This window comes from Macrotis lagotis, chromosome 2, assembly GCF_037893015.1.
Source record: "Macrotis lagotis isolate mMagLag1 chromosome 2, bilby.v1.9.chrom.fasta, whole genome shotgun sequence".
Classification (NCBI taxonomy): Eukaryota; Metazoa; Chordata; class Mammalia; order Peramelemorphia; family Peramelidae; genus Macrotis; species Macrotis lagotis.
Genome location: NC_133659.1, coordinates 260567974 through 260635197, shown reverse-complemented (window position 1 = coordinate 260635197; position 67224 = coordinate 260567974). Strand labels below are relative to the sequence as shown.

The 67224-nt window shown below is 33.7% G+C and overlaps 3 protein-coding genes across 3 annotated transcripts; 2 read left to right on the top strand and 1 right to left on the bottom strand.

Annotated features, from left to right (window-relative positions):
• The first annotated feature begins 10015 nt into the window (after positions 1-10015).
• LOC141512203 (olfactory receptor 6C1-like) lies at positions 10016-10969 on the top strand. The gene has a single exon (XM_074221040.1). It carries the CDS (start codon positions 10016-10018, stop codon positions 10967-10969), a length of 954 nt encoding a protein of 317 aa, XP_074077141.1.
• Positions 10970-24304: 13335 nt separating this feature from the next.
• On the top strand, positions 24305-25243 carry LOC141511653 (olfactory receptor 6C75). Its single transcript, XM_074220764.1, has one exon. The coding sequence runs from the start codon at positions 24305-24307 to the stop codon at positions 25241-25243; it is 939 nt and encodes a 312-aa protein (XP_074076865.1).
• A 24284-nt stretch (positions 25244-49527) lies between these two features.
• LOC141512202 (olfactory receptor 10C1-like) lies at positions 49528-50484 on the bottom strand. Its single transcript, XM_074221039.1, has one exon. The coding sequence runs from the start codon at positions 50482-50484 to the stop codon at positions 49528-49530; it is 957 nt and encodes a 318-aa protein (XP_074077140.1).
• Positions 50485-67224: the final 16740 nt, after the last annotated feature.

Here is a 67224-nt window from a genome sequence, read left to right as displayed (position 1 = left end):
AGATCACCCCGATATGTGGCCCCAGGCAGGCCATCCAGCCCCACTTGCCCTGTACCCTCCCCCTAATAATAATAACAAAAAATGTGCTTGAAGTTATTTCCATATTTTTCCACTGTTGCTATTGCTGATTGCAACTCCCTCCTTTCTTATTTCTCCACTACCATGGTACTCTATTTTCTCTCTCCTTTCACTCTGACTCTGCTGTAGGGTTGCTGAGTGGCGCAGCAGACAGATCCCTGGTCCTGGGGCCAAGAAGCCCTGAGCCCCCACACCACCCCTTAGACCTAGAATCCACCTGGCCCTATGGTCCTGGGCAGGCCTTCCAATCCCAGCCCCTTGCAAGAAGTAAGAAAGAAAATGTGTTATATCTGGCCACTCTCCCCCCATGGTCCATTCTCTCCTCCTTTATTCACATCCCCACCCCTTCCCCCTGCTCCCCGCTCCTTCTTACTCCAGATGTCTATACCCCATTGAGTATATATGCTGTTTCCTCTCCTAGCCATCTCTGATGAGAGCAAAGTTTCTCTCATTCCCCCTTGCCTCCCCACTTCCATATCATTGCAATAGCTCATTGTAATAAAAAAAAAATCTTACATGAAATATCTTGGACTATTCCCCCTCTCCTTTTTCTTTCTCCCATTCCATTTCCCTTTTTTTCTATTGACTCCATTTTTACACCATATTTTATCTTCAAATTCAGCTTTCTCCTGTGCTTCAACTATAAAAGCTCTTTCTACCTGCTCTATTAACTGAGAAGGTTCATATAAGTATTATCAGTGTCATTTTTCTATGCAGGAATACATGCAGTTCATCCTCATTAAGTCCCTCATATTTCCCCCCTCTCCTCCAAACTCCATGCTTCACCTGAGTCCTGTATCTGAAGATCAAACCTTCTGTTCAGCTCTGGCCATTCCAAAAGGAACCTTTGAAATTCCCCTGGTTCATTGAAAGTCCATCTTTTTCCCTGGAAGAAGACATTCAGCCTTGCTGGGTAGTTCATTCTTGGCTGCATTCTAAGCTCTTTTGCCTTCAGGTATATTGTATTCCAAGCCCTACGAACTTCCAATGTAGCTGCTGCTAAGGCCTGTGTGATCCTGACTACAGCTCCACGATATTTGAACTGTGTCCTTCTGGCTGCTTGTAATTTCTCTTTGACTTGGGAGTTCTGGAACTTGGCTATAATATTCCTAGGGATTGGTTTTTTGGGATCTCTTTCTCTGGGGGATCAGTGGATTCTCTCCATTTCTATTTTGCCCTCTGCTTCTAGAATATCAGGGCAATTTTCCTGTAGTAATTCTTTGAAAATGATGTCAAGGCTCTTTTCCTCATCATGACTTTAAGGTATTCCAATAATTTTTAAATTATCTTTCCTAAGTCTGTTTTCCATATCAATTGTTTTTTCAATGAGATATTTCACATTTTCTTCTAATTTTTCTTTTTTTGTTGTTGTTGTTTTGAAGTATTGATTCCTGATTTCTGTTAAATTCATCAATCTCCCTGAATTCTATTCTTTGTCTGAAGGATTTGTTCTCCTCAGAGAGTTTTCTTATCTCTTTTTCCATCTGGCCAATTTTGCTTTTTAAAGCATTCTTCTCCTCAATAACTTTTTGAACTGTTTTATCCATTTGACCTAAACTGGTTTTTAACATGCTATTTTCTTCAGCATTTTTTTGGATTTCCTTGACTAAGCTGTTGACTTCATTTTCATGTTTTTCCTGCATCTCTCTCCTTTCTTTTCCCAGTTTTTCTTCCAACTACCTCATTTGATTTTCAAAGTCTATTTTGAGCTCTGTCATAGCCTGAGCCCAATTTCTGTTTTTCTTGGAGTCTTTAGATGCAGGAGCTTGTGCTTCCTCATCTTCAGACTGAGTATTTTGATCCTTCTTGTGCTCATTTGCAACATATTTCTCAATAGTCTTCCTTTTGTTTCTTTGCTTGCTCATTTTCCCAGCCTGGGCCTAGTCTGTGGGTGCTTCCTGAGTTTTTGGGACACTACCACAAGGGTCTCAGTGTGTGAGGCTCTGTCCTCCCTCCTGGTCTGTGAATGACCATAAGCACCTCCCTCTCCCACGGGGCTGAGGTGGGGGGGGGGCTGCTGTTCTATGGGGGGCCTAGACTGCTATCTGGATCTGAATGTGGTCAGAGCCCCAGAGTCCTGTTCCAGAGGCAGAGGACAGAGATCTGCAGTCTCTCTTCACTCCCCTCCCTCAGCTCAATGGGCTCATTCCCTGGGGGCTCCTGCTTACTGGCTCCACCTGCTTCTGTTTCCTGGATCAGGGCTGGGGAAAGACCATGCTGCTAACTGTGTGCCCTGAGGGCTGGGCTCCAAGGGCTCGCTCTGGCAGAGGTCCCCTACTGTCCCCCCCCACTTTGTGTCCGGTGCTCCTCGGGGTGCAGCTCAGGAGACTCCCCCGCTGCTGTCAGCTGAAACTCCCAGCGCCCTGGGACTGCCTCCAGGAGGCTGAAGGTTTTTGGCTCTGGTGGGCCACCCCTCTGGCAGGCCACCTCTCCGATCCCGGGGAGCAGAGCCTTTCTGCTCTTTTCCAGGTTACCTTGAGTAGGAGAACTGCCTCACTGGGTCCCTTTGTGTGTTCTGTCTCTCGAAAGTTTAGTTAGAGTCCTTAGCTGATGAGTTTTATCAGAGAGTTTCTAAGACTGGATCCCTTCTTGTAGCATCTTGGCTCCGCCCCTGCAATCTTTTTTCTTATGTGTTTTTGGTCAACCTCAAATGCTTATTTTATTTGGTCTTTGTTAATTTTGCAATTAAAAATAAAAATAAAGAATAATATTTCCATGATTACACATATATAATCTATATCTGATTACTTACCTTATAAGGGAAGGGAAAGTAAAGGGAATTGAATTTAAAATTCAAAATATTAAAAATATTTCAAAAGTTATTTTAACCTGTAATTTGGTGAATATATATGTATATATATATAAATGTATTCATGCATATATGGAGAGACAGAGAGTCAAAGAGAGAGAGAGAGAGAGAGAGAGAGAGAGAGAGAGAGAGAGAGAACAAGAGAGACACTGAAATGCATTTACAGAGAGATAGAAAGGTAGAGACAGGGATAATAAGGAACCAGGGCAATTGTTTGGAGAATACTAATTCAAAGTGATCAGCATTTCAATGGTAATCCATAGAATTACCTACAAAGAAGGTCAGTAAGATTTACGCATTATGTAGAAAAAGAATCATGAAAGAGGAACTTCAAGAATACCACTAGAGGAGAAAGAATGAGAGTATGAAAATTTATTTAATTAAAATGCAACATATTAGGATCTTTATGTGAACATGAATAATCTTTAACATTGGAAAATCACTTTACTAATAAAGATCATAATCCACTTTGGCTTTGCAACTGAGTTCTAGAAAAATGACTGAGGTATAGATAGAAAGGTTTAGAGTTAGACCTAGGCATATCATTAGCCCATGGGTCAGAGAGTGAGTTTGAGTCCATACTTTTCTAAACATAGTTCAGTCCCACAAATTCTTGCTATTTTATTGCTATCATTGGGTGTATGGTGTGTTCATGAAAGACTTGCACCAGCTTTTTTCAGGGCTTCTCATCTTTTGACGTTTACCTGTCACTTAACTCTCCCCTGTTATTCCCAAAACTTATAGCATGCTCTATGCCCATACCTTAGCAAAACTGTCTCAGCAGATGGGCTAAACCAGATTGAAAGCAGCTGACAGATCTTGAATCCATCTATGAGTTAGAAGGATGTCTATCCCAAGCATATCAAGTGTTACTAGAATGAGCAAATGAAAATAACTTATTCCAGTGCCCATGAAGGTGACTTAAGTGGATATTCCGGGACATTTTGATCTTAAACATACATGGAATTTATCAAAGTCATTCACTGCATCCTGGGCTGTTGTCAGCCCCTTAATTGTTGTCTTGTCACTGAACTTTAATGACTCTGGCAGAATGAATGAATCTGACAACTTTGTACAATATTTTCTCACTTAAATACAATTCACAAAAAAAAGATGAGAGATCAACTCTCTGATCTCATTTGTCTTCATTGAAAGTGGAAGTACTAACAGCATTGTTATAATTATCACATCAATTATTCCATTCTAACGTTTTTGCCTCTAAGTAAATAATCCTCTTGGGCAATTCCAGATCACAGAGGAGATAAAATTTGAATTTTCATGTCCTATTAATTGCTATGAGATTTTTGATTCTACTGACTAAAACAAGAGAGAATGTAGTAAAAAATAAGGGTTATAGAAATCAATTTATATTTGGTATTAAAGTTTTTTATGTTTGATACCAGAGAGCAGTTTTAGTGGGGAATGAGCATTATGAGAACTAGAAAATTAATTCTTCTGAATGTATAGCCCTCCTGGTGATAAAAAACAATAGGACTTAACCTCATATTTAAGTGACTCCAGAGAATTCTGAATAGGAATATTATCCCATAAGATTAGATAAATAATCACTTGTCTAGATTTTTTTTCATTAAATAACTGCAAATTCCCATTTGACCACATGCCGTATCTATCTATAGGTATTTAGCTTGCCAAGTATTTTTTTTGGTCTCTGGGCAGTCCCTTAAGCCTCAATTTCTAACTTGTACTAAGGTTGTTTAGATTTTATATTCTTTAGTAACTTTTGAACTTGCTTCTCCATGGCATCTTTTCCTTGTTCAATGAATTGCTTCTCTTCCATAGGTATCAGGCATATCAGATAAGAAATTTTTTGTATTTCCAGAAAGGTATAAATATCATTAAGAGTTTTGAAGAACTTTGTATTCTTTATAGAGTTGAATGAATTATTTCATAGAGTTAAAGTCACAAGAATGATTCAGAATTTAAAAGACAAGATCATAATGCCTAGTTAGGTGGATGTGCTCCCAAACACAGCCCATTGACTAATAATGTACAGGAAGGAGTCTCACAAGAAGTTGTGTGAGAGGTACTGAGCAAGTCTGGCAGTATGTTTAGAATGAATTCATTAATTCTCAGATCTTAGGGAAACTACAGAAGAAATTTCGGTTAAATTTTCAACAATAACCTATCAAAGATTGTCAAAAAGTAAGTATTTTTGGTTTTGATACCTCTCTAATCTCCTTTCCATTGGTATTATAGCAAAACTGACTTTGTGTGTATGTTCCTTTTTCTGTTGAAATAATTGGGATTAGGCAACTTGTCCACAGTCACACAGCTAGTAAGTGTTAAGTGTTTGAAGCCAGGTTTCAACTCAGGTCCTCTTGTCTTCAGGGTCAGTGCTCTATACATTGTACCCCCTAGCTGCACCTTGTGCACTCCTTCTTAAACAAGATCACATATATCAACATAGTCTCACAAAAGCAATTCTATTCATGGAAGTAACAGAATAAAAATAATATGCATGATCTGTAATTTGTTATTTTGCTCTCAACTACTAATTTTTAAATCTCTCATATAAGGTAATAGTGTTGAATATTGGGGTTTTTGGGGGGGTCCTTAATCTATTGGATCACAGATATATAGCTAGAAAACCCTCAGAGGTCATCAATATCAATATTCTTTAAATTCTTAGTTGAGAAAACTGAAGAACCTGAGCGTTTAAATGACTTTTCTAACGTCAAATATAACAAAGTTAAGTATAAAAGTTCCTTGACACCCAATATAGCATTCTTTCCACTTTAGTATACTGCTTCAGTAATGAAGAATTAAAATACTTCAGAAAAAAAAATGTTAAATATGACTATGTCATTCCTTTACTTTCCTTAGAAATTCAAATAATGTGCATTTAGAATAAGATGGCCTGGTATTAAGTCCTGTTCCTGCCAATTAGGAGCCATATAAGGCAAAACAAGTGACTTCACTTCTCTAGAAACATTTCTTCATGTTTGAAATGAAAAAAAATAGACAAAATAATCTCAAGGTTGTTTTAGTTCAGTTCAGTTTCCTTGTAGAATCCTTTGACTGGATTCATAAAATCCTGGAATCTAACAATTCCAAAACTGATAGAAAGAGAAGAAAATTTCTCAGAAGACTAAGGAAAAGAAATTCTCAAGTAAAAAAAATGAAGAATCTTATAAAATAACCTCATAAAAAAACAATCATATAAAGTTTCATGTGAATCTCATGGAAACTTGTCTTTTCTATCAGATGAATAAACTTGGATAAAAATTTTAAATTGTTTATAGCTTTCATTATCCTGAAATAGCTACTGTTCAAAATATAGAAGGAAATCACTGCCCTCAACAATGATAAAATAACTATATATGTCTATCGATCCACCAATGTTCATAATAGATACTTTAACATTATTAATTTGATTGAAAGTGAACCCCTGGGACATCATGAAAGAAAAGTAAGGCAGTTCCAGAGAGGAGAAGCCACAGAGTCTTGTAAATATTTTTAAAGAAGCGTCATCAAAGAAAGTATTGACTATACTATGGCACATGAGAGAGAAGAAAATCTAATAGTCGAAGTAATTACGGAAATTTCTCATAAATTATGAAGGATTATCAAAGAGTTTAGTATAAAGCATGCCTAAGAGGATGAGAAAAAATGAAATGGAAGCTGTGAAAGACCAAGAATCAGAGGAAACCAAGTGATTTCATTGTGTTGATTGAGCATTCAGAAAAAGACTGTGAAAATTAATCCAAGCATACAGAAAACAAATTCAACATTATATGGTCTTTTGCTCTCATATATCTTGAACCTTTGCTCGATTTTCTACTTTCCTGATGATAAAAAGGGCTGATGAAAATCATGAAACTGAGTTAATGATAAGATCTAGGATTTAAATAACCCTATGTTTGACCAAAATAGGAGAAAAGAGTAGGCCATGGAATTTAAGATGAATGAAGATCAGGTAAGTAAAGATTTCTGATGAATATATGAATGAAGTAATATGTAATAACCAAAATAACAATATCTCTGATAAAGTAGAAAATATTACTTAATAAAACAAGAATCCCTTAAAAATAAGGAATTTTCAAACTTAAATAGAGCATTATGATTTTACATGTTAGATCCATTAGGCTTATTGAAAATATACACAAGACTAATGAGGGAAAGAAATAAAATTTGATATAATATATACTATGTAATAAAACCCTCCTTTAGAAATATTTTCTCATTTGAAACTTGTAACAGTCTTGGATGGGAGAAACCATTATTGTTACCATTTTTCAGTTTAGGAGACAAAGGTTAAGTGTCTTATTTAGGGTCACACTTTTTTAAGTACCTATGGAAAGAGAGTGAGAAGAAAATTTGTATAGGCATCTACTCAAGAGAAAGGAATTGACATCATTTCTGAAGTTGAAAGGGTAGAGTTATGGGCTGCTTAAGTATATGTACCAGAGTTTAGGTGGCAGAAGGAAGGAGGGTTTTAGAAATATTTCAGTATTATTTTCATATTATCACAGTCATTAGAATGAACTTTTAGAGAGCAAGATCCATGACTTTTGACTTTGCAACCTTGCCATTAGGCAGCTAGGTGGTGCAATGGATAGAGCACTGGTCTTGGACAGGAGTTTTTTTCTTGTTTTTTTTTTACAATTTAGGAAAAATTCATTGCTTTTCTCCAGTTATATTTATTGACCATACCCAGAGAACTTGACCCTGAGAGTCCGTGCACAGAATGCTGACGATGGATGGGTTCTTCACCATTTTGGAGAGTAGTTCTAATGTTATGTCAGACACTTGATTCTTATTTGCTGTGTAACCTTAGGCAGGTCACTTAATCCTGGTAGTCTTGCATCCAGGACCATCTCCAGTTGTCCTCATTCATATCTGACCACTGAACCAAATGTCTCTGGAAGAGAAAGTGAGGATGATGACTTAGCACAGTGTCCCCTCACTCAAATCCAATCCACGAGTTTGTCATGGCATCACTTCCCTGATTTTGTGACCTTCTTTGAAAAATGTCCTTACCACTAAGCACAGAGTAAGAACTTAATAGATGCTTAATGATAAGAAATGATAATGAAAGAGAGTCAGACAAATAAATAAGTAGATAGAGTGATGATCAATAGACAGAAAACCTGTTTGTTACCAGAAGCACATGCTACATACAGGATGTGTCATAATAGAAATGGCCATAGGTTTGGATTCCAAAGAGTTTTTGCACACAATTCTGTATTTTATTATCCTGGAGATTTTTCAAATTTATTTATTTATTTATTTTAATGTTTATTTATTCTCTTTTTGTACAAATAATTTTTTATACATTAATAAAATATTCTTGTTTAAGAGTAAACAAAATACCCCCCTCCCCCCACAAAATATAGACTCACTTGATCAATAAAGGGGAGAGAAAAAATTAAATTTAAAAAAATAATAGTAATAATTATAGGTATGGCTAGGTCAGGTGGTTCAATGGACGGAGCCCCAACCCTGTAGCCAGAAGCACCCGAGCCCACATCCGACCCCGTACACCCAACAATCACCCAGCCATGTGACATGCAAGCCACCCCAAATCCACTGCCCTGCAAAAACCAAAAAGAGAAAAAAAAAAGACCCAAAATAAAATAAAATAGTAATAATAGTAGGGGTCACCCGGAGATTTTGAGCAAATCCCTCCTCTCTACTCAGTTTCCTCATATAGAAAATGAGTAGTGCCTCATATAATTTCAAAGGTTCTTTCCAACATTAGGTTCTATATGCAATATTGCATACAGGCAAACATTTGATTTCTTTTATATAGAATTTAAACTAAAACTATTAGAAGTTTTCCCTTCTTTCTTGCTTCTCTTCCTAACATCAAAATGAAGTTGTGGTTGTTTAACAAAAATTATTGGAAAAATAAATTCCCATCATAGAAATTAAGATGATAGGGATCTTTCCTGGAAAGCATATCATTATAGGGAATGATTCCTATACTCAAACTGTTTGAATTTTCTTAAAAAAGCAAATGACTGGGAGGAAAGTGATAGGAATATTTGCACATCAAGATGGCTGTTCTGGATACAAGTTTCAGGACATTTTGAAAGGTTCTTTCACATAGTTTCAACTTTGCTTCAAGCAGCTTCCCTATGTTTTCTAGAACTCAGCTCTTAGCTTTTGGCTTAATTACCTCTCTTTTTTTTTCAATAATTCCTAGTGATATAGGATAGGTGATGATTAGGGATGATTAAAAGTGTGAAAGATAAAGGAATGTATGCTTAACCTCATGGTTATAATACACACACACACACACACACACACACACACACACACACACACATATATATGGTACAAACACAGTTCTAAACTTCACGTGGTAAGAAATCAAAGATACACAAATCACAGTTAGTCTGGAGCAAGAGTTTAACTAGAATACTATCATTATTCCAATTTAAGAGATGGCAGAGGCAGAATTAAATTTGATAATGGGGAATGTTTGGGATATAAGAGGGAGAAGGGAATAGGATATTTCTTACATAAAGGAGGAGGATTGTGAGCAAAGTGTGACGTTTGAAGCACATACTGAAGTATATGCTGAGTTGTTCTAGGCCGGGTGGACCAAGTTAGGTTTTAAAAATAATATTATTAGATAGCTCTAAAAAAAAGAATAATGGTGAACAATTAGAGATGACCATAAAGGGAATTTATTATTTCACATATAAGACTTATAACATTTTGGGGCAGCTAGGTGGCACAGTGCATAGAACACCAGTCCTGGAGTCAGGAGTACCTGAGTTCAAATCTGGCTTCAGACACTTAATAATTACCTAGCTGTGTGGCCTTGGGCAAGGCACTTAACCCCATTTGCCTTGCAAAAAAAAAAGACATAACATTTCACTGTACTCCCCCCTTATATTTTATCAGAGTGTATATTTTCCAAACTATGTTAAGCACCTTAAAAGTATTAACCATGTCTTACTATTTAGAACCCCTTAATACTTACTACAGTAACATACCAGGGACTAAATAAATGTTTGAATGATTGAATGAATTAAGACTAATATTTTATCCATGCCCATATACATTTTAGCCCATATATGCTTTCTTTTCCTTTATTTTAATTTTGTTTCCTTTTCTCTTTTATTGTGAATCCATTAGAGATGAGAAAAAACAAATATGAAAAATAGCACTCAGCTGACAGAATTCATTCTCCTGGGATTGTCAGATGATCCAGAACTTCAAATGATCATTTTCGTCTTTCTTTTCTTGGCCTACATACTCAGCATTGTTGGAAATGTGACTATCATCATTCTCACCCTGCTGGATTCTCACCTCCAGACCCCAATGTATTTCTTCCTACGCAATTTCTCATTCTTAGAAATTTCATTTACTACTGCCAGTGTTCCCAGATTCTTAGGCAATATTATTTCTGAGGACAAGACTATTTCTTACAATGGCTGCATGACTCAATTGTTTTTTGTCATTCTCTTCGGAGTTACTGAATTTTATCTTCTAGCAGCTATGTCCTATGACCGTTATGTTGCCATCTGCAAACCCCTACATTATACAACCATCATGAACAACAGCTTCTGCATTTTTCTTGTGTTTTGCTCATGGTTGATGTCATTTATGATCATTTTCCCAGCAATCATTATGATGCAGCATCTTGACTACTGCACTGTTATCATTGATCATTTCATCTGTGACTTTTCTCCCCTCTTACAGCTATCCTGCACAGATACCCAGTTCTTGGAGACAATGGGCTTTTCCTGTGCTGTTGTGACTCTTATGCTCACATTAGTATTAGTAATTCTCTCTTATTCCTATATCATACAGACAGTTCTACGGATCCCCTCAGTCAATCAGAGGAAAAAGGCTTTTTCCACTTGTTCTTCTCATATGATTGTCATGTCTATTTCTTATGGCAGTTGCATCTTTATGTACATCAAACCTTCAGCAAAAGACAGAGTCTCTTTGAGCAAAGGAGTTGCTGTGCTTAATACATCAGTAGCCCCCATGTTGAATCCCTTCATTTATAGCCTAAGGAATCAGCAAGTCAAACAAGCCTTCATAGATATGTTATGTAAGATTTTATTTTCTTCAAACAAAGGAAAAGTTTCATTGAACTGAATAGAATGGTGTAATGAGGACAGATTTTTGACAATCTGTTCAACGTTTTTTCAGTTCCCTCATATCCCTGTTTCTTTTTTTATTTCTGAAATATCAGAGCATCAAAGGGATTTTTAAATTTACAAATCATATTCATTCACCATAGTTTCTTGTATTTAATTGTATGCACTTATATAAGTATATGTTGTCTCTCTCTCTACATAATATAAGTTCTATGAGGATAGTGATATTTAATTTTCTGTTTTTATAACCCAATCACATACCACAGTGCTTCATGCAAAGTAGATATAAATTTGCTTGATGGATATTTTAAGTAAGAATGTGGCCAAAAGAGCAGTGGAAAAGGAATTTATTTTAATCAGTCTATTATAAATTGCTTTTTTTCAAAAATAGGTAAATTATAAATTCTTATCGGTTGACTTTTGTAGAAGTGGGTATTCCCTTGATTAATCTATATCATAATACCTCTATACCTAAAGAAATGGTCTTTGAGTCTTCAATCCAGCAAGGCAGTAAGTGCCATTATACTTCTCTATTCCCAAATTCACTCCCCATTGAAGCTATCCCTACCATTTATTTTCTTCTCATATATTCTTCCTTAACTTTCCCATATGTTCTCCTCTGCATCTACCCACCTGAAGCTCTTACTTCTCTTCCTGGAAAAAGTTTTAGCCACTCAATGTGAACTTCTTTTCTTTTTTACATGAATGAGTCTAATGTCTGATGCATAAACATTCTCTCCTCTGCAATTCCTGCCCTGATACTAGGAAATTTCAAAACACATATTGATAATCCCCCAAATCCCCTAACACCCTAGATCCTCACCTTTGCTCCTTCTGGACAAAGAATCAAGTACTGAAGGGTAATATCAATGTTGTGGCACAACAGCCTAGTGACAAAAAGTCTATTCAAAGCATGACTGTATAATTGGCATGTGGTTTCTGTGATTTAAGAAAAAAAGAGTTTAATGAGAGGATGAGTACAAAGGATTGTTGTTATGCCCAGCTCAGGACATATTTTGCTTGCTGGATCTTAGCATTGTAAAATATTGTCTACTAATAATAAGAAAAGAGAGGAGTGCAAAGTGGAGGTTTTGGGTTTTTTTGGAGTGAGGGCTTTGATATTTCTCCCAATATGGGGGATCAAAAGGCCAAGACACAGGAGTTTAAAAGAACCCCTTCCACTCTGGTCAAGAAAGGATAGTCTAGTATGATGCAAGATGCCAAAAATGGTGAGGGAGACAGTCATAAGTGTTATGATGGCAAAGACCTCTGCTAGGAAAGAATTCAAATGGAAAGCTGGAAGAGAAACTTAACAGGGAACCCGCCTCGACATGGCAAATGTGCAGGTCAATTTAGCAAAGAAGATCATAGTAGAAGGGCTTCCAAGAGCTAAATTAGCAGAGTAAGAAGTACTATAACTCTCCCATATTAAAGTCTAAATAATTATAAAATAGTATCCAAAAACAAACCACAGAACAGCAAAACCAAGGGAAAATGGGGTCAAATAATCTTTGAGACCAGGAAACTTGGAAAATTGGCAGGAAAAGTCTTTCTCACTCAGGTAAAAAGGAAGCACAGCCCAGGACAAAAACATTTCAGTAAGCCAGTAATAAGTAGAAGTAGATCTTGAGTTCCAGTGTGGTAGAGGAGGCTAATAGAGAAGTGGGCCTTGGATGAAATAAAAGATAGGAAAGGTTTTAGAAGGCACAATGAGACTTAGGAGATATAGACTCCTGCCATAAATATTAGGAAAATATCAAGATGACAGAGTAAAGGAAGATTTACCTGAGCTCTCCTCCTAACCCTTTCAAATTCCTTTACATGATGACTCTAGACAAGTTCTAGGTAGAGTCACAGAACCCACAAAAAGAGGGAGGGGAAAAAGTTTTCCAGTCCAAGACAACTTAATAGATCATCAGGAAAGGTCTGTTCATCAGGGTGAGAGGAAAACAAAGTACAGAGCAGGTTGCACAGGTGCAGAGCCAGGCCTCAGCAAACCAAGAGCAGATTTTCTGAGTCAATGATTCAGACCTAGGTTATGACTATTCCTTTATTGAGGATAGTGGACCATGAGCTTTAAGATTATTGAGCACCTGGTAAAGTTTTTGAGGAATACCTGTTTAAATGTATGTTGTGATTTACAATTGTCAAAGTATTAATATCTCAAATAAAGTAGAAAATATTATTTAATAAAAATTAAAAATCATAAAAATAAGAAATTTTTAGTTTTACAAAAGTGCACATGATATTGGAGGCCAGGTCTAGTAGGCTGAATAAAGATATAAACAAGACAAAGAAGGGAAAAGAATAAGCTTAGAGATTATATTTGCTATGGACTAGAATCTGAACTAAGTACTTTACCAATTATTTTCCCATTTGAGACTTTCTGCCCTGTAAAGTGCATACTATTATTGTCACCATTTTACAATTAAGCAAACTGAAGTTAAGGTTCTTGCCTAGGGTCACATAGTGGCTATGATAGGATAATGAGAAGTAAGAAAGTAGAGACACTTATGCTAGAGAAATAAAATAAGCATCAGTTCTTAAAATTGAAATTGTGAAGTTATGGAATATTTAAATATATGTCATATAGATTATTTGGTAGAAGTGAGAAGGATGTTAGAAATTTTTCAGTGTTTTTTCCTTCTTATCAAGATCATTAGAATGGGAGTTCCTTGAGGTCAAGTCCTGTGTTTTGGCACTTAACTTTGTGACCTTAGCACTTAGCATAGTATAAGCACAAAATATTTGCTTATTTTAAAATAGATTGTTGGTAGATAGATAGATACATAGATACATAGATACATAGGTGGATGGATAGATACATGAATAGGTAGATGGATGAATGGATGGATGGATGGATGGATGGATGGATGGATGGATGGATGGATGGATGATGGATGGATGGATGGATGGATAGATGAATGGGGGATGAATGGTTGGATGAGTAATGGATGGATGGATGGATAGATAGATAATAGATAAATAATGTTACTCTACATAGAATATTAGCTCCTTGAGAATAGGGATTAATTAATTTTCTATCAGAATATGAATGATGCCTCATACGAACTAGATAGATTATAAGGTTTTTATTTGGTTGATTGATTTTTTAAAAGTGGATATTTCCTTTACTAAATGATTTGATAATACCCCCATGCCTAAGGAAATGGTCTTTGAAAAGCTGTGGCAACTTGCAAAAATGTATAATCACTTTGAAACTGATGTGCTATTGATAAACTCCATAATAAATGCTTTTCTGGTTTGGTAGGATCTAGAATTGTAGAACATAAGATCTGCCAGAAATTATACTACAATAACATACCACTTAAGATGTCAATGTCACCTCCATATTCATATAAGGCTTTCAAGTTGAACAAGTTGAATGCTATTTGGAAGATTCCTTTTCTTGCTCATATGCTGAACTGAATTTATAATCATATTTATTTTTCAATGATGCAGAGTACAATCCATCCATGCCTGTTCATTTTCTGCAATTATTATCCATATTCCCTGAAAAAGTAATTTTTTTTAATTTTTGTAAGGAGTTCACACAACATGCTGAAGATCTTCATAGCTTATTCATGAAATGACTCTGTTTAATTGGAGCACAAAGACCATTAATCTGACATCCTTTCTTTTTATCACATAAAAGTCTATCACAAAATTCTTTAATGGTATCCTTTATACACCTATATAAGACTCCCTATCTCCCTACTTGGTTACATGTTACATATTCACCATGAAACATTTTTTATCCTTTATGAGATTTCCATGAAGCAATATTTCATGCTACACAGTAACTTCACTTTTATCCCTTTCACTATACTTTTATGTAAAAGAAGACTCAAACTCTATCCAGTGTTTTCTGCAAGAACCCTTGGAATCTTTGAATTTCTTTGCCATTTTCTACTAACTATTGGCCCTATGACACCTGTTCTGCTGTATACAACATCTGGAAATTTAAAGCAAATTATAGACATGTAGGGAAAACTGTCTGTAGATCTTCATCATTATCTTTCATCTCCTCAATCTTCTCCCATTCACATCTCATTCCAATCTGTCACACCTTCTACAGTGTTCTCTGAAATTCCCATTCCACTTTTGACAATACTCCTATTCATTAATTTTTTTCTCTCATACTTGTTTTATTTTCCCAGTTTATTTCTTGACTTTTTAAGATCCTTTAATTAGTATGTTCCCCAGTACATGAGTTTTCTTCTTTGTGGGAGTCATTCTTTTTGCATTAAGACTGCACAGTTCTTTCTCTGAATGTGAACGGCATTTTCCATCACAAGTCTTTTAGAATTGGTTTTGATTCATTATTGCTGAGAACTAAATTTATCATAGTTGATCATCACAAAATGCTGCTATTATAATTTTGTCATGGTTCTGCTTATTTTACTCAGGATCAGTTCATGTAAGATCTTCCAGGTTTTTCTGAAGTCTCTCTGCTCATCATTTCTTATAGAGTCATAATAGTCATTACATTCATGTACTACAATGTGTTCAGTCATTTCCAAATTGATGGAAATTTCCAACTCTTTGCCCCCAAAAGAGAACTACTATGGATATTTTTGTGCATGTGAGCTTTTCTCTTCTTTTATAATCTCTTTAATATAGAGATCTAATTGTGATATTGCTAGATCAAAAGGTATGCACAATTTTGTATACCTTTGAGCATAGTTCCAAATGACTCTCCAGAAGAGTTGAACCAGTTTACACCTCTACCAACAGTACATTGGAGCCCCAGTTTTCTAACATCCCCTACAATATATATCATTTTCCTTTTCTGTTATATCAGCCAATCTGATAGGTGTGAGGTGGTACCTCATATATCTTGTATTTATTTACCTTTATTTACATTTGATAGTGATTGGGAGTATTTTTTCATATGACTACAGATAGCTTTTATTTATCAAAAAACTTCCTGTTCAGGTCCTTTGACCATTTATCAATTGGGAAATGACTTATAGTATTATAAGTCTCACTCAGTTCTCTTTATATTTTAGAAATGAGACCTTTACCAGAAATACTGTGGGGGCAGCTAGGTGGCGCAGTGGATAAAGCACCAGCCCTGGAGTCAGGAGTACCTGAGTTCAAATCTGGTCTCAGATACTTAATAATTTCCTAGCTTTGTGGCCTTGGGCAAGCCACTAAACCCCATTGCCTTGCAAAAACAAAACAAAAATACTGTGAAAACTGGTTTCTAGTTCTCTGTTTTCCTTCTAATCTTGTTTTTATTGGTTATGTTTGTGCAAAAAAATTTCAATTTAATATATTCAAAATTATCCATTTTTATTTCATAATCCTCAATATTTCTTGTTGGTAATAAACTATTCTTTTCTTTATTGATCTTTATTGATCTGACAGATAAATGATTCCATGCTCTTCAGACTGGATTATGGTATCATGCTTTATATCAAAATGATGTATCTATTTTGACCCTATCTTGCTTTTGTGTGTGAGATGTCTGACATACTATTTCCAGTTTTCCTGCAGTTTTAGTCAAATAGTTTGTTCTGATCCCAGAAGCTGAACTATAGATTATTATAGTTGTTTACTGCTGTCTTTGTTCAACCAAATCTATTTCACATCATTATATTTTTTTAGCCAATACAAAATAGGACTGATAATGGCAGCTTTATAGGATTGTTAGATCTGGTTGGACCACTTTCCTTGGCATTTTTTTCATTGATTAATGTGATACTCTTGATGTTTTGCCTTTCAAGATAAATGTCATTACTATTTTTCCAACTCTTTAAAGTAACTTGCTGGTAGTTTGATTGGTATGACACCAAATAAGTAAATTAAGTTAAACAGATTTGTAATGTTTATTATATTAGCTCAGCTTACCCATGATCAATTGATAATTTTTTCCAATGTTTTTTGCAGTCTTATTCAGATGGTTCCTTAGTTTTTCATGGCAAATATACTCCCAAAACATTTTATATTGTCTATAGTTATATTGAATTTAATTTCACTGTCTTTCTTTTGCTACTGGACTGTGCTGCTAATATATGAGAAAAATGCTGATGATTTGTGTGCTTTTAATATATATCCTGAAACTTTGCTAAAACTGTTCATTCTTTCAAATATTTTTCCTTTCTTTTTAAAAAATCTTTTAAAAATATTGTATATGGTTATTTTTCCAACTACATGGAATGGTAGTTTTCAATAATCATTTCTTTACAAGACTTTAAGTTTTGCATTTTTCCCTTCCTCCCTTCCCTTCCACCTCTCCATGATAGAAAGCAATCCAATATAGGCCATTCAAATAGTTTTTAAGTTAATTCTCTAGGATTCTCTAAATATATCATCACTTCATCTGCAAAGAATGAGTGCTTTGTTTACCTATTTATTCTAATGCTTTTATTTCTTTCTTCTCTTTTTTGCTTGGCTTACAACCAGAAATAATCTAATCATCAAAGTTGAGCTTAATCCTTTGCATAAAAAGAATGAGTATATAATGAAATAATTTTCAAAAATTCCTCATGAAAATAACAGCAAGTTTATAAGGAATAGATAAACCCTAAGTTTGATAGAGTAAGACAAAAACATGTTGGATGTAGGATAGAGTACTAAACTAATTAAATGAAATTCAAAAGAGATTAATGTAACTTTTCCATTTGATTTCAAAAACTATATTTTGTCAATCCAGAATATAGGTAGTGTGGTTAAGCAGCAGTTTATCTTTAAAAACATCTGGCAATTTGAGTGGTACATACTGATAATATCTGTCTGTATTTTAATGTGGCAGCTTCAAATAGCTATGGCTTCCAGCTTCCATGGAAAGACTGAAAGATACTATGGAATATTTCAATGAGAGGTTCTTGACAGCAAGAGAGCAAATAAATCTCCCTGTGCAGCAATAGTTGATATTTTACATGACCCTTTAAAGTCTATAATTAAAATAATTCTGTATAAAATGTGGTATAAATATAATTACCCTCATTTTACAAAGAGAAATCAGAAAACAAATGAGTTCAAATCCTAATTCTTACATGTGTTATTTGCTATGGACATTTCACTCAAACCCTAAATCTCAATTTTCTCATATAAAGTAGATATCATAATACCAATTTCTCCTTCCTTAGGGTTTGGGGGAGGCTCAAAAATATGTGCAAAGTAATTTGCAAACTTTAAAGAAAAATAGGAAGCATTTGAAATTCAATTGCAAAGAATGAACAAATTTCTACTAAATTCTGTTTAAGAATTGTGATTCAGCATCTTCTAGGGAAAAAAAGACCTATTCAGTATAAACTTGTTAATGATTAAAAGGTCATTTATAAAGGCAAAATGACATTGCCCATAATCATATACAGAATAGGATTAGCAGATCAGGGCTCAGATGAATGCTTTTCTAAAACCTTCAATATTTCTTGCTAGATCCCTAGAAGAATGGTCAGAAGGTAGATGAAAGGGAAAAATATGAAGATGGTGGGCACTTGAAACAAACATCATTCATCAAATCCTTTTGTTGAAAGCATCCTTTTTGATTAACTTAATGTAAATATAGTTTCTAAAGATTCTATTTAATTTTCAGTGTTAGCTCTTTCAACTATTTCTTACTCATAACTTTTTAAGGTTTCCAATGTTGCATGGTCAACCCCATACACCTCATTGAAACACAATTTTGTCAAGATTATTCTTATTATGTTAAATAGTTACAGACCATGAAATAGTATAATTTCTGAACAATAGAAATTACCACAAAGATATAAATATGATTAAGTTCTAAGTAAAATCCTGCTTTTTCACAAGATTTCCCTATTCTCTTCTTAATCCTAGTGCCTTCCCTCTGTCTCCACCATTAGGTTGTATTCTTCTTAAGAGCAGGAACTATGTTTTGCCTTTTTTTCTATGTCTAGTGCTCAACACAGTGTTTGATGTATGGTAGGCACTAAATAAATGTTTATTAATTGACAATTTACATAAAAAAGTAATGTCAAACAAAACATCAAAAAGTTTCTTTCAAAAACAGAGGTAGATAAGAGTAAGGAGGTCCTGTACAGCATCCAAACAGTCTTAAGAAATAAAGAATGAAACCCTAACACACTGAATAGAGTACATTTGTAGTACTGATGGGAGGAATAAGAGTTCACATAGACCAGGAGGACTGCTGAAAGAAGAATGATGACTTTATAAGGCTCTTTGAATATTTAATTCAATAATGAGTCAGTCTCTCTCTCTACATATATATGTATATATATGAACATACACACACACACACACACACACACACACACACACATATATATATATATATATATATATATATATATGGAGAGAGGGGGGAGAGAGAGAGACAGAGAGAGACAGAGAGACCATCATGTTACATTCTAAGCTCCTGCTTCTTCACTTGATAAATTATATTTACATAATTATGCTACTTCTTAGATAAGCCAGTAATTAGATTGACTGCAGTGTTTGATTGAGGCTAATGGTAGTCTAAACTCCTTTGGAACTAGATATTTCCATTATATTCATTTGAAATAATTTTGCATATTGCAGATATGAAATAAACATTAGAAATGTAATTCCAAAGTATTTTGAGTGGAAAATAATTGAAATTTTCTAATAAAGAACATAACATTATAGGTATGAGTAATGTACAGTGGTTCCTCAGATCACATCCAGAAGCAGAAATATGTAATAGGAAAGGAGAAAGTGTCTCCATTCATCATGGGGAAAGAATTGCAAATTATCAAAGAGGATTCATACTTCCTCACCCTTTCTAGGGGATACCAACTTTCAAGGGGACTAACTTTTCTCTGGAGACGAAAAAAAAATTCAAAAATCTGTAGCCTAGAGATTCTTATCATAATTTTCTAGTAGCTACTATGATATCATTTCTTCTCATATATCTATCCAGACTTCCCCAGGGAATTCTGAATATCAGCTTCTTTTAGTTCCAACCCTGTGATATTTAGCCTACATAAAAATAGTATCAGTTAAAAGATGTATACCAATTATTCTATCATTCAATATTCTTCTTATTCAATGCTATCCCTTGATGTTCATTCCACAACTTTAGGTGTTCTCTGGGCATTATCCCTTGAACTTTCTTTTCTAATTTTTTTTTTGCTAATGTAGATTCTGTTGTCTATTACTTGTTGCCTAGAGATCAAGGATCTCCATGGTTCTTTTTGTGCTGATCCCTTGGAGTTTGCATTTAAAATATACAGGAAAACATGTCTTACTGTCTAAAGACTTGAAAATGGCCTATAAAATTTGCTTCCCTTCAAGGCAATACTTTCTTGACACTAATTATCAAAAATATTTTCTGGAGCTAATTCACGGGATAGATCAGCATCTCAGAACTTGGACAATACCTGGACTGGCAGTGTAAAAGTGAGTTGCTGTTTCCTCAATTTGAGGAGAGAGGTATCTGCAAATGCTCTTCTTTAACTATTTGAGTGTGAGAGGAATAAGACTTTGTCAAATATGTAACTTAAGGAAATGTGAATTTTTCACAAGATAAACATCAATCATCTCAATTTATGAAAACCAAAGGGAATATCCAAGATCCAACTTGAATCTGATCAATCAAGGAGTATCAGAAAAGTAAGTTTTATCCAGGTTTTTCATCTCATTCAAGTATTATTTCTAACTTATTTTACAGCAGGAAATTAAGACATTATAATCCTCCTTTATGTAGGTAAGGATAATTTGCCATTATATAAAACCCAAATTGACCTGTTTACTATGATAAATATAATGGGAATATACTGTAGTTCCTACCTTGCATGTTTTTCCTACCTTAAGAAGAGGGTTATAGGTGATCATCTACAATGTACTATATTATGTTAATATCAGATTTCTAGCATAAGATTTGTTGCTGTTCATTCCTAGTCCCATGTCTATTATTGAGTCTACATGAAATCCACACAATGTTTTAAAATATTAAAAGTTTAGACAATCAATAGAAAAATTTTACAACTAATTGATTAACTATATTTTTAAATCTGGTGTTCTTATCATTTCAAGTATATATGCTATGATCTCTTATGTATTTCTTTCCCTTAAGCCTAATTCCTCTTGCCAAAAATTACTAACTTGTAATGTTTAACAAAATATGTATGTAAAAAGCTAACTCCACTGTTCTCTGCTGAGGGGAGAGGGGTAGGAAGGGAGGGTGGAGGGAAATTTTGCAACTTGGAAATATGCATGTGCAAAAGAATGAAAAAATTTTAAACTATATATATATATACATATATATATATATATACTATGGATCTCTTTGGAAGTCTGATGAAGCTTATGAAGCCTATGTCAGAATAATGTTGGCTACCTCTATTCATCCTTAAAGAAAAATTAACTGCTAAATTTCTTTTAGGAGTTAATAAAAATAATAGTGAAAATTTTTTTCCTATTCAGGATTATGCTCTGTCTATATGGTCCTCAGTAATTCATAGAACCCAAGTTAAAAAGCCCACTTTTAAGCTACATGAAGCTTTTAAATGTTTTTTGTCTTTTTTTCCTTCTTGTGGTTTGTTTTGTTTCTTTTTTCACAGTGTTACTAATTTGGAAATATATGTGGCATGATTTTATATGTATAACCTATATCAGATTACCTGCAATCCTAAAATGGGGGGATGGAAAGGTGGGAGGGAGAAAACTTTACAAAAATGAATGCTGAAAATTATCCTTTATATGCAATTGGAAAAATAAATTTATTTAAAAATAAACTAAAATAATAACTATTTTGACTTCCGTATAGTTATACTTCTTATTCTGAAGTATGACTTTTGCACATGGGGTTGATACTGACCATTTTAAAATGTAGGAAGGAAAATTTAATTGTTTTATTTTGCTTTACTGCACTTCTTTATTACAAGGTAGGGTTCTATATGGGAGAAGTAATTGGGAAGTGACAGTGATATATATGTATGTGTGTGTGTCTGTGTGTGTGTCTGTGTGTGTGTTTGTATAAACATATATATATATATATATATATACATATATAAACAAAAAAGATAGCAAAGGGTGGAAAGAATACAAAGGGATTAAGAGGGAAAAAGAAGGGAAGGAGGAAAGAAAAATGGAAAGAAGACAGGGGATAGAAGGAGGCAAATAGGGAGGGAAAGAAGAAAGGGAAAAGAAGGGAGAAGTGTAAAAGGGAGGGGGGAAAGGGAGAAAAAGAAAATGAGGGAGAATAAATTAAAGAAGCTAAGGATGGAAGAAAAAAGAAAGGGCGAATAAGAATGAGAGAAGTGATCTATATTCTGATTATGTGAGAAGGTTTCCTTCTCATTTTGGTGGTAGAACTCTGTCAAATAATAACATTTAAACATTTCACATAAATAATTATTTGGATTCTCATGAGGAAAACAGACTGTAAATAGTAATATCAGGAACCTGAGATCTCTGAAGAATTTGGGATTCAAATTATTAGTGACACATTGACCTAAGAAAATGATCTGGACATCATATAGACTATTCATTAGCAAGAAACTACCAGAAGACTAATAAAATACTAGAAATCAGAAGGGGTGTCACAGGATCATAGAATGAGAATGATAAGGACCTTAGAGATCACCCAGTTGAAATACTGCAATGATGTAAATTATGAAACTGAGGTCAGGAGCTTGCGTGACTTATCTAAATTCTTACTGCTATCAATTATCAAACTCAGAAAGGAAAACTAAAATGTCTTTTTGCAAAACTACATTTTTGAACATAATGAAATGAAAGAAAGGCAATTAAAATGTTTGAGGGAATGGATAGAGTTACATATGGATAGATGAAATAAATGAAAATTCTACTTTATAAAGATATTCATAACAATATAGTATGAAATCTACAAAATAAAGGATTACTATTGGTAATATGGATTTTCCTAGCAAATTCCATAATATTTTGACTATGGGATATAACTAAAAGAATTTTTTAAATGCAAATTTACAAGAAAATGTAAATTTGAAATACAAAGAAACAAAAGTATTGTTTTCATTTAAGTTAGTCAATTCAAGAAATATTAATGGCTAAAAATAGAAATATTTCCAGAGTATGATAAATTTATGGATTTATGATTAATCCATAAGCAATTAATTGAAAGCAGAATGCTATAGGGAACATTCTTAACTCTTTTTAGGTCACAATAATGGACACTATCCATCACACTGAGAACTAGATACAGTCTCAAGAGAACTAGTTTTTAAGAATAGAAAAGTTTTATACTAAACTTGATTCCCCTCCATCATTTTTTAATGGTTCACTGAATTTAAGGATATTTTTTTCTAAAAGGAAGAGTTTGGTGAAGTTGGCTTACAAATTTTAAAAAAAAAGGTTGTGGGTTTTCCTAATATGGTAAAAAATTTCCTCATATGGTAATAAAATATTAAGGAAAAGGGAACATGGGCACATGCTGGATAGCAAGCTGCTATATTTTAGAGGACTAATGACTAATTTAGAGATAGTCAGAGCAACATGTTAAAAAGAATATAAAATAGAGACTTGAAAAATAATATAGTGATAAACAGCAAGGGAAAGACATATTAACCAATAGAAAATGAAGGATATATACAATGACTACTATAATATAATTGAGAAAACCTCCCAAAGTAATAGAAAATGAATGTTATGAAATAGTAAGAAATCATGGCAACAGGAAAGACATAAGAAGGAATTGTATATTTGTTCCTTTGTAGAGGCTGGTGTTCATGAGTATGGAAGATTGCTTATAACATCAGATTGTCTAGTTTTGCAAAGATTATACTTATTATATTGACATAGGATATTATATGATTTGATATATGATATTTAATATCATATATTTACATATAGGAAGAAATATAGGTGATTAAAAACAGCAAATGAAAAGTAGTATGAAAGTATATAAGAACTCTGAAAGAATCAGAAAATACTGATAAGAATATTTGCTATGGCATCATTTGCCTTTTTTGCTTTGGGAAAGAAGTACATAAGGGTCTGCAGATGGAATAATTTCATATTAACCATGTCATTTAATGATGGTGTTGATGATAAAACAAGAAAAGGTGTGCCTTAATATGCCCTTGGATTTGGTCCATTTTCTCTCTATGGATGTAGAGCATTTTTTATCTTGAGTCTTTCAGAATTGTCTGGATAATTGTGTTGATAAGAGAAGCTATGGCTTTCATGGTTGATCACTGTTACAATATTGCTGTTGCTGAATATGTTAAAGCATATTTTCTAGAGAAAATTATATTTATCAATTAGACAGAATTATTTTTCCTTAATTTAACTGGTATTTTGATCTCACACATGCTCTAAAGATTTTGTTCCTCCATCTCAATTTGGCAGGTGATAAGAAGAAAAACAAGACCTGACCAAAGAAAAAGATATTAAAATGAGAAACCATACATCAGTCACAGAGTTCATATTGCTGGGATTGACAGATGATCCGCAGTGGCAAGTTGTACTTTTCACCTTCCTCCTTCTTACCTACATATTGAGTGTGACTGGGAACCTGACCATTATCACCCTTACATTGTTCAACTTCCATCTGCAGACCCCTATGTACTTCTTTCTACGAAATTTTTCCTTCTTAGAAATTTCCTTCACATCTGTATGTATTCCTAGATTCCTGGTTACTATTGTAACAGGGGATAAGAAAATTTCCTATAATGGTTGTGTGGCTCAGCTTTTTTTCTTCATTTTCTTGGGGGTGACAGAATTTTACCTTCTTGCTGCTATGTCTTATGACCGCTATGTTGCTATCTGTAAGCCACTACATTACACAACCATCATGAGCAGCAGGGTGTGTATACTGCTAGTCCTTAGTTCTTGGCTGGCAGGGTTCTTGATCATCTTTCCACCTATAATCTTGCTACTACAGCTGGATTTCTGTGCATCTAATGTCATTAACCATTTTATCTGTGACTCTTCTCCCATCCTGCAGCTCTCATGCTCAAATACACACTACCTTGAACTGATGGCATTTTTTTTAGCTGTGGTAACACTCATGGTCACCTTGACTTTGATAATACTCTCTTATACATACATTATTCAGACAATTCTGAAAATCCCTTCTGCAAGTCAGAGAAAAAAGGCCTTTTCCACTTGTTCCTCCCATATGATTGTTGTCTCCCTCTCTTATGGCAGTTGCATTTTCATGTATATTAAACCTTCAGCAAGGGAAAGAGTATCTTTGAGCAAGGGAGTTGCTGTACTCAATACTTCAGTTGCCCCTTTGTTGAATCCCTTCATTTATACCCTAAGGAATCAGCAAGTGAAACAAGCTTTCAAGAATATGGTTCAGAAGATTATATTTTCTTCAAATAAATAAAAGCTTTTTATGGAAACTCCAAAGGCTATAATTTAACTAAAATCTGGATTTCAACATTTTGCCCTGTCTGAATCTCTTCCCTCCTCTTTCCATTTCAATAAATAAAATGTAAAATTGGCCCATTTATACATCTTCTATTACCAAATGTTACCCTTTCTTAATTAGAATTATTCTTTCCTTTCAAAGTCTTTGTTAATTTTATCTGTGCAAAAAAATCTTTCTCTTTCAATTAAAGTCAAGAGTTTGAATTATTCACTTTAGAAAATGACAACTTTGACAAATTAAAAATAACACTTAATGACATGTTACCGTGCTGCCCAGAATCTTTCTTAATATTTCTTTTATAATTTGTATAGTTATAAAAATGAAAATTATTTACTCAAAGTCAATCTTAAAAACAACCATTCTTGGGGACAGGTAGGTGATGCATTGGATAAAGCACCGGCCCTGGGTTCAAATCTGGTCTCAGACACTTAATAATTACCTAGCTGTGTGGCCTTGGGCAAGCCACTTAACCACATTTGCCTTGCAAAAAAAACCTAAAAAGAAAAAAAAGAAAAAACTACCATTCTTTCGGTTCTGCTCATTTCACTCTTCATTGTTTCATGGAAGTCTTCCCATGTTGTTCTAAGATCACTGAACTTATCATTTCTTATAGTAGAATAGTATTCCATCACATATACCAAAACTTGTGCATTCATTTCTGAATTGAAATGACTTTCTCAATGTCCACCAGTAGAAAGTGGCAAAATGAAAATTTGGGTAAGCTCCTCCTGATGACTCCAAATTGGGTACTCTCCTCACTTTGCCATCTTTATCAGAAATGAAATTGATAGTGAAATTACTTTCCTTCTTTAAATACTTTGCTAAACTAATTTAAAATGTTCCTTTAGTATGTATAGATTAAGACATAAGGATGAGAAATCTCATGATATACTAAAAAGAACATTATATTTGCATTTAAAAGACATGAATTCAAATCCTGGCTCTATCATTTAACGGGAGACAAGATTTTCATTACAGGCATTTTCAACTTTTGTCTCTGCAGCTGTTTTTTTTTAAGAGCCAATTTGTACATAGGTGATTATTTTCTATGAAAATTAATTTTATAAAAGTTTCTACTTTCAATTCTCTTTGTTTAACTACTTAAAGAAGTTTATTTTGTATTAAAATAAAGAAGAAAAGTGTGTTTTTGTAAATTAGAGATTAAAAACAAACTTGTGGTATGAATTTATTTTTAGAACCAATGAGGCAGACTGACTTCCTGATCAACTTAATGACAGAATACTCACAGCCCTTGATTCCATTGTTTTGATAATTGAATAAACATTGTGAAAGTGGATTCTTCAAATTGAAGCATGTCCAATAAAAAAGTCGAATGTCATAAGATAGTTGGGAAGCAACATGAAAAAATCCAGCAACATTTTTGGAAAATATGTTGCCTGATTCATAAATTAAGACAAAGTTTAACCCCCACTGGTCTAGCTAAGAGATCAGTAGCATTATATTGTGGACTATTGAGATAAAGATAAAGAACCACTGATCCATATGGAATCTTGCCATTGAACACCTGTCCTAAATCCTATGGTCTAAAGGCTTTTTTTTCCCTCCAATAAGACAGTCAAATTTTCAGACTTACATCTACCTCCTTTTGTAAAGAAAATATATAACCAAGGACATTGGAAGTGTGACTGACTTGAAACTCTATTTGAGTCTCAATTCCTTTAGTTATTAAGCTGATAGAACAATCCCCATTCTTTCCTTCTTTCTATGCCTTCATGAGGATCTTTAATGAATCTTAATGCTTATACAGTCTTGAAAGAGCTTATTTTAAATATGAATATTTACAACTTGGAAATTGGTAAATGCTACAAAACAGGGCTTGCTTTATTTTTTACTTGTCCAGAATTAAGAAATTAGAAAACATTTATAATACAAATTAAACTAGTGTTTCTATATACTAGTGTCTCTATCTCTATATACTAGACCGGTATTGAAGAGGACCACACTGAACAACCAAGACTGATGGTATAAGTTGTATAGTTATGTTTATTATAGTGAGATATTTTTGAAACCAAGTAAAGTCTGAGAAGACCTAAAATAATGATTAGTCAATTGAGAGATGGTGGTAGAATATATTAGGTTATCAAATTCTATCACCAGATATCGTGATGGTGCTTGTCTGGCACTGGTAGTACACTAGGATGCCTTGTTGATATAGGCATACTGATGAGTGTAGCTCAAAGGTGGAAGGTGTGAGAGGAAAGTTGTAGTGATGATTGTTTTGGATATTTTTTCCCCAGACAGCTGCTTGATATTTTTTACCGGCACACCATTGTTTAGAAGTCCTCCTGAAACAAAGAGAAATGAAGTTACTGTAGTCATAATGCCTTGTTATTAATAGCAGAACTGGGTTGTTTTGGAGGGTTGAGAAAATTATGAACCCATGATTAGGCAATGATTGAGTGTACATAGATTGATTATGTAATCAAATTGTTTGTATATAGAATCATAAATTTAGCTGGAAGGTACTTGAGAATATATAGATTAGCCCTGTCATTTTACATGTAAGATAATGGGGGGGGGGTCAAAAACTCAAAGGACGAGCTATATTTGAAATTAGGTTCCATTATTTTTTCCAAAGTCATGTCTAGATACTAGTTTTCAGTTTAACATTTTTGACTAAATGAATATTCAAGTCAATTAAAATACTGCTTTTGTTTTGTGAATACTATCTTCTACTTGTTCACAGAAAGAATTTTACTCTTTATAGCTAATAGAGTTTAAGAAAGATGTTTGCCTGTCATGAAAAAAAATCTAGAAATATATTCATGTCCCTGCCTAGAGAAATCAAGCCACCTGAATTTCTTAGTAATATTCTATGAGTTCTTAACACTGGATAGTAAAATTTTCTTCCCCAAAAAATTCAAGAATATATTTCTTGAAGGAGGACTAAAACTGGAATTTCAAAGAACTATGCATAATTGTTTTATATGAAATAGGGGTAATTGAGAGAGGGCTTTAGCACTGAAGATTGATGTGACAAACTTTCATAGACAAAACGGACCATATAAGCCTATAGTAGCACAAGTGTGCACGAGCACACACACACACACTCACACACACTCAGCATTAGACTGACAAATAGTTGGGAATTGCATACTTTGATTGAGCAATTAATTAAAATATGCAAGTTCAGAATGCTTCCCCATTTGTTTTGTAAATCACACCTAGACCAAGTATATATATATATATATGTGTGTGTATATATATATATATATATATATATATATATATATATGGATGAAATAAACTTATGATTTGCTCAAAAGAGTAATCAATTAGCTTTGCTGACTTTCACTGAAAAAATAAAAAGTATTATGGAAGATAAAGTCCACTTGAGACTTCAAAATGCATAAATAAAGTCTCTCCCTCAAGGACCTTAAACATTCAGACCCTCAGCCTACTCATTTTCCAAGATCTATCTCTTCTCAAACACAGATAAAAATGGGTTTACCTTTAACCTTACTATCATCCATAAATACACCATCACCTTGTTCAAAAATTCTGAAATCACCAATCTGTCTTTTGTTTTCTCTCCTATCCTTCTACTTTCCTTTACCAAACTCTACTATTTGAGCATACAACCTCCAATTTCTCTACCCTTCAGCTTTTTTCTAGATCATCTTTCTGGTACTAGACTCTCTCTCTCTCTCTCTCTCTCTCTCTCTCTCTCTCTCTCTCTCTCTCTCTCTCCCCATTTGGACTGTTAGGCAATTGAATTCACTTTTACACTGCCCTTTTCTCAAGGATTTGCCTCCCTTAGCATATCATTACAAATGATAAATGTCATCCTCAGATGATTACCAATAACCCCTACCTGTACTTATAATATGCATATGATGTTAAACATCCTAAAGGAAAAGTACATAACCCTTCAACTATAAATTTCAGTTAAGCAACTTCAAATGGGCCTTTGTTTCTGCAAAGCAATCCTTCTGTACCTATGTATCAACTCACACTCTCTACAGTAGCTGTTATAAATTTCTTTTTTATCCTTCATCAAGCCTACAATGAGATTCCATCCATTCCCACTCTCAGGTTAGAAACTTGCCTCATATTTTATTGAAAAAAAAAATATATATATGTATGTATGTATGTATATGTATACACACACATTCATCCATTGTCTTTTATCTCTTTATTTCACATCTCCTAGATGATGCTGCAAAGATTATTCCTTCAAACCTGTCTCCATTATGAGATGTCCCTTCTCCTTGTAAAGCATAATTGTTGCCATTTCATCTCAGCTCCAGCTGACTTCCTTCCCTTACATCACCACTCTCTCACTTATCTTCAGTCTCTATCTGATGACCCACTGTTTCACTACACACTACTGTGTGCCCATATCAGCACCATCTTCTTTTTAAAAAAACTTCTTTCAACTCACTATCATTTTGTACTTCTTCTGTCTTTTTGTGGTCAATATTGATCTTCAGTAAATTCTTCTGTTATACCTTCTATTCCTCATTTTTTATTCCTCACTACACTCTTCTACCCCAATGAACTCATTTTCTCTCCTAAATACCCCTTCAAAGTTCCCTATTAATGTCAAGAGAAGCAACATCTTCTGAGTTCATCAAAAATGCAATCTAGATTTCATCTTTCAATCTTCACTATATCTTATCCCCTCTATCCTATCCAATGTTGGGAAGAATTTATAATCAAAGAAAAGATAGAAGACATTATAAAAAAGCAAAATAGATAATTCTGATAATATTAAATTTAAAAGGTTTTGCACATAAAAATGTTGAAGAAATTAAACTACATATGGAAAAATGTTTCAAATAATTATTGAAATGTAAATTAACACATCTCTGAGGCACCACCTTATACCTGTCAGATTAACTACTATGACATAAAAGGGAAATGATAAATGTTGGAGGGGATGTGTGAAAACTGGAACATTAATGCACTATTGTTGGAGTCGTGAACTGATGCAACCATTTTGGAGACCAATTTGGAATTATGCCCAAAGGACTATAAAACTCTATATGTATTCCAAAGACATCAAAAAAGGGGAAAAGGACCCACATGTACAGAAATATTTTAACAGGCCTTTTCTTGGGGCAAAGAATTAGAAATTGAGGGGATGCCCATCAAATGAGGAAGAGCTGAACAAGTGATAAATGTGATGAGATTCTATTGTTCTATAAGAAATCACAAGCAGGCAGATTTCAGAAAAACCTGGAAACACTTACATGAACTGATGCTAAGTGAAATGAACTAAGAGAATATTGCACATATTGACAGCTACATTATGTGCTAATGCACTTTGATAAACTGAGTTCTTCTTAACAGAATTGTCTTTAATCCCTATATTATGATGAGAACCAAAGCAAGATTCCTATTTCTTAGTTTTATATTAAATTTTAATAAAATATAATCATGTTCTCAGTCCTAAAAATCTTATCAACTAAACAACAAAAGGAAAAAAACAATTGCATGCTTTACTTTTCATTTAACAATAAAAATAAAATCAATAAGGGAATTTGGTAAAAAATACAAATTTGAATGCAAATTTAGAAATATAATACTAACAAATGTGCATCAGAAAATAAATCATAGAATTTAATCAAAGAAAATTACAGTAAGAAAATAAAAACTTTTGGAAGATATACATCAGAGCAAATGTATATCTCATAACATTTTAATAACAGGAGATAAGAAACAAGTGAATGAATTGAATATTTTATTAAAAAAAAAAGAAAAGAAGCAAATCAATATGTCCCAAACACATACAATGACTAAAGGTAAAGAAAGGATAAATAAAATTTGTCTAGGCAGGTAGTTTACACAATGCCTTTTCCTAAGCTAGGAGGTGGGAAGACATGATGTCAAATCTGTTTTCAGGGACTTTTTAGCTAAGTGACCTTGAGCAAATCATTTAAACTAGTGTTGCTACTCTGTCTTCCTCAATTTGCTCAACTGAGGTTATAGAAATAGAATCTCAATTATAGGGCAAATAATTGTGTTGCTTTTAAGGCTTTTCATTCATATTCTACTCTTCACAATCGATAATCTGTTGAGTTAACTGAGGTAGACAGGGTTAAGTGTCACACAACTCTAAAGTGTCTGAGGACAAATCTGAACTCAGGATGATAAATCTTCCTGAATTCAGACCTGGTATTGTATATACTGAGTCACCTAATTGTTCCCAAATTAATTCAATATACTCAAAAACTTAAGAGAATTCATGAGGTGAGTGCAATGAAAACTCTTAACAGAGTATCACCAACCATCTTTATTTAGAAAAGAATATTAAATCATATTAACAATTAACTATTTACTTAATATGATAAATAGTATCTATTTAAAAGTTAATAAAGACTATAAAGCAGCAGTTATCAAAACTTCCTGGTACTGGTTAAGAAATAGAGTAATGGATTAATTGATTAGGATAGATTCAAAAAACTTGCAATAAATGACTACACCTATCTACTATTTGATAAACTCAAAGACATCAACTTGTGGGATAAGAATTCAGTATTGACAAAAATTGTTGGGAAAACTAGAAAACAGCATGGTAAAAACTAGGCATAGATCCACATCTCACACCCTATACCAAAATAAGGTCAAAATAGGTACAGGATTTAGACATAAAGAGTGATAGCATAGATAAATTAAGAGACCAAAAAAATCTATATGATCTATGGAAAAGGGATAAATTTATGACCAAACAAGAATTAGAGCACACTATAAACTGCAAAATGAATGATTTCAACTATATTAAATTTAAAAGGTTTTGCATTAATAAAATCAATGCAGAAAGCTGGGAAACAATCTTCACAACCAGGAGTTCTGATAAATATTTCATTTCTAAAATATGCAGAGAACTGGATCAAATTTATAAAGTCACAAGTCATTCAGCAACAGATAAATGGTCAAAGAATATGAACAGATAGCTTTCAAATGAAAAAATTAAATCTATATATAATCGTAGAAAAACGCTCCAAATCACTATAGAGAAATGCAAATTAGAACAACAATGAGGTATCATCTCATAACTATTAGATTAGCCCAGATGAGAAAAAGGGAAGATGATCAATGTTGGAGAGGTTGTGGGAGGATTGGGACATTGATGCATTGCTAGTGGACTTGTGAAAGGATCCAACATTTCTGCAAAGCAATATGGAAACTATGCTCAAAAAACAATAAAACTGTTCATACCCTTTGAGCCATAAATTTCAATTCTAGTATTATATTCAGAAGAAATTGCAAAAAGAGGGAAAAATCTTACAAGTTCCAAAATATTCATAGTAGGTCTTTTTGTAATTGTAAACAATTGGAAATTGAGGGGGTGCCCATCAATTGCAGAATGGCTAAACAAGTTATGGTACATGAATACTATGAAATATTATGATTCTGTAAGAAACTATAAATGGTCGAATTCTAGAGAAGCATGTAATGATTTATGGAATCTGATGCTCAACAAAGGGAATAGAGCCAAGAGAACAATTTACATATCAACATTATGAGATAATCAACTTTGCAACCCCTCTCAACAGTTCAGAGAGCTGGGACAACCATATTTGACAGATTATGGACTATATTATCCCCACCTAGAGGAAGAAAAACAAAACAAAACAAAACACATGCAAAAAAAAAAAAAACACCCATACCTAATCTGATGAACACTTTGCATAAATGTATCTCTTATGTATCTCTTCCGCTTAATCCTAATTCCTCATACCAAAAATAACTAATTTGTAAATATGTTTAACAAAATATATAAAGTGAAATGCTAACCTGATTGTTCCCTATGGGGGGGTGGAAGTTTGGAGGAAAATTTTGTAACTTGGAAATATGCAATGCTCAAATGGAAGAAAAATTTTAAAAAAGTTAATAAAGTCATAATTTGTAAAGGAAATAACAAGAAACCTTCCCGAAAAGATCAATGATCAATATCCATTGGGGGAGCTAGGTGGAGCAGTGGATAGATTGCTGGTCCTGAAGTCAGAAAAACTTCATTACCTGAGTTCAAGTGTCAGTTAGACATTTACTAACTATTAATTATCCATTTGCCTCAGTTTCCTTATCTATAAAATAAAGTGGAGAAGAAAGTTGCAAAACTCTCCTGTGTCTGCCAAGAAAACCCCAAAAGAAATCACAAAGAATTAAATAAGACTGAAAAATGAGTAAACAAACAATATCCATTATCACCATGATTATTTGATAAGATGAAGTGATGCCATCTGTTACAATGAAATGAAAGAAATTGGGTAAAACAGAAGAAATTAAAATTAAAACCTTTTTACAGATGGAAATATAAAGGCATTTCATTCAGTAAAGTTGCTCTATATGAAATAAACAAAACATTTCAAGGGCAAACAAAAAAGTAATTATATTCAAAATAACTATTGAATGCATAAATATCTTATGTTTCAATACCAACACATACATAAATTATATGATTATAATTAACAAATCATTTATAAAAATAAAAATAAAGGGAAGCATAATTAGAGAGATACTAATCACTCATAATTGAACTATGAATGAATTTTTAAAAATGTATTAAGCAAATTACTTCATTAAACACTAGAGAAAATGGAAACTTTTATACTAATGTACACACACTAATTGGAAGGAAAAACATAAAAAAAGTTTAGCCAAAAATAGAATGGATGTAAAGACCCAGTGGTCCCAAGAATTCAGCAGCAAATCAGTTGGTAAAACCTAACAGTGCTCAGGTTATGTGAGAAACTTATATGATGGCACTGGTTATGGTCTCAAGGACATAGAAGCAGGGAATATGGTAAAGTCTAGAGGATCTTAGGAGGAAGTAACAGGATAGACAGATGGTAAGGCCTAGTGTTCCTACATTAGGTCAAGAAGAAATAGAATTTATCAATTGAGCATTCAAGTCAAGCTGCCCATGTACATTTGGTGTGGATTGGGGCAGAAGGAAGTGACAGGGAAAAGGAAAAAGTACCCTATGTAACATCAATTTTACAGGTGTTCCAGATGGGCTCTGATGCCAAAAGACCAGAGAAGGAGATCTAAATTGATTTATAGGTTTTTTGCCTTTCCAATCAAACATCCAAACATTTATTTTAAAGAACTTCCTCATCTGGGGAAGAAAATGTCACAAATCTCAGGAGAAATAATGAAAAAAGAGAAATTATATATATATATATATATATATATATATATATATATATATATATAATTGTATATATAATTATATATGTATGTATATAATTGTATATATAATTATATACATAATTATATATTATATGTATATGAATATTTTCAAAAGAAGAAATGCAGGGTATCAGCATAATATGAAAAAGAGTTCTTAATAATTATTAATAAAAGAAAAATAATATAACTCTGAGGTGCCACTTCACACTCATCAAATTAGCAAGGAAGACAGAAGAGGAAGATAGGATTTGTTGGAGGAACTATATGAGTATAGGCACACCAATAAATGATTGATAGAACTGTGAATTGGTCCATCTATTACATAAGAAAATTTGTAGTTTATATAACAAGGCTATTAAACTTCATACTTTTTAAACTAGAAAAAGCTCAAAGAAGTCAAAGACAGTCCTAGATCAGAACATATAATGAATGAATGATGGCAATTCAAACTGTATTTTTATATTAATTTTAGGTTACACTACTTGAAATATGTAAATGCCTCTCTGGATTTTGAGAGAAACTTTTATTAAGTGTTTAGAGACATAAATACATAGGGTGGGGCCTGGAGTCAAGAAGACTTATTTCAAATCCAGCCTTAGACACTTAACTAGCTGTGTGATCCTGAGCAAGTCACTTAGTCTCTAAATTTGTCTTAGTCCAATGGAGAAGGAAATGGAAAACAACCATAGTATTTTGGGGGGACGGGGGGGGAGAGGGAAAATATGGACAATATGGTGAATAGATTTACAAAGAGACACAACTGAACAACAACAACACAGAGAAAATCAAAGGAAAAGTCATTTATCTAAATGATAACCTTATTTGTTCATTATAAATATTGGTACCAAATGAAGTTCAATAATTCCATATGGTATTAATTGGTCTCCAAATTAGATCATACTTAAAAGGATCTTAATGGTTCTCTAGTTCAGATGTGCCAAACTCATAACACAGAATCTAAATGAGATGAAAATGCATTTGAGAACTGTTGCTGAGAACTATTTCATGAAATAAATTTCAATAAACATAACATAAGCAATAGTAATAGGAAAAAAACTAAGTTAATATGTGACCTAAAGCAATCCTTTTATCCCATTTAATGAATACTGGTTTCATTTAAGTTTGACAGTATTCATCATCTCTTATATCCTTCCTTTTAGGCCTTGTCTATATAGATACTAGGTAATAGATCTAGAATTCAATCCAAGGCTCTCTGACTACAAAAAACAGACATTTCCATTGACCAACAAGAAATGCCCATTCAAGAAAAAAACAGAACTTCTGGAGTATTGATAAATAATCCATATTAATTTAATCAAATTGGAGATCTATTAAAGAGAGAGATGCTTCCCACCTCTATACATATACAATAATAATTCTTTATTGATTAACTGCATGATCAATTAGATAAAGTGTCATTTCTAGAGTTAACAAGACTCAGTTTTATGAATTCAAATCTAGCTTTATATACTTACTGACCGTGAGATCTCAGACAAATCACACCAACCTCACCCTCAATTTCCTCATTTCTATCCTGGAGAAGGAAATGGCAAACCGCTGAAATATCTTTGCCAAGAAAACCCCAAATGGGGTCACAGAGTCAGAAAGGACTGAAAATGACTAAATAACAAAAGTGATTCCTTAGCCCTAAAATCATTCCTCACTCATCTGCTGCTCCTTGTCTAGGAGACAGAAGAGGCAGAAGAATCAGTTTACCCTAGTCCCTATTTGTATATATCTGATTCTGGAACAGTTCACCATTGAGAATAGTACATTCAATATTAAAGAATGACAGAAGTTCTTCATTGAACCAGTTCTTGGAGATAGATAATTTAATTCAATTTCTAATTGAACAAAAATTCCTCCTTGTAATGTCATCATAAGGCAGCTTGTCCCTTTTATAGTGGGTCTAATTTGGTGAGAAATAATAGAGTCATGGAAATTTATTCGAATCTGTCACACTTCTGTCATACACACTGCTAGGTTCTGACACTCCACAAGCTAATATATGGGAAAAAGAACTAATGACACTTAGGGAAATGAGCTTCTTATAGTCATTATGTCATCTGAGGTATAATATACCATTGAAATGAGATGTGGCATCCCAATATTCTCCACACTGACTAGAAGAACTTTCAGCCTCTTTAAATCTTGTGTCACTTCAGTCAATGCCACTGGGTCTTACTTTTCATTGGCTTCACCTTTATTATCACCTATGTACTTGGACACTGTATTCTGAGCAGATTCTCTGTTATTGATTTCCTAATATGAACTGAAATCATCCCAACAGAGTCATGAGGGACCATAATTTTAGCAACTACTAACATTGTACATCATCACTATTGGAGCATATGCAGCAAGTCTAGATTCAGGTCTAATTTTCTGCCTATTTTACAAATGGAGACAATACCAAAAACTGATAAAGTAGAATTTGTGTACCTCTTCTCTAGGCATGTCACAGGTCCATTGACAATTGGTGCTTTGACTTCCCATGGCAATTCCATGAAGAGTTGCATGACATTGATGAAATAAAACAATCAAGAAGTATTTAATAGGGACCTCCTGTATGGCAGGCACTGTATAGGGTGTACAAAACACAAGTACAAATAATGAAGCAATTCCTACCCTTAAAAAGCTTCCATCATAATAGAAAATATAACGAGTCCATATAAAGACAAATATATGTTGCTATATATACACAAGTAAGTTATATAATAAATATAAAATAAACATGAATAAATAAGAGTGGTTTTTTAATTTAGCAAGGAGGCAATAACAGATGGGGAAAATTAGGAAAGGTCTCATGTAGAAGAAAATATCTAAAAGAAGAAAGGAATTCTTTGAAGCTGAGATAAGGAAGGAATGTATTCTAAGCATTGGAAACACTCAAAATAAAGGGATGGGGACGGGAGACTCAGTTTTGTATTTGAGGAACATAAATGAGGACATATTGATACAGGAGGAAAATTAGTGTAAGAGCAGCGGGGAATGTTATAAAAGATGTTACATGCTAAGCAGAGGCATTTATCATTTATTCTTGAGGCAATATGGAGTCAATGAGATTTTTTGAGTAGCAAATAGTGTATCTACATTTAAGAAAAAAAATATTTTTTCAGCAATGATAAGGATAGATGAGTGGAAGTAGCTATATAAAACACTTTGTAAATCCCAAAACACATGCAAATGTTTTATGTTATTCAAGGTCTTATATCTCTCTTCCTGTGTCTAATACAGGTGCAAGTGTAATGTGATGGTGAAAAGTCTAATGTTTGTAACTGTTCTTTCATTATTATAAGAATATCAGGAGATCAAGGAATAGTTTACTTGTCAGATCTATGGAAAGGGAAACAGTTTATGACAAAGGAAGAGATGGATAATATCATTAAAAACAAACTAGATAATTTTTATTACATTAAATTATGAAGTTTTTGCAGAAACAAAATCACTGTAACCAAGATCAAAATAAATGTAGCAAATTGGGAAATAATTTATACCACTAATATTTCTGACAAAGTCTCATTTCTAAAATATATAGAGAGAACTGAGTCAAATTTATGAAAAAGAAATAAGCCATTCTCCAGTTAACAAATGGTCAAAGGGTATGCGAAGGCAATTTGCAGATGAGGAAATCAATGTTATCCAGTTATATGAAAAATTGCTCTAAATCTTTACTGATTAGAGAAATGCAAATTAAAGCATCTCTGAGGTACCACCTTACACCTTTCAGACTGGCCAATATGACCATAAAGGATAACAATCAAGATTGTAAGGAATGTGGGAAAACTGGGACCCCAATGTATTGTTGCTGAAACTGTGAAATGATCCAACATTTCTGGAGAGCAATTTGGAATTACGCCCAAAGTGCAATAAAAATGTGCACACCCTTTGATCCAACAGTAATTCTACTGGGTCTGTACTCTGAAGAAATCATGAAAAAGGGTAAAAACATCACTTGTACAAAAATATTCATAGCAGCTGTTTGTGGTGACAAATAACTGGAAATTGAGTAAATGTCCATCAGTTGGGGAATGGCTGAACAAACTATGGTATATGTGTGTTATAAAACACTATTGTTCTATTAGAAACTAGGAGGGATGAGATTTCAGAGAAGCCTGGAAAGATTTGAATGAACTGATACTGAGAGAGAAGGGCAGAACCTGAAGAACATTGTACATCCTAACAACAACATGGTAAGGATGATCAATCTTAATGGACTTGCTCATTCCATCAGTGCAATAATCATGGACAATTTTAGGGTATCGGTGATGGAGGATACCATCTGTATCCAGAGAAAGATCTATGGGTTTTAAACAAAAACGAAAGACTATTATCTTCAATTAAAAAAAAAAAAAAGTTGTCTTATGTACTACATAATTTTACTTTCTCTAGTATTTTATTTTTACATCGAGGATGTGATTTTTTCTCTTAACACATTCAATTCTGATCAGTGTATAGCATAGAAACAATGTAAAGATTATCAGATTACCTTCTGTGGTGAGGAAAGATGAGGGAAGGGAGGGTGGGGGAAAATGTATAAAATTCAAAACCTTACCAAGCAATGATGGGTAGAAACTACTATGGTTTATAATTGGAATTCAAGTACAATATTTATGTAACTCTAGTCTTTCATGAGTCCTGGCATCATTGAGGATTCTGACTTTATTGGCAAAAGAAGGATGAAGGCATGATATTTTTCTCCATAGGAAAAAGAAAGTAGTAATCTCATGTATAGATTCTAGGGCAAAGAAGATTCCAAATACAGTATGTGAGAAGAGAAAGAATCTCACTTTTCTATATCCAAAGATACTAAGAAGGGAGAAGTTGCTGCAGAAGGATCTTTAGTGTCAGTGGTTTACACTTATACACACACATACACACACACACACACACACACACACACACACACACACACGCATGCATGCACACTCACACACACCATACATTTATTTCTGATTTACTGAGGTAGTGCAGTTTTCTTAGTAGTGGAGTTCTCAAAACATAATAGGCTCCATTCAAGTTTACATTTTAATAGGGGAGATAACTAATGTATGTGTGTGTGTGTGTGTGTGTGTGTGTGTGTGTGTGTGTGTGTGTATACAGAATAAATATAAAAAAGGATAAATGTGGAAAAATATAAAGTAATTTTTTGAGTGCTAATTCCCAGAGAACTCAAAGGGAACAGGAGTTCTGGGTTTGAAAGGGTTCTCAGAGGCTATCCAATGCAAGTTGAGTCTTCATCTGACTCCCCTTTATGTTTCCCAGCATACTTGATAAATTGTTATTCAGTCTTTGCTTGAAGTCATCCAGTGGTGAGAAACCTACTGTGGCAGGTAAACTCACTTTGTAACAGAACTAATAGAAATCTCTAATTGATAATCTCTATTTTTATTCATCCATTCATATTAAAATCTTTTAGATATTTGAAGAAAGCTATTTCCCTTTCAATCCCTTTTTCTAGAGACTATATATCTCCAGTTCGATCCCATGAGGTGTTTTATTCCTAGGAAGTTCAAATGGAAAAAATAATATGTATTTACTCAAAAACCCAACAATCCAAACTATAATTAGTCAGAAGAGATTTATTTCACTAATATGATAAATCCAAAAAGTTAATTAGAAACCATTATGTTTGGTGGAGGAAAGCTTCATCTTGAAGCTTTTTGATATGTAATTCTAAGATGATTATCTTTCACTAGATAAAAATGCAATCTATATTAATGAGCATCTTGAGATTAAATTAATCCTTAATATGTCTGACCTCTGAGGAGATGGTTTCACACCATTTGATACTTATTTACAATGACTGAGGAATCATATATCTAATTCTGAAATTTAAATGGGAAAAATAATGTTTTTAAATTTGCATGTGCTTTGACAAAAGGTCAGAGAGTATCTCCCTCTCTGTTTTCCTATTCCAACAATTTTTTTTTTGCAATTAATTTTTCTTAACATCAACTAGCTTTAAGCTTTCTTCTCCAGGGAAAATAACAAAATCAAAAATTCCTTATGCTACCTGGTGACATGATTTTTAATAAATCCCAATGAGGATTGTTAAATCTTACTTTAGCAGTCTGTTCCTAGAAAATGAAGAATGAATCTAAGTGTAGAATTATCTCTGAGGTTTCAGGAATCTCAACTCTACCACTTTACAGAGGGAAAAGATAAGCCCTTAAAAGTTTCTCTTTTCCAAAATATATGGATGGAAATCCACTGAATGAATCTGATGGAAACATTAAATAAGGCGTGTACATAGACAGATCCTTTAAGATCACAGCAAATTAATTAAACTTGAATGGCATTTGGATAAAATCCCCAAGCAACCTCCAAAAGACTTTTTCAGTTTCTTAATAAGCCTTGGAAGTCTGGAAAATTCCTTAAACTCTAATTTTATAAAAGTATTAATGAACAATTTGGAAAGGTTGGGAAGTCTGAATTTAATCCTCCAGTGTTCGGTTAAGAAAAAAATGAGCAAGTGTGGGGAAAGAGAGATTAAAAGACAGCTTTTATGGTTGCCTCAGTTCTGATGTGCTATCTTTATAACATCCATAGCTAGATGTGACTTGAAAATATAGTAATTTAGGAAATGTAGTAGTCTCTCTAGACTAACTTTCTGATAGCAAATTTGGCTACATCTGCCTCTTAGAAGTCTAGGAGTGACCCTAAGTATTTGAGTTACCTCTCTAATATTTGCCAAAGTCCCATTCCATTGAGTCTCCCCATTGTTTATTTCCAGTTATCAACGCCCTAGTAATTTTTAGTGAAATAACAATTAGATGGAGAGACTGAAAATAAATGAGAGAGTAGCAATGACAGGGGGAAATCTGATGGTGGATATGAGGTGAAAAGAGATCACTTGAACAAGTGGAGGGGTATGCCTTGGAAAGGTATAAGGTCACTTCATCATATGAGAAAGAAGTGAAGGAAGAGAGGGTGGCAGAGACACCTGAGAAAATAGAAAATGAGGAAGAAGAGAACATAGAAATTTACCCTGCAAAGTAGCACCTAAGACAGGTACTATGCTGGTAAATGTTTAGAAAAGGGCTTTCTTCTGGGGGAAAAATGTACTCACAAAACACTTTTACTGTGCTTTATTAACATTTTCTTCATCATTTCATTAAGTATCAAATTAGGACTGATTTGTAGTGTTTATCAATTTCTGAGGTATGAATACTCACACTGATAATTTATAATTGTCTTTCCATACTCTAACATACAGCTCACGTCTACCTATAGAGCCACAGCTGAATTCAATAAATCTTGGCCATAGAACAAAATCACCAAAACATCTCCTATAATTTGAAAAAAAGTTCTTCATAAATTTGAGATATGACCTTCAGCTGAAAATTTGCCTATAGTATTTTCTCCCAATTTTCTGCTTTCCTTCTGATCTTTCCTACAATTATGTTATTTATACAACCCTTTTAATTAAATGTCATCAAAATTATCCAAATTATCTACTATGCTCTCTCTCTCTCTCTCTCTCTCTCTCTCTCTCTATTTATTCATAAATTGTTCTTTTATTTATAAATCTGATAGGTGGTGTATTCCAAGTTCTTCTAATTTTCTTGTAATATTTCTCTTTATCTAGACCAAGTATCCATTTTTGACCTTATCTTGGTAAATGGCATAATGTATTATTCTATATCTGTTACTGCCATGCTGCTTCCCAATTTTCTCAACTATTTTTCCCAAATAATGAATTCTTTTACCTCAAACTTTAAATCATCACATTTGTCAAATACAAAGTTATTATAACAATTTGTTGCTGCAATTGTATGTCTCCTCTGTTTCACTGATGTTCCTTTCTATTTCTTAACCTGTGTCACATTGTTTTGATAATTATAGACTTATACTATAGTTTCAGATCTGGTACTTCTAAATAACTTTGTTTCAAATTTTTATTAATTCCTTTAATATTCTTGACTTTTTATTCTTCCAAATGAATTTTGCAACTTTTTCTAATTCAGTAATATTATTTTTGGTAGTATAGTTGGAGGACCATAGAATATATAAATTAAATAAATATATAATATATAATACATATTGAATATACAAATTAAATTAATATACAGATGTCATAATTTTCATTATATTGGCCTTTTTGCACATGAAAATTAATATTTCACAATAATTTTAACATGATTTTGTTTCTGTAAAATTTTTCTTAACTTTGTTCAAATAGTTCCTAAGTTTGTTTTGGTAATGCAGTCCCAGGTATTTTATACTGTCTAGATTAATTTAAATACAACCTCTTACTATTTTTTCTTACAAGATTGGTTTGTTTTATGTATATATATATATATATATAATATATATATATATACACATATATAGGCTATCTCTTACTATGTTTTCTTTCAAGTTTAGTTTGTTATATATATATAAACATATATGTATATATGAATTCTGATAATTTATGCAGAATTACTAAATTACTTAGACCCTTTGAACTAGGACTCTCACTATTGAATCTGTTTCTCAAGATGATCAAGATGATTAGGGAAAATGGAAAAGAACTTATATGCTCTTTTTTTTATTTTTGCAAGGCAATGGGGTTAAGTGACTTGCCCAAGGCCACACAGCTAGGTAATTATTAAGTGTCTGAGGCCGGATTTGAACTTAGGTACTCCTGACTCCAGGGCTGGTGCTCTATCTACTGTGCCACCTAGCAACCCCAGAACTTAAATGTTCTTAACAGATTTCTTTGTGGTGGCAAAGAGTGGGAAACTGCAGAGAAGTCCTTTAAAAGGGCTGAACAAGTTGTGGTATATGAAATGATGTGCTATTAGAAATGATTAAGTTGACAATCTTAGAAAAAACATGGATATGTTTGAAATGAAATAATTAAGAACAAAATGAAGGGAAGCAAGAGAACATTGTTTATAGTAAAACTAAACTATTTTAAGAACAACTTTGAGTAAATAAATCAATTTGACTCTTATAAATACACAAATTAACTACAAATCACATATGATGGAAGACATTCTGCATCCAGAGAAAGAATTGATAAGTTTAAGCATATATATATAATGGGTTTACATGTATATAGTCATCTTGGAGAGGGGAGGAAAAAAGGGAGGGGAAGATAGCTACATGATAACTTTATGATATATTTTAAAAGAATAACAAATTGTAAACAATAGATTTGCAGCTTCATGTAGTATCAACTGTTTTCTAATCTACTGTGTTCTGAAAATACTTTTTCTACTATATATAATCATAGGAAAAATGTTCCAAATCACTATTGATTAGAGAAATGCAAATTAAAACAACAATGAGGTATCACCTCACACCTATCATATTGGCCAAGATGATAAAAGGGAAAATGATCAATGTTGGAGAGTTTGTGGGAGGATTGGGACATTGATGCTTTGCTGGTGGAGTTGTGAATGAATTCAACCATTCTGGAGAGCAATATGGAACTATGCCCAAAGAACAATAAAAAAAAAGTTCGTACAATTTGATCCAGGAATTCCAATTCTAGGTCTTTATCCTGAAGAAATTATAAAAAATGGGAAAAGTCCTACATGTTCCACAATAGTCATAGCAGCTCTTTTTTGTAGTGACAAAGAACTGGAAATTGAGTGGATGCCCATCAGTTGGAAATGGCTAAACAAGTTATGGTACATGAATGGAATATTATTGTTTTGAAAGAAACCATAAACAGTTGGCCTCTAGAGAAGCATGGAATGACTTACAGGATCTGATGCTGAGCAAAGGGGGCAGAACCAAGAGAACAGTGGATGGAAGCAGCTCCTCTCAGCAGTTCAGAGAGTGAGGGCAACCATATTAGACAGGCAATGCATAATATTATTCCCCATCCACAGGATAAAAACCAAACTAAAACAAAAGAAAAGAAAAGAAAAAAAGCAATGCTCCAGAATCTGATGGACACTTTATAAAAATTATCTCTTATGCATCTCTTTCCCTTAATCCTAATTCCTCATATTGAAAATGAATGATCTGTAAATATGTTTACCAAAAATATGTATATACAATGCTAACCTGACTGTTCACTCTTGAGGGGAGAGGATAGGAAGGGAGGGTGGAAGGAAATTTTGTAACTTAAAAATATACATGTACACATGGATGAAGTAGAATAAATAAATAATAAGAACACTATAGAAAATAAAATGTTTGTTCTATTTCTCAAGTTCAGATGAAGACAAATAAGACTTAAAAAAAGTCATATTGGAGGTTGAAGGCAAAATAAATTTCTAAGTAAAGATCTTAATAGCCATATTTACTAGTGTATTTTAAATACTTTCCTCAAAATCCCTTTGAGGTGGGCCTAATAAAAGTCATTGACTCCATTTTTTTTAAAAAATGGAAATTAAAGTTCAGAATAGGGTTATATGAGATTCGAATGATATAATACTGTTAGAATTTTTAGCACAGTGATGACAATTAGTTCTTCGTCTTTTGTCTTCTTATCATTTATAATAATTCTTTTTACTTTATTACTACTATTGCTCCTACTTCTACCACCTACACACAACAACCACCATCATTACTACTACTACTACTACTACTACTACTACTACTACTACTACTACTACTACTAGTGCTGCTACTAATATAATGTTAGCGAATAGCAGAGATGGAACACAAACTCAGACCTCCTAACTCTGAGTCCTACTGATATTTTTAATCACCTATAGGCTCTATTATAAAACATTGCAAAATGAGGAGAAAGCAATCAGAAAGTGTTTACTAGTGCAATTCAGTGTCACTGTATTAAGTATTGGGGATAAGAATAAAAGAAATGAAGCAGTTTCTGCTTTCTATAAGCTAAGAAAGAAAACAATATGGGATATATTAGTCCCACACTCTAGAAATGTATTTTTTCTGTCACCTCTGCCTTAGAGACTCTATCTTTTCCTTAAAGATGTTACTCTGGTAAGATCTTTTGATTCTGATTCCCAGAACTCTTCAATTGTTTTCTTTTTCAGTCTACCTTGTAATTAACTAAAATGATACGGCATTGTATGACATTCCACTGCATAGCATAGCATAATAAGATATGGTATGATAATGTACAATAGAATAGAAGAGAGTAAAATACCATATATACACATATTGCATTTATGAATTTTATATTTAAGCTACATACAGTGTTCCTCCTATCATATATATATATATATGCATTTTATCAGTCCACAAATCTACAACATTATTTTCAGCAAATAAAAATAGCAACTGCATATAAATTTCAGAGGAAGACACTGTGTATGCTTGCATTAGTGCATGTTGTTTCTCCCTTTAAAATTTAAAGACCTACTGGGTCTAATTGCCTGTACCAGGAGTCCCTGTTACTTCAGAAACTCAGACTGTAGATCACTTGAAGTCAGTATTTGTGAATATCATTGAACCAAGCCAATAAGGGGACTTTACTGGTACCAATATGTAAGACCTTGAGAGTGAGGTGTTACTATGCTGCTCTCTAAGGAAAGACAAATGAGCCCAGGTCAAAACAGAGCAATACCAAAATCTGGTGATGATAAGTAATGTGAACTGTGCCTATGGGTAACCATAATCCTTGCAACCTTAGCAGAACCAAAAACCACAGTCTCAAAAAAAGGAAGGAAAAAGAAAGGAAAAAAGATTCTCAAATATAGTTCTTTGGATCCTTGTATCTTCAGTATTAAGCACAGGTCTTGACACTTAGAATGTACTGATTAAGTACATGATGATTGGTTGAAAAGTAAAAAAAGGAAGGATAAATATAGATAATAAATGCAAATGAAATTTGTGTTCATTAAGTTTCAAACCAGTTCAATTTTTTGTGATCTCATCTGAGGTTATTTTGGCAAAAATTTATAAATGAGGAAACTGAGACACAAATAGGGTAAAGTAACTTTTTTTAAATTTTTTAAAATTTTTATTTAAGGCAATGGTTTTTAGTTGATTTGCCCAAGGTCACACAGTAAGTCAATTATTAAGTGTCTAAGGTCAGATTTGAACTCAGGTCCTCCTGACTCCAAGGCCAGTGCTCTATTCACTGGGCCACCTAGCTCTCCCAGGGTGAAGTAACTTGCCATGGTCACACAGCTAGCAGAGATCTGAGACCAAATTTGAACTTGGGAAGAAGAGTTTTCCTGACTCCAGATCCAAGACTCTATCCAAGGCAGCAGCCTTGCCCACCCAGGCAAATAAATATCTAATATGTAAAAATATTAAGTACTTTGAATTGGAGGACTCTAGTTTTTGGAGTATCAGGAATTCTTGAACTTTTTTTTGTTTTGTTTTGGTTTGATTTTTTTGAGTTCAGAATTTCTTTTATTTCCACTTTCATTTTTTTAAAAATGAGCACTGGGTATTTTAGCATTTAGTAGTGTCATATCTATCTCACAATTGCATATTTTACCAACAAATGAAATTCATGATATTTAGATAATTCATAGCGTTTTTATAAAAATAAAAAATCAAAATACACTTCTCACTAAGTTAGATAAATAAAATCCAAATAAAGCTTACCTACACAAAATAATTATCAACTTTGGTAGATTTCAGCATAATGCTTAGTCCATAATCAGCATGTTTGCTCATTTGCCTCCTTTTCTGCTCACCTTCTGGAATAAAAATTATTTTTAAGATTTATTAAGATTTTATTACCCAAGCTCTGTATACCCACAATTCTCTGGCTAATTGTTGGTTGCTTAGTCAGAAGCATCTGGAATTTTTGGTGTTGGGAAAGTATGCTGTAAAATTTGCAACACCTCTGGCTGCTCACAAACAGAAATGGCATTTGTCAAATGGTCAACATCCTTTTTATATTCACCAAGAACTAGTAATTCCTCACCAAGCTGTATTTCTTGAAGTAAGAACTTCTAAACAGTTTCTGCAACTTGGAAAGTCTAGCTCTCTCTTGAACAAGCTTTCTTTCTTCATTCCTGGAAACGATTCTTGAACTTGAGGTCAGTCCATCTCTTGCCATAGAAGTAAATATAGTAATTGATGAAGAAGGCCCCTTCACATTTTCTGGCATTCGTTCCACTCCAGCCCACTTTCTTTTAGGATACTGTTCCTAATGGACTTAGCAGTAGCTGTGACATCCCTTGCTAGCTTGAGTTCTCTATTGAAAGAAGAAGAGTCTCTGATATGAGGATAGGAAATAACAGCATTCTAGCCATGGGGAACACCCAATGTCAAGACATAGAGATAAGAGATGAAACATAGGATATTCCTAGCACAAAAATATAGCAGTGTCCTTCTGATGGCATAGATATTTGAACAAGTAAAGATTTTGATAGTCTTCCTTACTCAGTTCAGATTAGTTGTTATGTTTCAGTGGTGGTGATGGTGTCTATACTATAGGATTCATTAAAAATCACAAGAGCAGATGAAAAAGTAAAAGGTGATTTTTTTAAAGAAATACAGCATATCTGAACCTACCTAACTTGCCCCTGGCATTTTGTGTTGCAGGATTGTGTTATTAACCATATTCTTCTTGTCACTTTTGTCAGTATCTTCATTGAAGATTCAGATGGCATTACTGGCCAATTTTCATAGAGAACAAAACTGGGATAGATAACTGGTACATTGAATGTCAGAATCAGATTCCAAAAGACTTACACAGGCTAGAATATGCAAACTTTGTAAAAGGTTGAAAAAAATGTAACTTTAAAAAACAGTCAGAGGGACAACTGACTAGAGAACAGTTCCTATAAAAATATTTGATGGGCTTAATTTAATAATATAAAAAGATATTGTGTGCTTAATATAATAGCATAGCCCATCAAAATAAGCAGAGTTGTAGTAGAAAAAATACTGGTGGGATCTTGTAAGTCATTTAATACATAGATAACATCTAGAATAAAGGGGTTTAGGGATTCATTCATCTCTGCTGACCCTGTTTCTTTTGATATTTTAATGTAATTAAAAAGCATGGACTTTTCCTATCTTCTAATTCTCTTACCAATTACCCTCTTCATTTGTCTATGGTCCAGCCATTTTTGTCTGTTTACTATCTATCACATAGTGTTTCATCTCCCATTTTGTGCTTTTGCAGTCTGTCTCTAATGACTACAATGCACTTCCTCCTTACCTATGTCTCCAGATTCTCATACTTTTCTCAAAATTATCTTCCTTGTCCCCTATTTGTAGTTTCTTTCCTTCTGAGGTTGATTCATAACTCCTTTGAATATATCTCATTTGTGCCTATTTAAGTACATACTGTCTTCTCAAATAGAAGTCTTCTATTTGGGCTCATTTTATTTCCATCCCTTGTGCTTAGAACAATAGTAGATACATTAATACTTTTAGATTAATTGGATAGAATATTGTGCTTTGTTTTTAGAGACAAATTTTCAAAGATAACATTGGAAAAATTAATGTTATCTTAAATTGACCAATTAAGATGGTAAAGGATTTGAAATGATGACAAAGATCACTTGAAGGAATGAGAAGTGTTTAGCCTATAAAGGGAGGGGGGGAGTTGTAGGAGGGATAGGAGGGAGAATCCTGAAAGTTATTTTCCCATCTTTGAGGACTTTCATGTGTAACAGGAATTATACTTAGTCCCAAAAATGCAGAAATGGGACCCACCAAGTTACAAAAATTTACAGAAAGCCAAATTTTGACTCATTGAAGCAACAGGTATAGAATAAGAGTAATCCAAAGGTAGAATTATCAGTATATAGGGTAGTGAGATTTGTTAATAGAGATCTTCAATCACATATTAATTACCACTAGTAAGAGATAGAATCTATAAATTGCAATTCTCAACTTTTCTCAAATGCATACTTGAGGAGAAGATTTTCTCCAAAATCTTTACATATTCCTCAGAAATAAATACAAGATAAATTTATCATCTCATTAGAAGCATCTGGAACTATTGATGATATTGGAGCAAGAACAATCAAAGATGCTACTCTGCTGTCTTCTTCATAAAATTTTAGAGAAGGATATCAAAGAATAGAATCCACATTTCTACCCTACCTGAATTGATAGACTTAGACAAGTAAAAAAATCAAACTATTATGATATATTTTTTGTCTGTTTTGTTTTGTTTTTGTTATTTTTTCTATTGCTGCTAATAATGGTCTTTGGCAATTGACCAGGATTTGGCAATTTGCCTAAGAACTAAGAGGTTGCCTCCTGGCTAGTCTCCAAAAGGCTTCTTTCACTTCTTTGTTTCTTAAGGTATAGATAACTGGATTGAGTGCAGGAGTTACTACTGTGTACATGAGGGCAGTTGCTTTGTCTGTATCTGGAGTATGGGAAGCTTTGGGTTGAAGGTAGGTAAAGAGAGCTGTGCCATAGAAGAGAGAGACAACCAGTAGGTGGGAAGAACAAGTAGAGAAAGCTTTGTGCCGACCAGCAGCAGAGGACATTCTCAAGATGGCCATGAGAATGCGGGCATAGGAGCAAAGAATAAGAAGGCAGGGGCTCATAATGAAGAGCACAGAAACAGAAAACAACACAATCTCATTCTGGGAAGTATCTACACAGGCAAGTTTCACCACTGGCATGATGTCACAAAAGAAATGCTGAATTTGTCCTGTGCCACAGAAGGAGAGGGTGAAGATCCAGGTGGTCTGGGCTGACTCCACAACCACTCCTGTTGTCCAGGATGCTGCAGCCAATTGCAGGCAGATCTGAGGGCTCATCAATAGTGTGTAACGTAATGGGTAGCAGATTGCAACAAAGCGATCATAAGCCATGGCTGCTAGCAAGCAGCATTCTGTCAACCCCAGGATGGTGAAGACATACATCTGAGCTGCACAACATGCCACACTCATGGTCTTGGGCTCCACCAACAAGTGAACCAGCATCTGAGGTACCACACTGGTGATATAGCACATCTCGAGGAAGGATAAATTTGTCAGAAAGAAATACATAGGTGTGTGGAGAGTAGGGCTTACCCAGATAAGGCAGATGATCACCAGGTTTCCCACCACAGTGAATGCATATATGGCTAAAAATATCACAAAGAGTATGGATTGTAGCTCACCTAGAGAGGAGAAAGCTGCAAATGTGAATTTGGTGCAGAGTGTCTGGTTTTCCTTCATTACTGCCTCAGAAGTGGACATCTACAGAGATGACAGAATTACTTGAAAAGGTGAATAAATTAATTCAATATCCCAAAGCTATTTCCTAGAGCTATGCATTGGACTTAAGAAACCATAAAAACTAGTTTCTCATGGTAAATATTTATTAATATTTATAACACACTACATGAAGAAGTACTTAATAAATGTTTAACTAATTGATTATAAAGACATGTCACAAATAAATCTAACAAAGCTCAGATTTCAGGATGGTCTGTTTATACTCTTGTCATAATATAAAGTAAATGGTTGAAATAAAAATACCATACCTATATTTCATTTCAATTAATCAGGGTATTCAGAAACTATTAATTGCTGTCAACGATCCCCTTTCCACTAGCTCTCTCTAAACAGAGTTTTGCCTTTAGAAATGAATGTCATACCCACCTGTATACAATATGTAAATTTCTTTTTTTCTTGTATTGCTTTCTATCTCTCTTAGGACATATAAACACAACCATCTTGGTAGAATGAGAGATGGCAGCATTTCTACTCTCACTAAAGTCCTCTGGGAACTCCACAGGCCCAACAGTATTTTGACTCTCTCTCAGAGGAAATGTTTCTTTATAGACATAGTAACATTAATCAGGGTACAAATAATCTTTTGTTTTCTACAGTAGGTTTTTAAGACAGACCATTGCTAAGTATTATATCAATTTATTTTTCTATCAAATATTTCATAGCTCTCAAATCAATATCTATTCATCATCCACGCATAAATCTTGAAAAAAAATCTGATCCACCTAGTAACATGATGGTGGAGGAGAAAATATAATTATCACAAAAGCATTTTCTGAGTTAAAAATCTTAACACTCTTGCTGTGTTTCTGTATTGTTACTTGTAAAAAGGGATAATTACAACACAGAGTACTTTCATTGATTTCAATGGAGTCTACATCTACAAAAGTGACAAAAATGGTCCCAGATCTCAGGAAATTGAAATCTAATGGCATTCTGTATATTTGTTTCCCTCTGGAAACTTTATCTTAGGGTCTTTTTTCGAGAGATAGAACCCACAGCAATATCCAGTGAGGCAATTCTCCAGATGAAGGTAGCCTGGAAAATAGTGGAAAGGCTCCACTCCACCAGGGTAGAGGTGCTCACTATAGGAAACTGCTTTACAGACAAAGATGGTAACAATACCATGTCTGAAGGAGAAAGCAGTGAAAAATCACTCACAGGGGAAGTATCACAACAGTCTATAAATTGGATTCAATACAAAAGCTCATTGAAGAGCTTAAAAACAATTTAAACTAAAGAAGAGAGGAAGAAAAGAAAAAAATGGAAAAAAGAAATGAAAGCCATGCAGGGAAATTATAAAAACTCCATTAAAATTATAAAATTATAAAAACTTCATTAAAATTATAAAAACTCCATTAAAAGTTAAAATAACCAACTGGAAAAGGAAATGCAGAAGATAATTGAAGAAAATACTAAAAAATAGAATTGAGCAGTTAGAAACTAATGAATCTACAAGACTAAAAGATTCCATCAAACAAAATAAAAAGGCTAGAAAAATTGAAGAAAATATATAATACCTTTTAGGGAAAATGAATGACCTGGAAAAGTAGATCCAGGAGAGACAATGTATGAATCATTGAGCTACCAGAAAACTTGGATCAAGAAAAGAACCTAGACAACATTATACAGGAAATTATAAGGGAAAACTAAACAAAGCTACTAGAATAAGAAAACAATATAACCATTCAAAAAATCCACAGAAACCCTCCAGAAAGAGACACCAGGATAAAACCTCCAATGGTTTTCAGAACTCTCAAATAAAGTAGAGAATATTGTAAGCAGCAAAAAGAAAAAATTCAAACCTAAAGGAAACAGATTAACACAGGATGTATCAGCCTCAACATTGAAGGATCAGAAAACTTGGAATAGCATATTTTGGAGAGCAAAAGACCAGGGATTACAAGCCAGAATGTACTACAATGCACAATTAAGCATTTACTATCAGGGGGAAAGATGGATATTCAATGAAAAAGAAGACTAGGGGCAGCTAGGTGGCACAGTGGATAAAGCACCTGCCCTGGAGTCAGGAGTACCTAGGTTCAAGTCCCCTCTCAGACACTTAATGATTACCTAGCTGTGTGACCTTGGGCAAGCCACTTAACCCCATTTGCCTTGCAAAAGAAACCTAAAAAAAAAAGAGGACTACCTGAATTTCCTGACACAGAAAAAATAAAACAAAGCAAACAAATGTTGGTCAAGACTATCAAATTGTATACAACTCTAAAAGGAAAGATACAACATTTCTAATTGTTTAGAAGTTTACTTCTCTTAGGATAATTAGAGGGTAGAATATGAGAATGAAAAGAATGAACTTAAAGGATGTGCATATGCCTGGGTCTTATCTCTCAATTGAAAAGATCCAAGATGCCATCATTATGTTTGACACAAAAAGACCTGAAGTAAAGCAGGGATTAACTTTAAATTTAAGTGTCTCATTATCCTTTGACTCACTTTAATCACATGGGTTTTAGCACCTTGTCTAATGAAGGCATCATAAACTGAGGACTCAAGTCAGTGGCTCCATAACTTTCAATCATTTGTTAAATTCTCAGATGTGATCTACAGAGCCTCCCAGTACTTAGAGCCCTTTAAGCATCATAATCTTCGAGGAGCTGAATCAGTGTTTGTAATTTATAATAATCTGTAGGGTTAAAGTGAGACCTCTAGAGCTTCCCAGCATATAGAGATCTTTTAAGATTTTTTTTGTAAGGCAATGGAGTTTAGTGGCTTGCCCAAGGCCATACAGCTAGGTAATTAGTAATTGTCTGAGGCCAGATATAAACTCAGGTAATCCTGACTCTGGAGCCAGTGCTCAGTCACTGCTCCACCTAGCTGCCCTAGATCTTTAAGATTCTTACAGCTAATTAGATCAGGGTTTACTTCACTTAAGAAGGGGTTAAGTACCCTGGTTAGGGAGGGGACAGCAAACTTGGAGATAGAATAGTCCTTGCTTCACTTAACAAGATGTTAAGTATCCTGGGTTGGGGGGAATAAAGTGTGACAGAAAATAGGCCTGGGGGAGGGGCACAAATAGTTCTAGAAATTATATAGCTTTGGATGATACTATGGATTGTGAAGAGGATTGTGTATACTTGAAAGTTACTTGAAAAGGGGTAAGGTAAAAAGTGACAATAATTATAATTGATGCAATTTGAGTCAGTGCTGCTTATCAAGCTATCAAGTAAACAATGTGATGATATCTTGATATTAATAGGAGTTTACCAAGCAAATAATCAAACTGCCATTTATGACAGCTGATTAATAATATTAGAGTGATAAATAACTCCAAGGGAAAAGGCACAAAGATTTAAAATTTTAGAGAGAAAGGGAGAATGTGAATTCTGAGTAAATTCTATTCAAAAGATTTAACCCAGTGAGGGAATAAGATACATTCCCACTTAGGTTTAAAGATCTAACTTAAAACACAGGGGAGGAGGGGACTGGGAAAGGGGAAAGATAAGGGAAGAGGGAACTGATAAAAGGAAAGGGAAGATATAAGTGAAAATAAACTGAAAGTTAAATTTTTAAAAGAAAAGTCAAAGGGGAAAGGTACTAAAATTTCAGTGAGGAGGAATAAGAAAAGGAAAGAGAAAAATATAAATGAAGGAAGACAGCATAGAGGGAAATACAGAATTAGTAATCTTAAGTGTAAATGTGAATAGGATGAACTGACTGCCCCATAAAAGAAAAGTGGATAGCAAAATGGATTAATAACCAGAATCCTACAATATGCTGTTTGCAAGAAACATATTTGAAGCAGAGAGATACAAACAGGGTAAAGGTAAAAGGTTGGAGCAAAATATATTATGCCTCATCTGAAGGAAAAAAATCTGGGGAAGCAATCATAATCTCAGACAAAGTAAAACTAAAAATCAATAGCATTAAAAGGAATAAGGAAGGAAACTACATCTTCTTAAAAGGCACCATTGGTAATAAAGCTATATCATTACTAAACATGTCTGCATCTAGTAGTATAGTATCCACATTCCTAGAGCAAAAACTAAGTGAAGGAGATATAGACAGCAAAATTTTAATAATGGGAGACCTCAATCTCCTTCTCTATGAACTATATATATATCTAACAAGAAAATAAATAAAAAGAAAGTTAAGAACGTAGATATGATAGACCTCTGGAGAAAATGTAATGGGGATAGAAAAGAATATACCTTTTTCTCAGTAGTACATGGCAGTTTCACCAAAATTGACCATATACTAGGGCACAGAATATAATCAAATGGAGAAAAGCAGGAATAATAAATACACTCTTCTCAGACCATGATGCAATTAAAAATTGCATGTAATAAAGGGTCAGGGAATGATATACCAAGAACTAATAGGAAATCAAATAATTTTATCTTAATGTGTGGATTAAACAGCAAATAATAGAAATAATGAATAATTATATGCAAGAAAATGATAATAGAGACATCATTCCAAAGTTTATGGGATGTAGCCAAGGCACTTTTGAGGGGCAACTTTATATCTTTGAATACTTATATGAATAAAATAGAAGAAGATGGGAGCAATGAATTTGGTATGCAACTAAAAAAATTAGAAAAAGAACAAATTAAACATCCCCAATTAAATACCAAATTAGAAATCCTGAAAATCAAGGGAGAGATTAATAAAACTGAAAGCAAGAAAATCATTGATCTCCTGCATAAAACTAAGAGTTGGTTTTATGAAAAAGTCAATAAAATAGACAAACCCCTGGTTAATCTGATTTAAAAAAAAAGAAAGAATATAACCAAATTACAAGTATTAAACATGGAAAAGGGTGAACTAAACACCAATGAGCAGGAAATTAAATAGATAATTCAGAGATTGGGAATCTGCCTCTTAAGACAAACCCAGAAACTATATAGGCAGAATTATAAAGCACTCTTCACCAAATAAAGTCAGATCAAAATAATTGGAAAAAAATGTCAAATGCTCATGATTAGGTGGAGCTAATATAATAATAGTAATAATAATAATATAAAATGATAATTCTACCCAAATTAAATTAATTATTCAGAGCCATATCAATCAAACTACCAATTAACAACTTTACTGAACTAGAAAAAGTAGTAACAAAATTCATCTGGAACAACAAAAGAGCAACAATAGTAAAGGAACTGATGGGGAAAAAAATGTAAAGGAAGGTGGCCTAGTTCTACCAGATCTAAAACTATACTATAAAGCAGCAGTCATCAAAACTGTCTGGTACTGGTTAAGAAATAGAGTACTGGATTAGTGGATTACGATAGCTTCAAAAAAAATTGCAATAAATGACCTCAACAATCTACTATTTAAGAAACACAAAGACATCAGTTTCTGGGATAAAAACTCACTATTTGACAAAAATTGTTGGGGAAATTAGAAAATAGAGTGGCTAAAACTAGGCATAAATGCAAATCTCACAACCTATAGCAAAATAAGGTCAATATGGATACCAGGATTCAGACATAAAGAGTAATCTCATAGATAAATTAATAGATCAAAAAATACTCTAGCTGATCTATGGTAAAGGGATAAATTTATGACCAAATAAGAATTAGAGCATATTATAAACTGCAAAATGAATTATTTTTACTGTATTGAATTAAAAATTTTTGCACTAATAAAATCAATGCTGCCAAAATTAGAAGGAAAGCAGAAAACTGGGAGATAATCTTTACAACCAGGAGTTCTGATAAAGGTCTCATTTCTATAATATATAGAGAATTGCATCAAATTTATAAGATTGCAAGTTATTCTCCAATTGCTAAATGGTCAAAGGATATGAACTGACAGTTTTCAAATTAAGAAATTAAAGCTATATATAATTATGTGTGAAAAAATGCTCCAAATCACAATTGATTTGAGAAATGCAAATTAAAAACAACAATGGGGTATTATTTCATACCTATTAGATTAGCCCAGATAAGAAAATGGGAAGATGATCGATATTGGACAGGTTGTGGGAGAATTGGGAGATTGATTCATTCCTGGTGAAGTTGTGAACAGATCAACCATTCTGGAAAACAATATAGAACTATGCCCAAAGAACAATAAAACTGTTCATACCTTTTGACCCAGCAATTCCAATTCTAGGTCAATATCCAGAAGAAATTATAAAATATGTAAAAAGTCCTACATGTTCCAAAATATTTACAGCAGCTCTATTTGTAGTGGCAAAGAACTGGAAATTGAGGGGATGCCCACCAAATGGTGAATGATTAATCAAGTCATGGTACACAAATACTAAGGAATACTAATTGTTCTATAGGAAACCACAAATGGTCAGACTCTAGAGAAGCATGGAAACACTTATGGCATCTGATGCTGAGTGAACGGAGTAGAACAAGAGAAGAATGTACACATCAACAACATTATGAGATGAACAAACTTGATGGAAACAGCTCCTCTTGGCAGTCCAGAGAGCTAAGACAACAGTATTTGACTGGCTATAGACTATATTATCCCCATCTAGACGAAGAAAAACAAAAGCCACAAAGAAAAGAAAACCCTTCTGAAAGTGATGAGCACAATAAAAATTATCTCTTGTGTATCTCTTTCCCTTAATCCTAATTCCTCATGCCAAAGATTACTACTTTGTAAACATTTTTAAAAATATATGTATGTAAAATGCTAACCTGACCATTCCCTGCTGAGGGGAGGGGTGGTGAGGAGGGAAGGAGGAGGAAAATTTTGTTACTTGGAAATATGTATGTGCATATGGATGAAAATAATATAAAATTTTAAAAAGTTTCCCCAATATAAACAAGTATATGTGTGTGTGTTTATATCTATATGTGTATGTATAATTTTATTGCCCCAATTTATTTAAAACAATTTTAAACAAGTTTTTAAGTTTTAATATCTTAATTTTATCCCTACCCCCCCTCTCCTCAAGATAGTAATCAATCTGGCATAGGTTATACATGTGTAATCATACAAAATGTTTCCATATTACTCATTTTAAACAAGAGGGCATGAAAAAGAAAGAAGGAAGGAAAGAAAGAAAAAGAATGAAAGGAAGGAAGGAAGGAAGGAAGGAAGGAAGGAAGGAAGGAAGGAAGGAAGGAAGGAAGGAAGGAAGGAAGGAAGGGGAGGGAAGGGAGAGAGAGAGAAAGAAAGAGAGAGAGAGAGAAGACAGAGTATCAGTACTTTGTTTGAAGAAAGCATGCATCAACAGGAGTCTCTTGACATTGTATTAAATATTGTATTGCTGATAACAGCTAAGTTATTCATAATTCTTCATCATATCATATTGTTATTACTGCATATAACATCGTCTTGGTTCTACATACTTCACTTTGTATCAACTCCAGCATGCCTTTCCAGATTTTTCTGAAATTTTCCTTCTTATTACTTCTTTTAGCAAAATAATATTCCATTACAATTATTTACCACATCATCTTTAACCACTCCCCAATTGATAAACTTTCGATCACAAATTAAGAATTTTGCACAGCACATTGCAGTCTGATCTACCAAATTAAATCTCTTGTTACACATTTTGGGTAGAAATGTTTCATAAGAGTTGTCCTGTTCACTGAAGATGCAGATTGCATACTCGTCAATCAGTCATTATAATGTTCTATTATTTTTAAAGGTTTTATTTATTTTGAATTATACAATTTTTTCCCATAATCTTACTACCCTCCCCCACCCCACATGGAGGGCAATTTGCCAGTCTTTACATTGTTTCCATAGTATACATTGATACAAATTGAATGTGATGAGAGAGAAATCATATCCTTAAGGAAGAAACAAAGTATAAGAGATAGCAAAATCAGACAATAAGATAGCAGTTCCCCCCCACACCCTAAATTACAAGTAATAGTCCTTGATCTTTGTTCAATCTCCACAGTTCTTTCTCTGGATACAGATGGTACTCTTTGCAGACAGCCCCAAATTGCCCCTGATTGTTGCACTGATAGAATGAGCAAGTCCATCAAGGTTAATCATCATCCCCATGTTGCTGTTAGGGTGTGCAATATTTTTCTGGTTCTGCTCATCTCACTCAGCATCAGTTCATGAAAATCCCTCCAGGATTCCCTGAATTCCCATCCCATCTGCTTTCTAATAGAACAATAGTGTTCCACGAGATACATATAGCACAGTTTGCTAAGCCATTCCCATTTGAAGGACATTTACTTGATTTCGAATTCTTTACCACCACAAACAGGGCTGCTATGAATATTTTTGTACAAGTGATGTTTTTGCCCTTTTTCATCATCTCTTCAGTGTATAGACGCAATAGTGTATAGACCCAATAGTGGTATTGCTGGATCAAATGATATTCATATTTTTGTTGTTTGGGGGCATAATTAAATTGCTCTCCAGAGAGTTTGGATGAGTTCACAGCTCCACTAACAATGTATCAGTGTCCCAGATTTCCCACAACCCTTCCAACAATGATCAATATCCTTTCTGGTTATATTGGTCAGTCTGAGAGGTGGTACCTCAGAGAAGCTTTAATGTGCATTTCTCTAGTAAGTAATGATTTAGAGCAATTTTTCATATGACTATGGATTGCTTTTATCTCCTCATCTGTAAATTGCCTTTGCATATCCTTTGACCATACATCATTTGGGGAATGGCTTTTTTTTAAATTTTACTCAGTTCTCTATTTTAGAAATGAGTCCTTTGTCAGAAACATTATTTGTAAAGATTGTTTCCCAGTTTAGCACATTTCTTTTGAACTTGGTTACAGTGGTTTTGTCTGTGCAAAAGCATTTTAATTTAATGTAATCAAAATCATCTAGTTTGTTTTTAGTCATAAATTGCAGCCCTTTCCATAGATCTGACAGATAAACTAGTCCTTGATCTTCTAGTTTACTTCTAACATTGTTTTTAATGTATAAGTCCTGTATTCATTATGATCTTATTTTGGTATAGGGTGTGAGGTGTTTGTGTAATCTAAGTTTTTCCCATACTAACTTCCAATTTTTCCCAGCAGTTTTTAATCCTGCTAGCTGAACTCTTTGAGTTTATTAAACAGCAGATTACTATAATCATTTCCTGCTATTGCATCTAGTCTGTTCCACTGGTCCACCACTCTATTTCTTAGCCAATAACAAACAGTTTTGATGACTGATGCTTTGCAATATGATTTTAGATCTGGTAGAACTAAGCCACCTTCTTTTGCATTTTTTTTCATTGAATCCCTGGAAATTCTTGACTTTTTATTTCTCCATTTGAATTTACTTACAATTTTTTTCTTCTAACACATTAAAATAATTTTTTGGAATTTTGATTGGTAGGGCACTAAACAGGTAGTTTAGTTTTGGTAGCATTGTCATTTTTATTATATTAGTATGACCAATCCATGAGCAGTTGATGTTTGCCCAATTATTTAAATCTGATTTTATTGTGTGAGTACTGTTTTGTAATTGTTTTCAAAAAGTTTATGAGTCTGCCTTGGTAAATAGACTCCCAGCTATTTTGCAATGTCTGAGATTACTCTGAATGGGATTTCTCTTTCTTGCTCTTCCTGCTGTATCTTGCTAGTCATAAATAGAAAAGTTGAGGATTTATGAGGGTTTATTTTATATCCTGCAACTTTGCTAAAGTTGCTAATTGCTTACAGTAGTATTATGGATGATTTCTTGGGATTCTCTAGGTTTACCATTAATGTCATCTGCAAAGAGGGAGAGTTTTGTCTCTTCCTTCCCAATTCTAATCCCTTCAATTTCTTTTTCTTCTCTTATTGCTGAATCTAACATTTCTTATATGATATTAAATAGTAGTGATAATGGGCATCCTTGTTTCACCCCCTGATCTTATTGGGAATGCTTCTAGCCTCTCCCCATTGAACATAATACTTGCTGATGGTTTCAGATAGATACTGCTTAGTATATTAAGGAACAATCCATTTATTCTTAAGTTCTCTAGTGTTTTTAGTAGGAATGTTTGCTGTATTTTGTCAAAAGCTTTTTCAGCATCTATTGATATAATCATATATTTTCTGATAGGCTTGTTATTGATATAATTAATTATACTAACAATTTTCCTAATATTGAACCAAACTTGCATTCAGTGATAACTTGTTGTATCATTTTGCTATGATTTTATTTAAGATATTTGCACTTTTATTCATCAGGGAGATAGGTCTATAATTTTATTTCTCTGTTTTCACTCTTCCTGGTTTGGGTATCAGCACCATAATGGTGTCATAGAAAGAGTTAGGAAGAGTTTTGTCTTCCCCTATTTTTCCAAAGGGTTTACGTAGAATTGGAACCAATTGTTCCTTAAATGTTAGGTAGAATTTACTTGTGAATTCATCAGGCCCTGGATTTTCTTTTAGGGAATTCAATGATGGCTTGCTGAATTTCTTTTTCTGAGATAGGGTTATTTAGGTATTTAATCTCCTCTTCATTTAACCTGGGCAACTTATATTTTTGTAAATATTCATCCATTTCACTTAGATTGTCAAATTTATTGCCATCAAGTTGGACAAAATAATTCCAAACTATTACTTTAATTTCCTTATCATTAGTGGTGATTTCACCCTTTTTCATTTATGATACTAGCAATTTGGTTTTCTTCTTTCTTCTTTTAATCATATTGACCAGAGGTTTATCAATTTTAGTGGTAATTTTATAAAACCAAATCATAGTTTTATTTATTAATTCAATAGATTTCTTGCTTTTGATTTTATTAATTTCTCCTTTAATTTTTAGAATTTCTAATTTGGTATTTAATTGGGGGTTTTAATTTGTTCTTTCTTCTTTCCCTAATGTTTTTAGTTGCATATTTAGTTCATTGATTTCCTTTTCCTCTAATTTATTCCTGTAAGCATTTAAAAATATAATATATCTTCTGTCAGCCATGTTGAATGAATCCCACAGGGTTTGGTATTTTGTTTCCTTATTTTCATTATCTAGGATAAAATAATTCTTTCTTTTGTTTATTTGATCCACTCATTCTTTAAAATGAGATTATTCAGTTTCCTATTAGTTCTGGGTCTATATCTCCCTGGCCCAATATTGCATATGATTTTTATTGCATTGTGATCTGAGAAAGATGTATTCATTATTTCTGCCTTTCTGCAATTTATTGTTAGGTTTTTATGCCCTAGTACACAGTCAATTTTTGTGTGTCATGTATTTCAGAAAAAAAAGGTATATTCCTTTCTATCTCCATTTAGTTTCCTCCATAAGTCTATCATATCTAGGCTTTCTAAGAATTTATTTACCTCCTTAACTTCTTTCTTGTTTATTTTATGATTTATCTAAGTCTGGGAGTGGGAGGTTGAGGTCTCCCACTAGTAGAGTTTTGCTGTCTATGTCTTTCAGTATTTCTTTTAGCTACTCCTCTAAGAATCCAGATACTATCCCATTGGGTACATATACATTCAGTAATGAAATGACTTTATTGTCTATGGTACCTTTTAGGAGGATATAATTTTCTTCCTTATCTCTTTGAATGATATCAATTTATGCAGCTGCTTTGTCTGCGATAAGGATTGCTACCCCTGATTTTTTCACTTTAGCTGAAGCAGAATATATAGTGTTCCAACCTTTGACCTTTGTATGTATCTCTCTGCTTCAAATGAGTTTCTTGCAAGCAGCATATTGTAGGATTTTGGTTTTTAGTTCATCCCATTCACATTCAAAGTTATAATTACTAACTCTTTATTGCCTTCCATGCTATCTTCCCCCGTTTGTCTTTTTCCCCTTTATCTGTATTCGACAGTATTTTGTTTCTCAATACCATCCCTTTCAGTGCATTTTCACTCTTATATTCACCCCTCCCCTTTCTTTCCCCTTTCCCTTTTTCCCTTTTTCCCTTTTCCCTTCCCTTCCTTCTGTTATTTCCCCCTTTTCTCCCCCTCCCTGTCTCCTTCCCCCTCCCCTTTTCCCCTTTGAATATTTCAAATGTAAGATTTTTTTTTAAGTTAACTGAGTGTCTAAGGAATTTTTAGATGTTTCTCATCTCCTCCCTTCTTCCCCTCTAATACGCTTACGTCTTTTGTACCTCTTAATGTCTTGGCTTTCCTTTCTGGGTTTTGTTGATCAGATTTCTGTTAAGAGGTTGTTTCATATTATTTATGAGGGAAGATCAGGAGACTTTAGAACTGTGCCTGTCTTCTATCCACCATCTTGGCCCATGCTGTTCTATTTTTATCCCCTAAGCTACAGGTAAGCTATAAATCTTGTAATCCCCACTTTAAGGTCTTTTGGCTTCCTGAGCAATTAAAGACCCTTTTTATTTGTAACTGCTAGCCTAACAAAAATCTGATTTGCTGTCCAACATACATCAGATTGTTTGCTGCCATGGGGAGGATGGTGGGAAGTGTAGGGAAAATGTGGAGCCCCAAACTTTGCAAAAGGATGAATATTTAAAACTATTTTCCATATTATTGGAAAACAAGCAAAAAAATAAATACATAAATAAGGAAAAGAACAAATTGAATATGCTCAGAACTTTTTTGCCTCAGTTTGCCTTAATTTCAATATTATAAGTTGAATCTGATGCAGATGCACCTCAACAGTACCTATTAAACAAACATGATTAGTTGGGTCTTGTCCTTCACTACTGAAGATGACCAAAATGGCATAATACATAAACACACATACACACACACACACACACACACACACACACACACACACACACACACACCAAATTGAAGGTATTACAAGCATAGATCATCCAAATAAACCATAAGGCTGTTGTAATATTCAAAAATATTGAGACAATATTGTCAAATTCATATGGAAAGATAATAGGCAAACAACTCCCAACATTAAGATCTATCTTTCCAGGCTTATTATATCTCTTCACATGTTCTCAGGTATAGTCTTTAAGGCCTACCTGCTTGATGTCATATTTCCATGCTTTTGTCCATGCTGTTCCATAAAGTCTACAATGAAGTTCCTACTTACTTCTGCCTCTAGAATCTTACACTTTTTTCTAGAATCTTGGGTGATCTTCTACATGGGCCTTCCTTGTCCCACTCCCATAGCTTCTATGTCCTTGTCCTCTGAAGTTAACTTATCTGCCTTGAATGTATCTTATTTGTGCATATTTAAGTACATACTGTCTCCCCAAATAGAATGTAAGCATGTTGAGTAAAAACAGTCTTGTTGCATTTTCTTTGTATCCCTAGTGATTAGAACATACTGTATGGCTACTTTTTTGGTTAATTGAATGGAAGATTATGGTCTGTTCTGGTAGATACAGTTCAGAAGAGAAATTGAAAATATGAAGTATATTTTGAGTTGGCTGATTAGTATGACAAAAGGATTTACAGTAATGCCAAACAAAGATTACTTGAAGTATATGGGGCATTTGATCAATAAAAGTGGAAGCTGTGTGGATGGGAACATAAAATCTGTCTTCCAATGTTGGAGGGGTTGTTATGTACAAGAATAATTACACTTAATCCTTAAAGGCAAAAATATTAGTCATTCAGTGGCAGAATATAGAGTAAGATTTTAATTACATTCAAGGAATAGCTATGGAATAAGAGAAATGCAAATGTAGAATGGAATGCTAATTACCAGTAGTCAAAGGATAGAATCTATGAAAGACCCTTCTGGACTCTTACCAATTCATACCTGAGAGGAATCTACTCCATATTAAGAATGTTAAGAACCTACAAATGATCCTGTAACAAAAACAATCAAGCATACTATTCTTCTCTCTTATTCATCAATATGCAGAAAAGGATATCTAAGAAAAGAATATACATTTCTACCATACCTGAATAGATAGCATTGATAGCTGTAGACAAGTACAAAAACAAACTATTAAAACAAGTTGTTTCTAATTACAGACACTGGGTTGAGTTTAAGTAGTTTGCCTGAGAGGGTGCCTCCTGGTTATTCTCCAAGAGTCAGCCTTGGGTTGAAGCTAGATAAAGAGGGTTGTGCCACTGAAAAAAGGGACAAATAGGAGGTGGAAAGAATAAATAGAAAAAGTTTTGTTATGGCCAGGGTCAGAAGGCATCCTCAAGATGACAATTAGAATGCAGATATAGGAGAAGATAATGAGCAGGCAAGAGCTCCTAAAAAACACTGAAAAGTGAAACATCACAAGTTCACTGTGCTATGCATCTATACAAGTCAGTTTCACTGCTGATGTTATGTCACAAAAGAAGTCTGAATTTGTCCTATGTCACAGAAGGGGAGCTTAAAGATCCAGGTGGTCTGGGCTGATTCCACAACTGCTCCTGTTGTATAGGATGTTGTAGCTAAATGAAAGCAGACCCAAGGGCTCATTAGCAGAATGTAGTAATAGTAATCAAAGTGATCAAAGCCATGACTACCAACAGGCAACACATTATCAGTCCCAGGAGGATGAAGACATCTGAATTGAGGATACATTTGCCAGGAAGATATACATGAAATACCAAGGGTAGGCTCACCCAAATCAGTTGGATGATCACATTTTCCACTACAATGTGTATCTGGCTAAGGATATCACAAAGAACAATGATTGTAACTCACCTTGTAAGGAGAGAGCCACAAAAGTGAATTTATATTTGAGGGATAGTTTTCCCTTATCACTGGCACAGAATTTGAAATGTACGGAGACAACAAAGAGTTATTTAATAGACAGATAAATGCAGTTATGTATTCCACACACAACAATTTATACTTACAGACATACATAAAGTTACTTCCTAGAGCTATGCAATTCACTGAGAACTAAAAAATGAGTTGTTTTTCTGATGGCAAATATTACTATCACTCATTATAGCATCTAGCACATAGTAAGCACTTACTAAATGTTGTTTGATTGATTGCAAAGTACATCTTTAGTCAGTCTTGCTAAGGTTCAACTCTTAGGTCAATTGATATCTTTATCATAATGTAAAGTTATTAACTATAGGAAATTAAAATGTGACTTGAGGCTCATTTCATTTTAATCAGGATAAATTCAACAGGCCATTCATTCACTTTCTAATCAAAGAAAACTGTTTGTGGCCAATAATCCCCTTTTCCATTTGCTCTTTCTAAGCACTGAATTTTGCTTTAGAAATAAATACTTGACTCTATACAAAATGTGAATTTCTTGTTTTCTTGTATTTCTTTCCTTCTCTTTTGAGGCCTCAAATCATAAACAGTTTGGTGGAATGGAAAAATTTACAGCATTTCTTCTGATGCTGAATTTCTCTGGGACTGGCTGATAATGAATAGTTCTGTGATTTTTTTTCTTAGAGAAATGTAATTTATACATATAAATATATATATTTATATGTGTATACATATGTATATGTTATGTATATATGTGTGCATACATGTATAGATATGCATGTGTGTGTCAATGCATAATTTAACTTTTTACTTCTGTAGTAGAATTTTTGTAGGCAGTAATACTTCAAAGGAAATAAAGAAGCTACCTTAAGTAATCTCAAGAAGGTATTACAATCTGATCCAACACCCGGAGATGGAGATGGAATTCTATAATATGTGGAATAGTACATAGGCTAGCTCTTTGGAACCTACAGTTCAAAATGGAGAATAGCATGCAATAAAATTGAAAGGGTTGATTGGAATTAGTTTGATAAGGACTTTCAGAACCGAGTGGTATTAAAGTAAAAAGAGATCCATTTGAGATTTTGATTAAAGAAAATACACGGTGCACTATGGTTTTACAAATAAAAAATTGCCAAATGTGGAGGATGAAAAGAATAGGGCTCTCAATTAAGGACTACTGTAATAGTTAGGTGGTAGAAGCTGATGAGGTGTACTAGATTAGGATGGTAACTATGCAACTGGAGAAGGGAACAGAGGTAAGTATCTTGACAGTAGAGTTAACAAGGTTTAGCAATTTATTGCATAATATATGCTCTATCAATCAATCATTAAACATTTCTTAAGTACCTACTACATTCAGACACTGTGCCAAGACCTGGAAAAACAAAAATAGACAAAAGGCAACTCCTGCCCTTAAGGGAATGGCAATCAAATGAGGAAGACAATATGCAAACAAAAAGCAAAATAAACTTTATACAGAATCATTAGGAAATAATTTAAAAAGGGAAAGCACAGGAATTAAGAGGACTAATGGAAACCATACTTCTAGAAGTACAAGGGATTTTAGTTGGGACTTAATGGAAACCAAGGGCATCGGTAATCTGAGCAGAGGGAGGATATTCTAGGAATAGGGTAAATTAGAAAAGATGCTTGACTATGAGATGGATTATCTTGTTCATGAAGATCCAGTAAACCAGAGTTTCTGGTGGGAAGTATAAGCGTTTAGCAGTAAAGTATAAACAAACTAGAAAGGTAGGAAGGGACTAGGTGATGAAGAATATTGAATCCCATATAATATTTTGTATTAGCTTTTGGAGGCATTGGGAAGCCAATGGAATTATTGGGTAGGGTGAAGACCTGCATTTTAGCAAAATTTCTTCAGTAACCAACTGAAGATTGGATTGGAGTGGGAAAAGGCTAGAGACTGACAGAATCACCCATAGTTCAGTAATCAAGATTTGAGATGATAAGAGCCTTCACTGGAGTGGCAGCAAAGTTGAAGAAGAAAAGGAAACTTATTTGAGAATAATTGCAAAGGTGAAATTGCTAGACTTGGCAACTGTCTCTTTATAATATAGTTTTAGATCTGTTCCAGCTAGGCCAACTTCCTTTGCATTTTTTTCATTTATTTCTTTCATATTCTTGAACTTTTATTCCTCCAGATGGATTTTCTTACTATTTTTTCTAGCTCTGTAAAATAATTTTGGTAGTTTGATTGTTATGGCACTGAATAAGCAATTTA

What these genes read in the sequence shown, in the direction of transcription:
- LOC141512203 (XM_074221040.1), top strand. Translation starts at nt 10,016, where the DNA reads ATGAAAAATAGCACTCAGCTGACAGAATTCATTCTCCTGGGATTGTCA.
- LOC141512202 (XM_074221039.1), bottom strand. Translation starts at nt 50,484, where the DNA reads ATGTCCACTTCTGAGGCAGTAATGAAGGAAAACCAGACACTCTGCACC.
- LOC141511653 (XM_074220764.1), top strand. Translation starts at nt 24,305, where the DNA reads ATGAGAAACCATACATCAGTCACAGAGTTCATATTGCTGGGATTGACA.